Source organism: Lichenostomus cassidix, chromosome 12, assembly GCF_008360975.1.
Source record: "Lichenostomus cassidix isolate B80296 chromosome 12, HeHo_3.0, whole genome shotgun sequence".
NCBI classification, from domain to species: domain Eukaryota; kingdom Metazoa; phylum Chordata; class Aves; order Passeriformes; family Meliphagidae; genus Lichenostomus; species Lichenostomus cassidix.
Genome location: NC_139493.1, coordinates 19,457,703 through 19,529,791, shown reverse-complemented (window position 1 = coordinate 19,529,791; position 72,089 = coordinate 19,457,703). Strand labels below are relative to the sequence as shown.

The following is a 72,089-nucleotide window of genomic DNA, read 5'->3' as shown; positions in this document are numbered from 1 at the left end:
AGTTTCAGGAGGTTTTACCAAAACCCCAGATCTTAGTGCTCACACCCAGCTGTCAGGTGAAATAACGTCTATGTCCTTCTTGTATATCACACATCTTAAACATAGAAACCACCATAAAATTCTACATGAGATACTTTGGAATCACTGAGCACAGAGGCTCTCACAACATGAATTCAGCATCACCTGAACCATTAGAGCTTTGTCTTTGGGGCAGGCTGACCACCAGGAGCTTCTGCTGTGCCTTCAAATGACAATTCTCCATTACTTACCTATATCTGAACTCTCACATACACTATTTTTCCAAATTAAAGCTGAAGATTACCTTGAGCTGAAGCCTTTCCATCCTTTTGCTGTTTGTTGTCATTTCCAATTACACTCTGAATGTTCTGTTTTCTGATGGTCTAAGTTCAAGAAAACCAATGTTTTTTCTTTCCAAAGACATCTCTATAAATTCTGCACACTCACATATGGGATACCTTACACACCATGCCCTAGGACTGACTGGCCAATTCATTAACAGATGTTTGGCCAACATGTCATTATTTTTCCTTCCTAAAAATTCCCAATTTTCATCCAGCACAGCACACAGGAGGCAATCAGTGTTTTCCTGTCTATCTGAAGAATGCAGACCTCTCTGCCCCCACAGGACAATGTTTCACTTGTTCTCCTTCCGAAGGGGATGGCTGGAAGATGCTCTGGCCCCAAGGAGATCAAAGAGCTGCCAGGACAGGGTGGTCAAGCAATTCCCTTTCATCTGAATATATTGTTTGTGACTCTGTGCCATTCTCAAAGGTGAAGAAGGGTTCTAATCACTGCAGGAAGAGCACTTGGAGATGACAGCAAAAGAAGGGGGATGATTAAGGATTGCTTATAAACACCAGGGGAACAGCAGGTTACATATTTGGAGTAAACTGCATTTGTTGGTTTTACTTAAACAGCAACAAAGAGGTAGAAAATCATGCAACATAAAAGAAATAATCATTAAGGATTGGTACTTTGTAATGGAACAGGAGCTGCTTTATTCCCAGGATGTGTGTTAGGTATGCATTTTGTAATATTTTGCATTTCCAAGAATTAACACTGTACTACAATAAAAAGGACTTAAATTATTTTCATCACACTCAATAATTTTGCAGACAATCACTGAATTCATAAAGCAAAGCAGTTCTGTGTTCTCATAAATCACACAGAGAAACTGCAAACAAGACAGAGCTTTCTAAACTGCACAAAAACACCCCAGACCACAGAATTTTTAGTTTCTTCTAGTACAGCTTTTTCTTTTAGTTCAGCAATTCCTTTTTAAAACAGCAAACTGAAATTTATCCAGATTTCACTGTGTTGTTGTCATCTCTTATAACAAAGCACACCAAACTTCATCTACAACCCCTCTGCTTTAAGGATGAGCCCATTATCCCTGGAAGGAATCTGATGAGGTTTCTGTAATTCAGCCACAGGAATAAAGATTTTTAGTTTTATTTTCATTTCTAATTTTCCCCACTGTGGCAGCACTGAAGGAAGAAGCAGTGAGGAGCAGACCCCAGTCAGGGCTTGGTGAAAGTGCTGACAACAGGCTCTCAGGCACAGCTGGAGTGAGAGGATCCAAGGATCCAGGAGCCTAATCCAAGCCCTGCCACTGCAGCTCCCATTTTTGACCCCCCAGGTAAGCGACTGCAGTGGGCTGTGACATCACTGGTTTTCAACACTGAAATATGTTTGACATCCAAGAATTCCAAGTGGTGGCTCAAGTGCTGAATGAGGGCTGAGGGCTGCTGTGCTTGACCTCCCCAAAAAGGAAAGAGGCAAAATCCTCGTGGCTTCCCAGGTCCCCTGAGGCTCTCCCAGGGTAACTCTGGGCCAGCAGCCTCAAGCCACAGGCTCCTCTCGATTGCTGCTGCTACAGGAGCTCTGCAGTGGATAATCAGAGAAACATGTTCAGCCTCAAGAAGCAGATGGACCTGCCCTGTGCATTGTATTTCTGTCCTGCTCTACTTTAATAGTAATATTTTCACTAAAGCAAAATAAAAATAAGCAGTATTAAGTGCAAGTATCTCCTGTATAAATATTTATCTAAGGAAGAAAAAGTGTCCTTGTGTGCAACCACAGGTGCACAGACAAACACTTCAACACCAAATTCCATAAAATAGCCTTTGGACAAGTAGCTGAGCAGTGTTTGGACAGATGGCCAATTTTTTCTAGAAATGTTTCATTTTACTTCCATTGTTTTATTCAGGGCAGGGTGCTGTATTGGAAAAAATATTCTATATCACCCTTTCCATTTAATAGTTTCCATGAATTATACAAATCAGAGTTTACTACAGTCCATGAATAAATTGCAGGGTCACTAAAACTTTGAAGTCACTTGTCTTTCCACAGAATACACAGAATGCTGAGCACAGGCTGGGGGAGTCCTGCTTGCACAGAAGCAACTGGGAAAGGTGAAAGCCTGGAGGGTCATAAACTGAAAGACTAAAGAGTCCCATAAAAACTGAGAGAAGCATATTTAAAGAGAGAGAGAGAAAAAAAAAAAAAAGAAAAGAAAAAAAAAAGAAAGAAACTTCAGTGAAAAGTGTCTGAAATCTGAAATAGAGGGAAAAAATTCTTTCAACTCCTGCAGCTAGCTGAGGCAAGTTCCTTGGTATTTCTTAACTGGGAAGTTTCTTCCCTTTGGCTATACAGCAACTCATGCCTACAAGAGAGGAGAAAGCTGATAACTAGGATTAGGTGAACTGGTCTAGATAAACAACTGACTTGAACCTCTGCCCAAGGTTTGAACCCAATACTTGCTCTTCAAATCAGGTATTAGGAGGCAGTTTTCCTCCTTTCCTTTTTATCTTGCTTCCCCTTGCCCAAAATTCATTCTTTACCATTCTGTGTGAAATCAGATGTTTTAGGATCTTGCTTCCCAGAGAACCTTTTTCTTCTATTTGACAGTCCTGTAAACCTTGCAGCTCCTTTCCAGTGTCATGAGTTTCCAGATTTGAAAGATTTGCCTGAGCTCAGTCACATTTGAAATTGCTGGTCCCAAATCTCACTGTCCCACCTCCTCCTTCTTCTGTAGCCAGGCTGGGTTACTCCAGGAAAAACACCAAGAAATCTTTGGATGAGATTACTACATAACAAAAAAAGTGGGAAAAAAGGAAAGGTTTTCAAAACATATTCAGGAGCAGATCCAGGCAATATCATAGGAGGAGTCACTCTGACAGCAGCTCTGTACCACACACACACTGCTGCTCCTGCTCGCCGTAGGCAGCACATCGTGACAAGTGACACCAGTCAAGGAATGGATTTTTCCTGTTCCATGCAGCTGCCATTGCCAGCCAGAGGTTTTCTTTCGTCTTCTCCTTCTAGTGTTCTTACAATCTGTTCATCCTTTAAGAAACAAAATGTTTGTACATCTGTAAAAAATCTGAAAATCCAACTACCAACTATTTTCCTGCTATTACAGTACATGCTTTTGGCCAAGTGGCAATGACACATTTGTCACTGTTTAATCCACGTAATTGTTCTCAAAATATCAGTAACGTTCATTGGGATATTTTCCCCAGATGACTTAGAAAAGCATCACATTTCTGCTGCAAATCTGCTCTCTCAGTGAACGCAGAGCCATCAGCAGACAAAATGGATCTGTGTCTCCTCATACTCTGTTATTTTCTCACTTTGCCACACCAGAATTCCTTGTAGCTCAATATTCAGGCTCTGAAAGCAGCCAGAAGCAAGTGTTAAGCAGTTCTAGGAGGGGATGGACTGGGGACAAACAATTAGTTTAGGATCTTTATCTAACAGTCATCTCTGGAACTCACATTTTGTGATGGCTTGTGTCAAAAGAGTCACCTCCATTGCCCTGTTTGCACTACCCAGAATGAACACACCATTCAGGAGTTTATCTACAACTCCTTCTGCTCCCAAGACATATCACCTGGCTGTGAGAAAAATACTGTTCTGTCTTGATCATCTCAGATTTTCTCTGGTGCAAGTCCCCAGTACAGGCTCCCCATTATTCTCCTTCTGCCCCTGGGCAGACAAGACAGGGCACAGGCAGTGTTACCAATTCCACTAAAACAGGGCTGGGGGACAGGAAAAGCAGCTGTTGAGTTGATAAAGCTGATGGGAGCAGTGAAAAATCATCAGTGGGGATGTCACCAGAAATGATAAACACTTCCCCCAGAGAAACCAAATAATAAAAGCCCATTAAATGGGGAAATGGTAACACAGTGGGCTGATTTTCAAAGGTTTCTCTCTCTATTCTCCATCTTGGCTCAGAGTCATTATGGCAACATGATGTTTTATGGTTTCTTGAAAGGTATTTGGTGAAATATTTTCAGCCCTGGCAAAGACATAATCCACTAATGGGCAAATTCTTGGCTAGCAGAATTTTGTCTGACATCTACAGGATAACAGGAGCCACCTCACCCTCATATTGCTTTATTTAAAAAATACCAAACAAACATTTTCCATGTAAAAATAAAATCACTACAGTCTATGAAGTTGGCCTTCCAATTCCCATACTTTTCTTTGCCTATTTTAAAATGAATGTTATCAGCAAGACAGAACTGCTTTTAGGAATTAAAGTTCAGCACTAATGCAGGAATAACAAATCCTCTAAAGCATTTCTAACACGTGCACCAATTTTGCAAGATGAAGATTAAAGACTCATCATGTTAAAGAAATTCAGGTAGGAAAACTTTGCCACTGGAAGGCTTCTGCATGGTGAAGCACATCTCTGGAAAATGGACTCTCTGCTGGTCTCAGGAAGATTGAGGAACCAAATGGAAGTGGCAGCTGGAGTAGGCAGGAATGTGTTTGGCCACCTGAAGTGTCCAAGCAGTTCAGATACTCTGCAGATGCCCAGAGCAGTTCAGGACCACGGCAGTGTGAAATCTGGCTCTGTTCCACACCCTCACACTGCCCTTCATGCCAGCTTTGGAAGCCATCAGCACCTTGTGTGCTGGACTGTGGCACTCCCAATGCTCTAAATCCTGAAACCTCTGAAGAAACCCTGGTATTCAAAGATCCTTCAGTCATGGGGTCATGATGATATGCTTCATATAAAAAAATTGAGTCATCTGATATTTTTAGAGGCTTTTACAGCCACAACATTCCCTGACTTGTATGGAGACGACATATCCATATAATGCATGAAGTTGTTGCACATTTGAAAGCTTTCTTGGAAGCATTTCATTAAACAGTTAGTCCAGGCACTGCTGATGGCCCCAAAATCACATGCTGAATGCAGCTTCAGAATATTCTCTTCTAAAGATGCACTCTGTGTATTCTGAGAAGAGAAAAACTTTTAATACTTGAACATACACTTAGAAAGATCTATAAAGCTGCCAGTCAGGCATCAAATGTCCCTTTGCAGACACTCTCTTTTCTAAAGCCAAGGGGATGGTATCAATAAGAAGGAAAAAAAAGAAATCCTTCAATGCAGTAGTCATTCCTGCTCCATTATTCTTTAAATATTTGGCCAATTTAGGAGAAAGACAAGATCAAAATGCAGGATAATCAATGTAAGCTAACATGAGGCCTAAATTTTATCTGCCTTTTCTTATTTTTCTTCCAAAATATCAGAAGGTGATGCAATGTGATTTTAAAATGAGCATAGTTAATATACCCTCAAATGAACAATAAACAGCTGAAACAAGCTCCTTAGCCTTTCCTTTGTAAGTGCCTAATGTGTAATCCTAGTAACACTTAACATTCATTTGAATATGAAAAGGCTTCAGGCTAGAGGTGCTAATAAGAACACCCCACACTTCAGCTTTAAACAGACATGGCAATTTGTATTTCAATAAGGGGAAAAAAAGCACTGCTCAGTCTTGAGGAAAGAAATACCTCCACTCCTACACTGTATCCATTTACAGTACTTACATGCACACGTTTTAGCATCACTAATGCAAACCAAGCGTCAGGGAGACAATTTAAATTGCTCTTCAAAAGGCAGAAAAAGGAACATATCATTAGCATGACATCTCTACTCCTCTGAAATGCATGAAAGGCTGGTTGTGCTGCATAAAGGTACAGGTAGATGTAAATGAAAAAATGCATTCTTGGTGATAAGGAAAATGTGGAAACAGAAATGCCAGGGTGACAGACTGTTTTCTGCTTTTTCTCACTCTGCAGATCTGACAGCTTCACATTAAAGCTACGTTATAATAAGGTTGGAATCCTCTACCTATTGGGAATGTATTTGCTGGTGCTTTAATAATGAATAAATAAAAACCCAACTCATCACCAGGACTGCATCTTCTTCTCTCCTTTCTTGTGAGCCTCATCAACATTTTCTGTCTTGTCAAAGTGAATTTTAATTGCTACAGGATGACATGTTTTTCTGTGCCACCTTTTTTTTGGAGCCAGGTCTAACTTCTGTGCCTGTACATAGAAGGCTGTGTAAGAAACCTGGAATAAGTCTTGAAAGCAAAAGCCTCAAGAAAAATTAGTTTTTACTGCCTTGATTTTTTTATGTGATTAAACAATTGCCTGAGTTTTCATAGAACTCAGAAAGAAATCATTCTTTTATGAACTGCTTCTCTCACTTCTAACTCATAAAATTGAGTTTAAATGACAAATAGTTACATCTAAGAGCATATTAGCAAAGCCGTCCCAGAAAAATCATGTGCCTGTGTATAGATGAACATTTGTCCTATATATTAGAAATTCTCACTACAAGATACTGGAAATGTGGGGAAAAGTCCAAAGCATAAATTGGAATGAACAAATCACATTAATCTTGATAGAACAGAATTGATCTGTCTTAATTGTTTTATATTTGAGCACTGTAGATTCAGAGCACATTTTTGCTGAGGCTGTTTCTGGAAGTCACACATTTCATGGGTGTTCTCAGGGAAAGAGGATAACATTTTCTGTATGAAAATCAGTGCAGGCTGTTATGGGAACACCATAAGCAAATTCATGGAAAACCTCATGAGCTGCCAAGCCAAGTTTTAGGCTACAAAGGGGAATGCTAAAGATAAGTAGCTTTGAAGATATGTGGTTGAAATAAAAAGCTGCACAATAAACCCAAACTTCTCTCTGTGAGCTAAAATAAGGAAAAAGTGAAGCTTATAAATTGATTCTAACATTAGGTTTTCTGATATAAATTTCCTAAAGTACACAAGTTGCTAAAATCTTCCCTCTCTTCCTCACGCACACATACTGATTTCATCAGCTCCACAAACCTGTCTGAGACATTGCTGCTGCTTCTCTTTTTTTTATTTTTGTGAGCCTTTTTTCACCTGTGACTTTTATGCTTTTGCCACTGTTCAAAAATATCTTCTAAAATCTGATGTAATAAAGACAGAATTACATCCCTAGGCCCTCAGGAAGATCAATAAGTAAGTTAATTTCCTGAGTGGCCATAGAGCTCCTGGTTTGTAAAAGAGGAAAAAGGACTAAAGGACACAGAAATATGGGCCATGAGAGAGCTCCAAACCTGATTCAGCAGCAAACCTGATTCACTGCAAATTCAGACACCTGTGATATTTGTGCTTTCCTCTCTTCTCCCTTTGCACCAAGACACATGCACAGCTCTCAGGAAAAGAGAGTGAATGTCTCATTCCTGGGGCAGCATCCCTTGGGACCTGACAGGGGAGAGAGGGAAGAAGGGAGAAGGGCAGTGAGGAAGTCTGGGAGGGTTTTGTCTCCAACCTGCCTTTGGCACAAGAGGAACACAACCTCCCCTGCCTCACACAGCAGCCACATCCCTCCTATTCCCTGACTGCTGCTGCCTTATGGATGCTGATTTTCTCTCCTAGGAATAACAGGCCTTGGAGAAAACAAAACTAATCACAGAGAAGGGGAGAGATGCCTGTGGTGAGTAGTCACTGTGCTGTCCTCATTCCAGACCACAAACAGGTGCACTCAGGGATAGTAGAGGGAAAGATTGTAAAATCCTTTCAATGGAGTTAATCCTGAGCTTTCCCATCCCTGCAAAACCAGCTCCTCTACTCCCTCCTCAGCCAAGAGCCTGCTTCTGCAATCCTTAAATGACAAATTTGAGCTAGATTAATGAAAAACCCCAAAGTAGCACAGGTCAGATTGCTGTGGAAACTCACCCCCTCAATGATTACCCCCCAGTTTACAGTCAAAGGTCTCATTTGAGCAGATCTTAATCCACCTGAATGCAAAAATTTCTTTCACTGTTCCAATTTAACCCAGGAATACCCAGCCCAAACCAAACTGGTACTGCCTACTAGATGTCCAATTAACAAAGCTTGAAGCTCATTCTGAGGTGTTATTTCCCTTGAAGCATCATTGATTGGCTGACTCAGAAACATTCATCTATGCAAATCTATAAGCCACATATTTTGTGTGTGACATGCTCCATCTAGCAGGTCTACATTTCCTTTTGTCATTCACTTTGTGCCTTTTTGATACAAAGTCCTGATGCAACTCCAGAAATTCAGTTTTCCCAGTGTTGGGGAGAGTCTGAGGTTCAGGAAATTACATCCCTTTCCCCAATAATAACAGTTTGCAGACTTCCTTGATTAACTCTTTGAAAGCTTTTGTACGTTCAGCACCTAAAGACATTGTGTTATATTTGCTTTTTAGCACCACTGCTGTTTCCTGTTAGAAATGCAAGGACACCACTGTCCCACTACAGGAACGTATCATCTATTTTTCCTGCTGGGAATTATGGCCTACCTGCCTGGATTATAAATTATTCAATAATAGTACTGTAGGATCAGAATTCATTTGTCCCTATTGCTTTTATTTCCACTGGCCCCATATTTCTCCTTGCCTCCTTTTTGCTGTCCCCAGAAGTCATGCAAGGAGCGTTCACTAATGTCAGCCTCTCTGCCACTTTCATTTCCTTTCCAGTTTAGGATTTCTCGTCATTTTAAAAGTAAAATCAGCTCATCACAGTCTTTTCTTTCATCAACTTAGTGGCTTTGTAAACATCTGTTAAGTATTGTTAAACAACTCCTTAGCATTAATTGTTGGGGGCTATCTTTGCTTTGTCCCATCTGATTTGTCCTACAATGACTACTTTTCATCTTGGGGTTACTTTTCATCTTGTAGAGTCAGACCCATTCAGGCTCTTGGTGCAGGAAGGAAAAGAGAAGAGCAAGACTGTGGTAAGTAAGGATAACACCAGGCTCTGGATGCAAGCTCCTTCAATGAAAACTTCACCCTACTGTTGTCTTGTTTGGAGCAGGAGGCACTTTGGCCATGTCCCCCCAGATTGGCATCCTGGGCATTGCAGCAAGAAGGAGGGTCAGAGGAAAAGGTTTGAAAAGGCAAGCTACTCCATCTCATGGCTGCTGGAAATTAAGAAGGGTCATTTTTCCTGCACTGCAGTCCCTAAACCTGGACACCTGGATAAAGACTCCGAGTGTCACGGGGTTTGCACAACACAGAAACAACAAGACAGATGCTGGCATGGAAAAGTGGAAGAGTTTTGTCTCTTAATAGTTAATGTATATCAAGTCTCGCCAAAATCCACTTTGAACTTGAGGGCTTTATGGAGCAGTTATTTCATCAGATTTATCTGTGGGAGAGCTCTAGAAATTGCCACCTGTGAACATTTCCAGGAGAGAATGAGTGCTGAAAAACTATCTTGTTAAATTTAAGGTAACATACAGCTTCTGCACTGTGGCCTTAGCTTTCAATTAGCCAGGTTCAAATGCAGTGTATCCACTTTAATGGGCCTTTGGTATAAAGGGTAACATGTATAAGCTTTCCTCAGCAGCCTAAAAAAAAAAAAAAGTTTACATTAAAAGATGTAACAGATACACAATTATGCTCAAATATTTTTATTTGTCTAACATAAGGAATAAAACAAGTTACAGCAAAGCATGAAATCTGATGATGATTCTACCTTAAGGAAAAAAAAATTGTCTTTTGTAATAACAAATAGTTGGAACTAGCACATTGCTTTCGCGACATTGTTCCCTTCAAGACAAGTCCAAACTGTTCAACATTATGAAAACTCTGCCTATTGCTTTGTACCAGAAAATTTATTACCCCCAAATCATTTACAACAGACAGCATGCATTCCAAAACTGATTTGTTACTTTAGGCCACAACAACTCACTTTCAAAGCTTAAAGAATCCATTATACTGTGCAAAGGAAAGCCTGTGAACAAGACACATATTAGAGACAGCTTCAAATGGAATTCCATTAAAAACTTTGGATCGAGGAAGCCTGCAAACACAGCCATACAAGTCATTGGAGGCATTCTGGGCACAGTGGACTGAGGGGAAAAGACTGAATATGATTTTTATTTCATAAACTGTGTGAGCATTTGTCACAATTTCAGCAACCTGAATGGTTGGCTGGGAGAAGGAAGCGAGCCAGTGAGAGAAGTCAAATATGATTAACACAGCAACTCTGGTCTTTGGGAGATGTCACTACCTGCTTGCACAAAATGTGTCATTTGTTTCACTTTGGTGCAGCACAAAACACAGTATGTGTGTTCAGCACTACTCTGCTCCTCTTATTTTATGATAAGCAGCAACAGGGACTTGGGTCAGTTTGATTTATTTGATTAAAATGCCTCAGACATTTTCCAGCTATGGAAGCCACCGAAATTTAACAACTGCTGGTCTTATAGTTTTTCTGAGAGCAGAGGGAGTGTTACATCTCAAGAGGCAAGAGCAGCTCAAGGAGAGCAAGGAGCCAGAGCAGTCCCACCGAGCCCTGAGCCCATAAACAGAGGTGTCTGTGCAGCAGCCCCCCAGCGCTCAGAGTGCAGAGCACTGAACATAGAGGTGACAGCGGCCTCGGGTGTCTGACTCTGCTGTGGCACCAGGCTGAACATCTGCATTTAAAGATCAAAGAACTTACCAAGCAAAGTGAGGCTTAGAAACTTACACACTTGATTTACAACCTCTTTAATCACAAGGGACAATTTTCAGGATTTTTTTTTTTAATCACCGCAAATTCACATTATTAAGAGTCTTTTTCTACTAAGTTATCACAAAATTTGAACAGTAACATAGAAACAGCATCTAGAACTGATATGTGTTTGGTTAGCATTTGAAAGTCTGTATTTCTTTGAACTGAGGCATACCCAAACAGCTCAACCAGGGTTTGAAATTGTAATTCTATATGACCAAAATACAGGAAACTGCTTTGAAAACAAAAAAACCCTACAGCACAAGTGTGACTGGTTGTGGGTGCTCAGCTGCCACTGGGGTTTGCCCAGAGCAGGAGGAACTGAGTTCTTTGCAGATGACAGTGTTGTTCTGAGTTTAACACATGGTGTTTGCAACTTGATTTTTAATTCAAAGCCATGGGACAAAGGAGTCCCAGTGTCACTGAGCCCAGCTTGTTGCTCTCACAGAAGCTTCTCCTAACCTGCTCAGGGACTGAGCAAGCTCCAAACTGTTTTCCTTTATCCACTGTCTCTCTCACTGTCTCTACCAATCTATTCCATAATCACTACTGCTGGAAATTGATTGCTTTTATTTTTAAAGCTGTTAAACTTCTGTTCTTCCTTTAACTTAAAAAACTCTCCTCTCTCTTTCTGTCTCTTTCTAACCCACACCTATTTTTTTTTCAGTTCTCTCTTGAAATATTGACTGTAAAAGATCCGAACTGGCCAAAATCAATGCAAGCTATTCTGAGCTCACTGCCACAGCATGAAGTATAGAGTAAAAAAAGAGCATCATTATCTACCATTTAAATGATTTCCAAAGCTACCATTTAACATGTGGGTTTTCTGTGATCTTTGTCCAAGAAAAGTCACCAGTGACCTTAATGAGATTTCTTTAAGCACACACACTACAGCACGGACTTATCAGGGGATTTTATTACTCACAGAGCCAAGGCTGCTACAGGTAAGCACATACAGTCTGTAACAGCCAGAGGGGCTCTTCAATAAGCTTGCATTCAACTATTTTCTTTCCTACAGTAATGTTACACCTGAGTGAAGATAACACATCCTCAAAGTACATGTCTTGTTTGCTCAATAATAACACATTGACAGGTTGGGAGAGCTGGGGGTGTTCCCCTGGAGGAGAGAAGGCTCCAGGGAGACCTAAGAGCCCCTGCCTAAGAGCCCTAAAGGGGCTCCAGGAGAGCTGGAGAGGGACTGGGAACAAGGATGGAGGGACAGGTCAAGGGAGAATGGCTTCCCACTGCCAGAGGGCAGGAATAGATGGGAGATAGGGAAGGAATACTTCTCTGTAAGAGTGGACAAGCTGTGGCTGCCCCTGGATCCCTGGCAGTGTCCAAGGCCAGGCTGGACAGGGCTTGGAGCAGCCTGGGATAGTGGAAGGTGTCCTTGCCCATGGCAGTTAGAACAAGACGAGCCTTAAAGTCCCTTCCAAACGAAACCATTCTGTGATTTTATGATTTGTATTTTGGCATCTGTGTCCACTGCCCATGTGTATGTTCTAAATTCCATTTCTAAACACAGGCAAGTTCTGAACTGTAAATTGGCTTAGAAACCAGGCAAGCAGACCAAGTGCAGGCCCAGAACACAGATTCCCTGTGTTTTGAAAATCCAAACACTGCGATTTGAGCACACACAGCAACATAACATACTACTAGAAAGCACCCAAACCCAAGTTAGTCCACACCCCAACTCCGGCTTCCCAGCCAATCTCTGCTTCACAAGCTCCATGAGGTCAGGTGAGGAAAATGCAACACTGCTTCCAATAGAAACACAGCTTCCAGTCCCTACTTGCAATTTGTGGAGTCAAGTATTCCACATTCCCTGTTTGTAAGCACAGGAACATGTTTCCAGTTTCAAAAGCAGACAAATCTCCAGGGCTTTTTGGCTTTTCTGGAAGCAGCAGTTTGCTGAAGGGAAGGTGGGGATCAGCACCACACAGTGCGACAGCACAGGGATCACTCGACATTCTTTGTTGCACCAAAGCCCTGCTCAAGGCAGGTGTTGAAAATATGGGTTAAAAGGTGAACTTTTAAAGTCCTGAAGGGCTTCTTTTTCCCACCCTGATTTTTCTTCTCATTTCTGGTCACTTAGTTCTGTAGCTGAATAGTGAAAACAAGCAGTTTTGATTATTACTATGTTGGAGAAGTTAATCAGACAAATGAAAAGCATTTGTAGTCATCACAGTCAGTTCTGAGTACCAAAAGCTCGACAGCTGGCTCTCCTGGCCCTCTGTGAGACTTTAGGGCCACATCCTCATTAAAAGCAGATGCACAAAACAAAGCTTCCAAATACCCTGGTAGTAGAAGAGACCCATTTAGAGGATGCTAAAATATAATTACATCATATATCCATTAGAGGGATGGTCTCTGCAGCTCCCAGAGAACTTGGCAGAGCATTAAAAGCCCGTCAAGGTTGACCACACAATAACTGAAGGGGAGGAAGAAAAAACACATCAAACCACAGAAAAAGCCTGAGAAAGGATTTCTAGAGTACTTTTGCTTTTTTTTTTTAAATCTAAAATAGAAATAGTCTTCTGGAAGAGTACCTAAGACACACCAGTGAGAAAGCACCCAGCACACCTCCACCACCACTTTGCAAACTCACAAAACCCAAAGAGGTTCTTAGCAGAATCCTTTCCTTTCCAAGGCAACCCCTGTGTTCTACCCCTATCTCTAAGGACACATTTCACTGGAATGTGGGAGACAAAGATTCAAACTCAAAAAGTGGGAAGGTTCTGCAGAACAGCTACTGAAAACTTTTCCAGCTAAGTCCCAACTGAGAATCCATCTTTCTTCATTTAAAATCTGCAGATTGTTTCCAGCTCCTGTTTGGAGCAGTTTTTTAGGAGACAGAAAAAAATGTATTTCTGTCTGGTTTTAGAACCACAAAATGGTTTGGGTTGGAAGAGGCCTTAATGCTCATCTCATTCCAACCCCCTGCCATGAGCAGGGAAACTTCCACTAGACCAGGTTACTCAGAGCCCTGTCCAACCCAGCCTTGATATTTAATTGCAATGTAATAAAAACAGATTTTGATCAACTCATATCCAAGCTGAGAGACTGTACAAGTAAATAAAACCTTCCTTCCTCTCCTCTTCCAGTTCCCACCTCTCCAGTCCAATTTTGGAAACCTGAGCACGGATTTGGAATCCAAGTTTGACTTTTCCTACGAGGATGCTGATAGTATCTTGTTCCAACTTGTTAAGAGAAGCTCCTCACATGTCCAAGTCTATCCCTACTAACATATTTGCAGATTCATGCAGTCCCTTTGCAATGGTGTCTGTTTACAGGGCAGGCTTGTTTTGCATGCAGCTCTCCTGGAAATTAATGGGCTAATTTGTGAGTCAAGGCCCCCTTCTCTTCAGGAGGGTGTCCTAATTTCTGCTTGGAGAGCTTTCTGCTTTCCTCAGTTCCATCCCTCCTGCTCTTCTGGGACCAGCAGTTTATGTTGGAAGAATAGAGTTGAGAAAGTTCAAACCTAGAGCTACCTGACACAAATTCTAGAGGAAGGTTTTTGGTTTGCTTTCTTGCACAGAGATGCACAGGGTTAGATTTGGGATTTATAATTTATTAAATAGATCATGGCTCTCATGCTGGAAAGCCAAGCCCTTCTGCTCAGGTTTAGGTGGTGTTGGTCTGCATTCCTCAGCTGACTCACAAAACTTGGTTCACCCCAGCCTGGGCTCCAGCTTGTACTTTGTGCTTTAACCAAGGTTTGTTCTGAGCCTTCATCCCCAGGTTTAACTCTGAGAATACTCTGACACCTTTTTCAACCCTTAAGGCTTTGCACTGAACTTGAATAGATTTGATTTTCTAATCCCCTCTATTGATTTCTAGGCATGTTTTCGAAATGTTAAATGATTGAAATCCTTCATTTGGAACAAAGGACCTGGCACGGGGCCTTCTCCCAGCACAACCAAGCTGTGGCAGACACAGAGGAGACTGGGAGAAAGCTGCAAGGGTTATGTCAGATCCATGGTCTGAAAATGATGTCTCAATTGCAGTGTCTGGCAGACAAAGGTGATGACAGCCAAAGGTATTTGCAGCTGAGGCTTACAGCTGTTTAACAAGTCACCAAGGCTTCCCAGCAAGAATCTCCAGGGATGGGAAGTGAGAGTCAGACCTATGCTAAGGAACATTTATTTTCCTGCATCTTCTTGCCTGAAAAGAATTTATGAAATCAAGCAGTGCTGTCAGTCACTGGGAGTTTTGTGTGTGCAGGCAGCAACCTCAGAGGAACAAAAGTCCTTAAAGAATTCAAAACCAGGTTTGAAATGGTAATGGATGTTTTGTCACAAGCATCAGGGGAAAAGGGCTGGATCCTGAATGTGTCATAGCTGTAGATGACACAATTAAGCAATTTTGTTTCTATCCCTTGATTAGGCAATTTTGTTTCTATCCCTTGATTTTACATTTTGTTTCCTTATATTATACACTTAGAACTGCTTCCTCCAACCCTATGCAGTACTTAGTGAATCTGGCTTTTCCTATACAGGCTGCACACCAAAACCTGTATTTTTCGAAGTACAGAGGCAGGTTTTATTTTTAAATACACTTGTGAGTAGTAACTATTTTAGAATCATTCACTCACTTACTATTATTTAGAGTGTTCCCACTGTCTTATTATTATATAAAGCAATCCTTGCCAGAGAAGCTGGTCCAAGGGCTGTCTTCAAAACCATGCAGCCATCTCAATGCCATCATTTACCTGGGAACACAGAAAACATACAACATACATGGAATAAAAGAGACCCCCAAAGTCCATGCGCTGGTGTCACAGCATGAAAGCCCACAGCTGCATATTTATTCTGTCTGAAAGAGTTCTCTTTCTGCAAGAGTGGAAAGGAAGGAACACCAGTTCCTGCCTGCTACTCTGCTTCACTTACTACAGGCAGGGTCAGAGAAAAGCCAATTTTGGCTTTTTTCAGAGAAATACCAAATGCTCTGGATGAAAAATTTTAAATGACTTTAATATACCAGTTGATAACTCCCCTGCTTTCCTTCAAGCAAGGGCTTATCCCAAGAATTGCCACACCTTTGTCACAGAACTGTCTTTCTTGAGTGTGCACAGGTAACCAGAAGAAACTCACATTAACAGCTGTGTATTTTGAATTTTGTCTCAATACAGGGTATTTTCTGTGACAACACAACATAAAAGATATCAGCCAGCTCCTCTCAGCTTCATCAGTTTAGAAAGAACCCCAACAAAACCCCCCAAAAACCAAAACAATGCAAAACCCAAAACTCAAAGAAAAACCTTGAAACCCCATCCAAACACAGCTCTGTTCACCCAAAGCATTCTCCAGCCTAGGAAATCGGTTTTCTTCCTCTGTGAGGGAATAAAATACAAAGTCAGAACATTCCAACATTCTTAGTCCAAGTTGACAAGGATGGTAATGCAGATACTGCTGTATGTTCCTGATTCCCACTCCCCACAGGAACAAAAACCCCACAAACCCACATATCATTTCACAGAGACCAGCAATCTTTAGAGAATCAATCTAAAATGCTGGAAATTAAAATAGCAAATGCTCAGCCAAGATGCCTCCATTATCTTACAAATGTTTTTATTAGAACTGAAGTCAATTAGTATTACAGGGAGATGATGGAGAAAGTAAAAAAAGCAAACAAAATTATGGAAATGGAGGTCGTTTTGAACCCAGGCACAGTGACACAGAGACAGTTCCACCACATGGCAAATGCAGTGTGAGCATTGTCACTGTGCCTTTCTGGCTCCCCCTTCTGCTTACTGTCAAATGAATATTGATCTTTCAGATGAAACAGAAAAACTCTTCTTTAACTGTATGCTTTTCACAGCTAAAAACATTGCCTGAAGCATCCTAGTGTCCTGATCTCATCATGTTCCAGATCTGCAGCTCTGCTTCGCCTCAGAGATTCACTCGACTCTCATACAAATTGTCAAAAGGTGAGAAAGATGAACATTTTAAGTGGGTAATTGTGCAAGAGTGGGTGTAGGGGCAAAGCAAGAAAATCCACCGGGCAAAGGTTACCATACTCACACTCATCACACATTGCTTCAGGGATAATCATTTTGCACACCCTGATAATGCCAAAGCAATCCTCTCTTACCCCTTCTATCAGTATTTTAATCTCCTTGCACTCCAAACATGTAAACTTGCCTTAATGTGCCAGCTGCAGAGCGAGTCTGCCAGGCAGAATACTGCCAGCCACAACTTCAGCCAAGTTCTGAGCCTGAGCAACACAGGAATCTCACCAAAAATTTGGACCCTGCTCTACCAAAATCTCCATCAAAAACGCCGAAGCCAGCTCTTCTTTAGAACTACAATCCATTGCCATCAATTTCCCTCCCATCATCACTTTCAAAAATGCAGAGGTGAGGTTTGGTTATGCTACCAACACGCTGACACTGACAACAATTTAATGTATTTCAATAAACCTCTCCTCTTTTATTGCAAACCAGCGTGTTCTACATGCAGGCACTATTGCTTTATAGATTGTGCTGCTTTTGATGTCCTCTTTGATCAGATGTACTCCTGAACTTCAATGGAGCTATTTCAGAGCAGCACCTGCCCGGGTGACATCAGAACCAAGACCAACACATTCACATGTTTTTAATTTGAGCATTGACTGAGAATATTTGTTCCTGATTGCAGCAACTGCAAATGAGCAAACAACTTCCTAAAAATAGACAAAATGCAGCACTAGCACATCCTGCCCACCTACTGCATTTTTTCTTGTTAAAAATGTATGAAGTACATAACTCAGCCAGCACAGTACAAGACAAAGCAAAAGTCAGTCTATGTCCCAAGAGCTGATGTCCAGGACCTTCCACAAGCAGTACCCATGGATAAAGTTTATGTGCTCCATTTCTGTGGCATAGGAAGACAAGTTAGAGAAAATTCCACCAACACATAGAGAGATTAAATACCTACACAGAGCATAGGATTAGCAGAACAAGGAAGAGAACCAATTTGTGTTATCATGCTCCAGTAGTAGCCTTGTGATCTCCTAAAGGATGTAACACAGCCAGCGACAGCCTTGGGCTGAACTGTTCTCTGTACAGACATACCTGCCTTTCACTTGCTTTCCAAAGAGGATCTTGGCCATGGGTCCAGGGGCACACTGGATCACAGAGCCATGGAATCACCTGGGCTGGAAGGATCATCCAGTTCAGTTCTTGGCCCAGCATAGACACCCCAACAATCGCACCCTGTCTCCATGAGCATTGTCCAAACACTGCTAGAGCTCTGGCAGCCTTGGGGCTGTGTCCATTCCCTGGGGAGCCTAGGCAGTGTCCCAGAACCCTCTGGGGGAAGAACCTTTCCTGATATCCACCCTAACCCTCCTCTGACACAACTGCAGGCACTCTCTGGGTCCTGTCCCTGGTCACAGAGAGTAGAGATCAGAGCTGTCCCTTGGGAGGAGCTGCAGATCCCAAGGAGGTCTCCCCTCAGTCTCCTCTGCTCCAGATGAACAGACCAGGTGCTGTGAGCCACTCCAGAGTTCCTGCTGCAGACTCTTCCCCATCCCACACCCTGGCACAGCTGTGATTTACAGACCTACATTAAATCATCCCATTTAAACTACAACTTCAAGGCAAATCATCACCAACCAACCACGGTCCCATGTCACCACCATGCTGGGTAAACACTTATTTTAACACAAAATTTAGATTTATTTTCCAAATAAAATTCTAAGGAGGTTTACAATGTCCCAGGGATGAGGAGCATAAACTGGGCTGACGCTGGCAGAGGTTCTAATGCCATCAGCTCCTGGTTTTCTTGTCTGGGGGTGCATTGCCATAAGCAGTGCAATGTTTCCTTTGCCACTCTCACCCAATCCTGCAGAGGGGGAATTTATTAAGGGCTGTATTTTGACTAATGATACATCATATAATGTTAGAAACATTTTCTAGTTTTGCAATATTTTTAAGACAAGGAAGATAATGCATTACAGTCCAGACCCCACTGCTCATTAAACTTTCAATCCCTTCACAGTTCCAGTAGACTAGAAAATTAATCCATCTGATAAAAGGCTGGAGTTAATTACCAAGGCTAGAAGGAACTTTTTAATTTCTAAATCAAATACTCTGTGCCAGTAAACCTTCTGTTGGTAATATCCATCTGTTTTTCAGACCAACCCAATGATAACAGTTTTACACAGAGCTGTAAAACACAGATTCAGTATCAAGAAATGGAATGGTTTTTTGTGTGGCTTAGACTGATATTTCTGGAGTCAGAAAAGGTCAGCTGAATACAGGAAAAGACTGGGGAAAAAAACAAACCAAAAACCAAGACATTTCCAAAATCCCTGCAAAACCCCAATGTGTTCTTTGGTTAGAAATTCACAAAATGTTTTAGTGGTGAACATGGCAGTGCTGGGTTGACAGTTGGACTTGATGATCTTAAAGGCCTTTCCCAACCTTAACAATTCTGTGATTCTGTGATTCTGTGATTCTAAAACCTCACACAAACCCAGTGAGCAGTTTGCTTGGCAACTGACTCCATCTGCTGCTTTTTTCCTGGGTGCCTGAGAGTTTTAGGTGGTGACAGATTGTCATCTGCTGACACAGGAGAACAGGGATGCTCAGAGAACCCTGCGATGTCACTTTGCTTCACAGCCACCCAAATCCCCTGTGAAGAACTCAACTTTAAGCCAAAGAAAACCACAGTTCTCTTCATATCTGCAGTGGAAGATTTGTAGGGCAAGAAGCCAATGCTCCAAAGTGCTGGTAGGCAGCAGAACACTGAGACATGTGGTTAAAGACTGCAGAAGAGGCATGGAGGAAAACATGCTATAACTTTTCAACATTTCTACACAAAGGAGGGGGGCAGATCAGGTGCCCTTTACAGAGCAGTTTCTAAAGCATTCTCCAAAACCAGGTGTAGGGGAAGGCATGTGATTTTTGTCTGTGTGGATGATGGCACCCTTTTAGTTCAATCCACTAACACAAGAAGAACAAACAACTATTTCCACCATAACAGTTTGCTTTTCCTGTCTGTCGTTTTTCATGTCTCTATTGCTCCTATTCTATCCACAGATTCACCTGGATTCTATCCATAAATGCACTTCTGTGCACAGTGCCCTGAAAGTCCCTCAGACAGATTTGTTCTAACATCCTTTGGAGAAGGACAAAATGAAAAAGCTCTATAATTTCTAGACAAGGAGAAATTAAATTATTTGCAGAGTGACTCCATGGACATGCATTAAGCTGAGGCAAGACCAGGAAATCCTGGGGCAGGATTTCAGCTTGGGGTAGAACCTCTACTGGAGAATTGCCAGATAAAGAGTTTCTGGAAAGGGGAAAGGCATGAGGGAAATATTAATTAAAAAACATAAGTCAAATCCAGGAAACCATAATTTATGGCTTGATGAAAAAAACACAAGGCCTAATTTGCCATAGTTTTAAAATGGAGTGATGATACAAAAAAGACTGAGAGCTGCAACTGGTTAAGTAAGGGATCAGGAGGTCCAGACAGAACCAGGAGAAAACACTGCACAGTTATCTCCTCTGGAGGCAGCAAAATTGTGATAAATCTGTGTTTACAAACACATTTCCTGAATGTGTTCATTAAAAATACAGTTTTTGGAGCAATAAACTTCCCAGAGATAAGTGTCCTGACTGGGGAAGCATTGGTGTGGCTCTGCCTGTGCACAGGCAGCTTTGGATTGAGGAATGGGAATGCCACAGGAGAGCACGCAATGCAGCTGGCACACAGTTACCTCAGTGCTGTACAGGGAGGTGATAAATCATTCAGAGCTTCAGGGATTAGGGACTCCTGCCAAACCCTCAAAAATGCTTGAAACTTGATAAGAAAGAAACAAAGAAAAAGTCAATACTGTGTAAGAGTTAGTTCTCTAACTTGGGCAATATTAATAAAAAAAATTATCAGAGTATTTTACACAATTTATGTCAGGCTTCATTATTCTGCACAACCTGAAACACCCCCCCACCCCGAATAAGACTAATATTAAATCCCAACTTTGTGCCTCCAATTGTTTTATTGAAATCAGATAGTTTATATGTAGAAGCAGCCCTTGATGATTTTTCTGCTGCTATGATAAGGGAAAGGGGGTGCTTATTAGCCACTTCTGAATAAATTTCAATCCCATTGAGATCTTGTTCAAAAACCGCTTTTAAAACTGAAATAAACAAGGGCTCCTGAACTGGGTAAAGCAGCAACAACTTGTTTTACTTGAAAAATGGTGAATTTTTTTCTTCCAAAGCTGAAGAGTTACACTGAAGAGCATCTGAGCAAACCAATTTACAGTGGGTCAGATTCCTGTTGTTGTGCTGGGTTAGCAGGAACACTCCTGGCCCTCCACCTGCAAAGTTTCTGTTGTAGTTTATCCAATCCAGTGTGAACTCCCACTTTGGCACCTGTTAACACCTGCCCTTTAGGCATGTAGGCAGGTCCTGCTTAGCCATATGCTTGACTGATCCTAAAACATGTAAGGAATATTGCAGCGCCTCTTAGTCCCAGAGTTTCACTCTCTGGCAGGTGAAACCACAGACATTCAGCCTCTCAGAGCTGCTGAAAGGACATGTGAAATGCCCAGTGGGTCTGGCCAGTGCTCCCTTTAGTTTGGTGTTGTCTCTCCACCTGTGGCAAAGGGAAGAGTTACTTAGGCAAAAACTCAAGCCCAGGCACTTCCTACAAACCATTCCCCTGAGATCCTCCCCTGAGATCCACAGCATTGTATTGAGGTTGTCAAGGAGCCATCCCTGGCTTTGCAGAAGACCTGATGCTCCTTGTCTCCAGCATTGCTTTGGGCAGCCAATTCCAGGGAGTCCTAGCCCATTCCACAAGGTTGCTGCTTGCTGTGCAGAGAAGTATTTCCCCCTTTCTCAGTCATTTTAAGCAGTCTTACAGCATTACCTTCAGGTGTTGCTTGGGACTAATGCTGCAACATTTGGTGCACAGTTCCACACTTGGTTCATCCACCAAGGTTGTCCTTCTGGGATGACAAATCCCTCCCAAAAGAATCCACAGAAATGCAGCAGAACATGCAAGTGACAGGAGCTCCTATGAGCCTTGCCCCAGTCATACACAGTATTACTTCTGCAAGATGTTCCAGCACAAGAAATACACACATTTAAGTTTTTCTGTGTATGGTATCATGCAGTGGAAGCTGTGATCACAATCTACTGATATCTGACCAAGAGATCAGCTCCTGAAAGTCAGTGCTGTTGAGGAGGATTTGCTGAACACAAAAATCTTTGGTTCCAACAGAAATGCTCAACATGTGGCATCATAATATATATTCTAATATTCTAATATTTAATATTCTAATTATAATGTTCTAATTATAATATACATTCCAGTATTAACAAAACTAAAGTGTAGCACTGCCACAGCAGCCTTGGACCAAGCGTGGGCTCTGTACTGAAGTACAAAGAGTTAATCTCTTCTGTGTGAAGTACACGTGCCTTCCATCAAAGCTAAATGACGGAATCAGGCACCAGGATTTTTCCAGAGCCCTACTGTGCATAACTGCGTCTCTAAACCATTCAGTCTGGCACTTGCCAGCCTGTCAATCAATGTGACAGAGGGACTCGTCAGCTGCTTGACCCTCTTGTCTGTGAGGACACTGCTGCATCTTGTCAAGGTAATGATTTCCTCTGTCCCATAAAAGCAAAGAGAAAGTGAAGATGAAAAACAATATTCAAAAAGTGGAAATTAGAACTGTAGCAAAGCAATTTTCTTTTGAAAACATGACAATTGCTCAAGGCACAGGAACAAAGTGGCAAATCCTATTCCCCAAAGTATTGGGATCAGTAGCACAGTCATGTTGCATCTTTGTACCTACGAAACAGCTGCCTGGCAAGTGGAGACAGCTCCTGTTTCGTCAGCACCAAGCCCTGCTCAGGTGCTTGTCAGCTCTGCTTCCCCCTCAGCAGCTGGAACTGCACAACACAACTGCTGTGATCTGCTGCTGTTGGGAATACAAGGCACATTTTGGTCATAACGAGACCTGATATGAAATGTCTTTGTAACTACCTTGATTTCCAGTCCCAAAGCAACTCCAGAGGCCCAAGCCCTGATTCACAGTGATCATTTGCTCTGCTCCCAAGAGAAGTAAGTTTTTCTGCTCTTCCTTTACCCACACCCACACTCTCAGGCCAACTCAGTTCGACTGAGCCCACATCTGAACTCCACTCTGGTCACACACAGTTGAGCGACCACATATCTTTATTCAATTTAATTTAATAAAAAAACAAATTCCCCAGATTTCCTTCAACATCCTCTTCCTTAGAAGAGCACACTTCAGCAGCCAAGACACTGAAATACAGGTCTGTTTAGCCTCAGGAAAGTGTGTACAATACCTGCCTGCCTCCCAACTTGCTGGAGCTTGTGCTGTTTTCCTCTGTGGTCATGAAATAAAATTAAAGATCAATTTAACTGCCTGGAAGAAACAAACCTAAAAATAAGTAGTCATAAAACCTAGAAGACAAGACAGGAAGAAACAAAATCTAACGAACAAGAATAGAGGCTGAAAATTCAATTCCAGAACTCATGAAAGAAAAATTGCAAAATTGAACAGCTCTGGAAAAGAAAGGAATTTACAATTTTTCCTGGAAGCACTTGTCAGTCATACATATGCTCTGAAAAAGGCAGATTCATGTATCTTATATTTTTTTCGCTTTGGTGCAAACTAGGAGTTGCTGCCCTGAAGATTTTACAGTCTGAGGGTGTGATCTCTGTTGTCACAGTGCTGTTGTAGGTGTGACAATTTCTAAACAAACAGGAGTTCAGTAGCAAATATCTACATAAATAACCATTCTTCATAAAGTCCTGAAAGAGGATAACATGGCCCAAGAAATTATAGCACAGCCCCAAAAATTATAAGACAAAACTCCATATTTGAAATGACGTGCAACTCCCGGAATAATTTCCAATTCAACATTTTCCAATTCAGTGTGAAACCATCACAGACAAAGTACAACAGAACCAACCTGTAACTCAATAATTTTTGGGGAAAAGTGCTGAATGGGGTATACTCAAACTATTTTTTATTGTATTTTACAGAACAGACACTTTGCCAAGCTAAAAGTCTCATTAAGTCAGTAGCAAAGTTCCTACTAACTTCACTTGAACCAGGACTCATTCTCATGAATGTGGCATAAGAACCTTGTCCAAAACCTAAATTATTAATAAACCCTGATAAGGAATAAAGTCAGAAAGGCCACTCTTAGCTGCTGAAAAGAAAATAGACTGTGGAACCCAAAGGCACCCACATGTACATCCTTCTTAAGGATGGTAATTACTGTCTTAGGATAGATTAAGCAATATATTCAAGGGGTGAGGAAGAGAAAAATCATAATATTACTCAATTCTTTCACAGAGCAATTTATTTTCTCTAGTTCTCAATGTTTACTTTAGAGATTTAATATCAGATATTTCAAACTGCAGTTCTGATGCTTCTCATGCTTCATGGATAACTTATTAACCTGCTAGATAGAGAATTTTTTAACCTCAGATACAGACCTGGATTGTGCGATTCCTTGATTGGCTGAGTGCCTGTGTTCCAAGTCAAGCTGAACTTGCACGCGTAGACCTTGAAGTGTCTGCTCAGTTTGGGTGGGGATTTCTCTCCAGAGTACATATCCCAAGGGGTAAACATTTGTTGCTGCTTTTACTGCTTGCTGAGTGAGTTTTCTTCACTGCTGATTTGCAACATGACAAAAAACAAAGAATAACTCAGAATAAGAAGGACCAAGACAAAAACAACTCTGTCTCTTTCCTTAGGGTAACGAAGTGTCTTGACTGCTTACCAAACACTGAGGCTGTAAAGCATGAGAATTTTATATGTTAGGTGTTTTGCTGATTCAAAAGAGTCTTTTAATGTCACTTCCAAGTGACACGGGAAACTCTTCTGCCTGATACGCTATGTTGATCTTTTTCCACAGCAAGAGAAAAATCAGGTTTTTACAAATAGATCAGAATTTTCTCTTCAGTGTTTCTCTTAAATCTTAATTGTTTTTAGGGAAAAAATAAAAGAAAGAAAAAGGAGGTCAGGAAGTTTCCTTCATCTGAAAGGGAATCCACAGACCTGGGTAGGTGGCACTGTGTGGTGGCAATAGGAAGGGACAATTTAATAGGGTTCTTTCACGACTGTTTCACCTGGGAAAACAACCAAAAAACATAAAAGGTGGGCTTCTCCCCCAAAGTTTGTCAAATAGTGAGTTTGTTTTTTGGCATCCCATTAAGAGATCCTACCACCTAACAAAAAAAGGGAATTAACCAAAAGATTTTAAGTGCAAGAAGAAATAACTGTTTCTGTGTGCCTCTTGCCAGACTTGAGCTATTGGCCACAAACAATAAAGAAAGGGAAATATGAACCACAGCAGCATTTGACCTTTACTTTAGATAATCCTGATTCCAGAAGACTAAGTCAGCACAAACACAACATATCCCTCAGTATTTAGCCATCAAAAGAGGTTGAAAAGTCACAAGTGTATCACCAAACCCTCCTTTGCTGCAGTTGGGGGAAAGGTCCTCAAAATAAGGAAACCGTGGGAAGTGAACCTGGGAAAATTTTTTGTGTTCAATGCACAAAACAACCAGAATTTTGCACAAAGACCAGATTTTTGATTATGGGATGGACTTTCACTTCTGGTTGATGGCTCTGAGCAGCTCAGTCAACATTTGAATTTGTATAAATAAATAATTATCAAAGGATTTATCCACAGACAATGCCAACTTAAGATAGATCTCAAATCATAATGTCTACAGATTCTTATACTTGAAGTATGAAGAGTCTGTTTTTGTTCACCAACCAAGCAGATTTATCTTCATGCAGAATATTTTGTGGTGTTTGGTTTTTTGGGGTGGGTTTGGGTGGTTTTTTTACTTGTATTGGGGCTTTTTGCTTTGTTTTGTTGGGGTTTTTTTCCCCTTCACACTCCATCCCTCCACCAGCCCTGCTGTTCCTCTCGCTGACTCTCCAAGACCGTTGCAGTGGAGTTGCCATCCTGCCACCAGGCTGAGCAGTTCCTCAAATTCTAATCCTTCTACCTGGGCACAAATGCAGTTTTACAAAGGTCTCTTAAGACAGAATTTAAGCCACTTAGGACAGAAGAGTCTAAAGCAATGAACTTCTTTCAAAATATATATTCAACTATCTACCTATATTTATGAAAGCTGAGGTGAGACTGAGGAGGGGCAGGGTAACTTCAAAGCCCCAAGCCACAGGTCTCTCTTGGAGATTTTGCAAAAACCACCTGAGGAAATATGTCAAGTGGTGGGTGTTAAGCAGTGATTTTTCATTAATTTTAATTACTGTCATTCTGTAGGATAGTGAGCATCCTCAGACCTTCACCTCCAAATTGCACTGGGATTTATGCCAAATTTCTTCTCTCTCTTTGGTTCCCTCCAGCAGTATTTAGTAATGGAATCGCTTAAACATGTTTAAATAAGAAGTGTAAATGCCAAACACTTCTGAATGAGAAGGAACGTGTATCTTAAATGGCACATGAAGCCTTTATTCATAATTCTATAAACTGAAAACCTGGACTATTTGGGATCAAATAGAAGGCTTGATTGGGCTTGAGAAGAGAGTAGATGGAACATCCCCATTTAAGGAAAAGCAAAACAAAACACAAAGTGACTCTAACTTTTTATAAGCATTAGGAGTGCCTACTGGGGGGAGGGGGAGGAAGAGACAAAAACCCAGAATCAATTCTCTTAATGTGAGCTTATTGCTTTATTAAAAAAAAAAAAAAATCTGCACCAAATTTGCAATACAGGTGACATCATTGTCATCTTCTCATGCTGGCTTCCTTGAGACATGATGACTCCAGACCTCATTCTCCTTTCACAGCCACAGGAGAACTGATTTTCAAACCTGGGCATTTTTGTTGCAGTGCCCATTTTCAAACAAGTTATTCTGACCAGGCAGAAGCACAGGGCTCTCACCTGCCCTGCATGGGGCTGGCCACACACCAGCCATGGCCAGTCCAGAGCAGCACAGCCACTGGAGCATAGTTCTGAGCCCAGCTTTGCTGCCTACCTCCTATAAGGCAAGGAGACAAAAAAGGGAAAGTGAAACCAGCAAACTACAAGTATCATCTTGGGAATAATCATTAATGGCTTGAGAGCAAGATCTTACTGGTTTGTAAATTAAATATTCCATGAAAGACTGAATCCTAACTGGAAGCTGAGAGGCAGCAGCCACAACACTTCAAATTTTCTATTCTTGGGTAGCAGATGGTGGGGCAGAGATGGCAATTCCACGTTAATTAGAAGTATCTCATGATAGCTGTGGTGTATTTGCCAAACCAGAGTCTTTCTTTTCCACAAAGCAGTATTTGTAAAGATTCACTTGAGTGAATCAACTTTCATACAGACGTGCTGCATCCAGCACTGCAAAAAAAATGAATCCTCATCCAAAAGCAGCTGTCAGACCATGTGCTCCCCACAGCACCCAGTTCACCTCCAGAGACAGTCCCCACTCCTAAAGGGGAAGTCCAGTGAACAAACTAATTTTCCTTAGCTTTCCACAGTTAACCAAGGAGTAACTCACCATTTTTTCCTGGCTTATATTCTTCCACACCCACAAGTGGAGCTCACCCTCAAGCTCAGTCTTTTTCACGTTAACAATGCCTGCAGAAAGGGGAAGACCTTCCACCTCCACAAAAACAAGTGCCAGCTTGGGATAGTAAGTAAATACAGTCACCATTTCTTTCCAAATGCACCTACATTATCCTCTCAAAGCTATTCCAGTCGAAAGTCCTTCACTCCCTTTGTAGAAAGGCTCCTTGTCACGCCTGCCTGGCCCCAGGCTTGCCTTGCCCCACCTTCCCCAGCTCTCCTATTCAATTTAGGTAAAAGCCAGTTGTGTGCCAGGCTCTGGGCTTGCACAACACTTTTTACTCTATGTTTCCTACAAAAAGCCTCCTGAAGAGCTCCCTCTCCATCTGAAGAGAGGACTTTGTTTGGGGTTTTTTTGGGATGGGTCTCTGGGTGTGTGTGTTTGGGGTTTCTGTGTGTTTGGAGTTTGTGTATACCATCCCTCCAACTGCGGGTTTCTCTCTGCATTATCACCAGCCCAAGGAAATTTGCAATTGTGCAGTTTGATAGTGTCCTTGCGGTACAATTTTCCTGCAACTACTAGTGAAATTTTGGGAGCAAATGTGAGCTGGAGACTAATTAGAGACCTAAATTTAACAGAGATAAAACCAAGGCTGAGTTACAGCTAAGTTACAGAATTACCCTTTAGTGTTCAGAGTGAAAATGTTAGAAGGGATTTTCTCATTCACCCTCCAATTTGTTTTTCCCCCATAAAACATATGCAGTTGTCTTGAAGCTAGATTCAGCTATTTTAAATTCAGTTTAAACTCATTAACTAGCACTGCACAGTGGAAGGAGTCAGCAAGTGCACAACACCGGTGTCATGGATACACTGTCCTTCCTTCTCACACTGCAAATTTAACTCACCCAAATGGGGTTGGTCCAACATCTCCTTCAGTTTCTGCCTGACTTAGAACACTGATATGGAGCCAAACTCCCCATGGCTCTGTCACAGCGTCCAGGCTGGGACAGGTTGCAGAAAGTTGGACATCTTTGAAGCCGGAAGGCAACACCTTCCATGTGCAGCACTGGACAGCACAGAAAGGGAAAGGCCACCTGGCATCTCAATGAGAGGGGTCTGGAAAAGCAGTGAATGATTTCATGCAGCAAAGAGCTGTCCCTTCAGGTATCTAGACTGAAACCTGAATTGAATTTCTGCCTTCAAATTGAAATTCCATCCAAAGACAGAACTAAAGTTACTTGGGAAAACCAATCAACTGAACAACAAAAACCCAAGCAAGCAAACCAACAACCCCAAAACCAAACCAACAATGAAACACACTGAAAAATACCTCAAGCCAAAAACTACAAAACCAATGAACCTCCCAGTCCCCCAGATTTACACAATATTTTTATTTTTCATATTTCTGACCCAAAAAATCACAGTGAAAAATTAATTTAAATTAATTTGTTTGAGATAAAATACCTATATTTGGGCAGAGGTAACTATTTCAGTTTTACAAAATTCATATTACTTATTTCAGAATAGAAACTACAGCAACTTATTTTAAAAGCTTTGGAATTATTCATTTTTGATCATTCTAAAATTTTGTGGGTATCAGTTCTTGGCTGAAATATTGACTTGAAGGCAGTGAATCTAGTTGTGGTCTGTGCTGAAGTGTCCCTTAGAGATTCATTTATTTCTGACCACACCAAAATTTCAGCCTTTTATTTGTTAGGTCTGATGATGGGCTTCAAGACTGAAGTATTTTCAACACCAGAGAGAAGACACATAATAGTATAGTCAGGAAATGGAAATTCTTACAGGCACAGAGTACAAGAGATTCCTAAAGATCTAGAGAGGGTGTGATAGCAATGTGTCTGAAATGGAAAAGATAAAACAGCAAAGTCTGCACTATAAAGGAATGTTCCAGGAGTTATTGAGGGGACACAGGAAGAACAAGAGAAGTGGAAGGGGTCCCTGCCCATGGCAGGGGGTTGGAACTAGGTGATCTTTGAGGTCCCTTCCTACCCAAACCATTCTGGTATTCTATGAGAAGGCAGGCTCTGTTTTCTCTTTGGGTCACATTTGATAATGCAGAGATGAATTTTCTGTAGGGAGGGGATATTTCACTATGGAAGTATTTCATATGAGTACGTGGTAGTCAGTGTAAGATTTAAAATGCACATGTGGACCTGAAATAGCTCTTCATTCTCTACCTTTTAAGAAGGCAAAGCAGAAGCAGCAGAGAATATCATTACCTTCCCCATCCCTACACTGCATTCTCTTTCATAACAGATAAAGCATTAATGAGAACTCTTCATGTTCCCCTTATCAACGGCCTAAATCCTTGCACTGATGAGGAACACGGAGCCCTTTTAATATCAAGACATGACGTTTGTTTACCTTTTCATGACACATTAGAGCCCAACTTTCAAGAAATATAACAAGGTCACTCCTTTACTGGTGTTCTCTGTAGCTGTTTGGCACTGAGATTTGGACATGTAAAGAGACACATCTTTCAGCATCAGCAGATTTAGAGAATACATGCTCTGCTTTGAAACACAGGGAAATTGATCCTGCAGGGCTGTTTACTTCATCAACACACCTTGAAGTGCTATCACAGCACCTGCATGTTGCGTAATTGCTATTTCTCTCTCGACCAAACATCAGCAAAATTTGTAGTAGGTAGAGGTATAATCACAGGGAGTGCTGCAGCCAGTTTTCACAGCTCAGACATAAAAAAAGAAAAAAGCTAATTAGGAAGATCTATCCTGGAGCCTACCTGCCCTTTTTGTTTATTAGCTGCCTCCTGAAGCAGTCTTAGCTTTGGAAAGGGAGCTCATTTGAGCACATGTGATAACCTGGTACATGCACATGCTTCCCTTTGTGTTAGGTTTTCACACAAACACTCAAATTCAGAATAATACAGAAGTACTCAGTCTTCCACAGTATTTTGCGGAAGGCAGATTTCACTGCATGGTTTGGATACAACAGAACAAAAAAAAAAGAGTCCGAGCAGTTGTATGTTGCCCTTCCTAAATTTTTTAGCTCTTTTCTTGACTCGTTGAGGCCTTAGAATCTCACAGCTGATTAAAAAAAATTAGGGCCCTCATCTCCCATGGAAGGCAGCTGAGTTGAGTTTGTGACTCAGCTGGAAGTTAAGCCAGTGACCAGGCAGTTGAGTCATGACCATCAGTGGGTCAAAGAATTAAAAACGAGCTTAGCCCTGCTGACCTGAATGTCAGGAGGTGGCAGATTGCCTGAACTGAAGCAAAGCAGGGTCAGCTCAACACACACCACCACCATCCAGAAAGTATTTCCAAAAAGTCCTACATTTAATAAGGAATGACTGATCACTACTTTTTGACCCAGACCAGAGCACCGAGTGCCACATGCAGTCACTCCCTGAGCACCTCCAGGACTCACTCTCTGGACGCTTCCCCAGCTCCACTGTCCTTCTCTGGACTCTCCAGCACCTCTTTGAAGTGAGGGGATCAAACTGGACACAGTTCTCGGGGTGTGACCTCACCAGTGCCCAGCACAGGGGGACAGTCACTGCTGCAACACTATTTTTGGTACAAGCCAGGATGCCACTGGCCTTCTTGGCCACCTGAGCAGGGAGTGAGACCACTTCAGAATAGTCTACTACTTTGGACTAGACTGCTAGTCTTAGCAGTAACTTTGGAGACTACTGTACATGCAAAATGACAGTTTTTAAAAGAGGAATTAGGCAATAACATCTCCATTTACAGCTAAGCATATCTATAAAGCAGAGCACATGGAAGGATTTATCTATAGGCACCTCACTGCCTCATGACAGATTTTGAAAGAGCAGCAGCTCTTCAGCCTCCCAGTTTGCCACATGAGGCCTGAGTGACACCATACCACTTGATACAATATTCAATAGAAATTTATCCAGTTTTATTGTCCTGAGCTTTTAAAACAGTTTTTTTTTACATGACTCATTAGCCTTATTGAATTCTAGGTTCACACATAAAATTAATGAAGATAATTCTCTACTCCCTGAGATCTACAAACAGATCCTTCCCACTGCTGTAAGCTGCAGCTTCCTTTTCTCCAGGCAGAAGTCACAGACTTCTCAGACCCACAGTCTCCAGACCCACAGCACTCACTGTGCTGGCAATGCCTCCTTTCCATGAAGTGACACATTTTCATCCACAGGCAAGACTGGAGCTTCCTTTGCTCTTTCAACCTGCCCATCACCTCTCACATTCCCCTGCAATTTCCTGCCATGTTTTGTACTGGTTTGATCCCTACATAATGAAATTTAGCAGAGCTCATCTAGGAATGCAAGGAGACTTCATCAACAAGTTAGTTTTTTGACAAGTATGCAAACTTTGAAATTCTTCATTTAGCAGACTTCTTCCCTCCCATTTTTTGACTCACATTTTTACAACTTTCTTGACCTCACTTTGTCCAGCTGCTCTTTCTAAAATACGCTATGGTAAACTACAATGGGTAGCAGTATTGTGGCTTCAAAAAAGACCCCAGTTGTCATCTGTGACAAGCTTCTGCTGCATTTTCCGTAGAAAGAAGACAAAAGATTTAGGGGAAAAAAAGCATGACAGAACATTAATTTGGACGAAGAATATAAGCCTGTTTTGTGAAGGGTTTAGTAAGTCTTTCCTTTCACCACTTCCTTCTATTCCTCATGAAATTATTCTGTAAAAAAAAAACCCAAAACAAAACAACAACAACAACAAACACCCAAATTCTGAAGATTAAGAACCAGCAAAACTGCTGCCATCACCACACTCCAGGCTGAATGCTCAGAATTTGGGCTCGGCATCTGGCTTTGGGTGCATCTGCAGTGGCACATCGAGAAGGTGCTGCCTAACTCCCAAAATAACGAGCCCTGGTTGAAGTGGGTGTATAACACAATGGTGGAGAGGATTCAGCACTTGCCAGAATGAACATATGGATGAATAAGGACGCTTAAGGGTATGCAGCAGTAAGTAAATACTTCTCATGTGACTGATCAGTGTGAAAACTATATTCCAGTTTATTACACTGCCTGCAGATATAAAATTGAATAGTAATTGTTTGAACTAGATTCAGCAATACCTACCACAATCCACTAATGAAAGAAACCTGTGTTGTCTTGCACTGTTGGATTAAGATTGTTGCGTACATTGTATTTTTAGAACAGGAATAAGGATCTTTTACATTACTCATGAAACACACGGCACAGGTTTAACCAGGTAGAACAACTTGTCTGGCTGGTACAGAACTGCAACAGGGGAAATTCTAGGACTGATTTCTACAGGGCACAGGAGAGAAGGCTGCAGCCTAATTCAAGGCTTATCTGAGACAATAGAGGATTTGCACTGGTTTCACAAGGTTTTCCTTAAGTCTATACTGAGATCAATTAAAAAAGTCGCCCAATTAATCTCAATGGAGCAGTTTTGGGATCATTTGTTTTTCTTTTGATCTGGTCCTGCTTTCCACTGAAAGCCCTTCTAAAACACCAAATCTTTCATGTCTGTCTAACATATACAAGAGACAGATAAAAAAAAAAAGTCAGATCTCTACTTCATAAAATGTTTTGTGAGTAACTATCTGTACAACTTTAAAGATGGAGCAAGAATGTGTATAAAGACTGATAAACTTCTTCAGGAGTAACTGATGCAGAACAACACCTGATGAAGTCCCTGGCTTCCCAATGTGCTATTAACACCAGAGCACAAGAACGCTGGTGTGAATGCCAGCACCCATCAGCTTTATTAGTTACAGAGCCTGCATTTCTCATGGGCAGCACTGCCACATCAAAGTGCTGATTACATAAGTGCTGATTACATGGCACTGTGGGGCTCCCCAAACTTCATTGCTCCATGGTTGTTCAACATCAATATTGATTCAAAGGAAAGGCCAAAGCTTGATACATCAAATATGAGGCTGCTGGACCAGAGAAGAGCAAGCAGTAAAAGCAAGTAAAACAAACAACCTCAGCAGTTTTAATTGCCTCCCTACCTATTCTCTACTCATCAGAAAATAATGGCTCAAAGAGAGCTGGGTGAAAGGCAAATGCACAGGAAAGGAGGGCACTGAAGTGTTGCTGTGGACTAACTCTGGTTGCACACAAATCACCATGAAGAAGAAAAAGCAGGAGGAGGATAAAAAGATCTATTTCTCAGTTTTAAGACTTATCACTCAGATCACTCATTAAGAGTAAGACTACACTTCAGAGCAAAATAAATACATATGTAATGGAAAATCCCAAACAACTCCTTTGGCATACATGGATACAGCACTTCCCAGCCACCGAAATCATGTTACATACCATGAAACCAGGGAAAGAGGCACCATTATCTAGGAAGAGACCTTCAAGACAGCAAACAAGGGAAAAAAACCAGAAAAGCCAAACAAACTCAAGAGAGCGAGGCAGTGGGGAAAATTCACTCTTTTATGGCTTTAGCACTTTAGAAATGATGAAGATCTCCATAACCATACAGCAAATAAGCAAAGAACAGCACTACTTTCTGTAGTATAATAAGTAGTGACATTACTTATTTCCTAACACCATTATTTGACACAACACCACAGTCATAAGCAAAGGTGACAAAAAAGGCCAGTCCAGAAAAATCTCTCGCTTCCCCCAGGTTGTTACACACCATAACACATATCTCACCCATGAATCTCACAACTGCTGCTTTGCACCTTGAAGGACAGGAATCACACATTGTGTCATCAGAGCTTTCAATGTAATCAGAGCAAAAAGCTTCCCAGGACTATGGATAGCTTACAAAATTGGGGAAATAACCCCATAACACTGGATAACCCAGTACTCCCCCCTTGTTTGCACTCTTGGCAGGCTCAGGTGTCTCAGTCAACAGCTGGGCTAACCTGCTGAGTGGAAGGGAAAGTGAGCAACCATTTCCAACCCGAACAAATATGTGATAGTCACAGCTCTTTCTGGAAAACACACAACAGCCACCCAAAACCAGAGTGAAACCAACTGCACGATGTCTTCTTCTGCCACCACTGTGACAACTTGACCACGGAAGGACATGGGCCAGTTGGGCCATGTCTGTTGGGCCTCCTGTGCTGACTCAGGAGGTGCCTCCCCAAGGCTGAAAATTGCCAGTTTGAGGTGCAGCTGAGTCAGGGAAGAAGCAGCCATTTCCACCTGCTCTCAGAAGCACCTCTGCCAAGAGCCCACCACAGCCCCAGGCCCCTCAGGTCCTTTATTTACATCCTTGGGGCTTTCGTTGAAGGAGGCCACCAGAAATGGTTTTCTCTCAACAAAAGAGTAAAAGTAAGGGAGTGTAATAAATTGGGATGTGCAGAGGCTTCATTGCTGCCACTTTTCACTTAACATGAGAGCTCAGGGGTTCCCGGTGGAAGTATTAAGAAGCACCTTGTATTAATCCCAAAACTAATGCATAGTTCAAGGCTGCTCACTGCTGGCCTCAGGGCCCTGGGACGTGGCTCACAAGCCACATATATTTGTAAGAATTGGAAAAAAATATAAAAGTGAGCATTTTTCAAATAGGTTTTTTAATAAAACCTTTTATATTCAGAATCTGGACTGAACAATAATTTACATTCTGCTCAAATTCTGCCATCTTTAAATGTGCCCAATCTGGCATTCACAGCAATGTCTAACATTTGAGTGAGCCAATTACAATTAGGAGAGGCATTGCTAGGAATAGATATTTTCTAAAGGAGAAGATGCATACAGATCTATCATTTTAATGCCACTTATATATATCTTGTAGCAGGGTTTGAGCTGTAGACTAAAATTCAGTGAGGGAAGGAGAATAACAGCAGAACATAGAATTTAACTGGATGTGCTCCTTTCTTACACAATATTGCATCTGAGCAGTATTATGTTTACCAATACAACACAATCCTGGACCTGGGACACAACACTGTGTTGAGCTTTTAGCTCTTTGCTCCATCCTGAGATGGAGCAAGAGCTTAACTTCCTGTTCTATGCCTGTTGTAGTTGCATATACCCAGTGAAATGGTTTCATGTATCTGTCTGATGAAATGGATCTAGGATGGCTGATAATGAATCCTGGAATTTGAAATTTATTGTTGGCTGTTGAGGACATGTTATTTAGTCTTCCAATGTGGTTCTGGAAAGATCCATTACCATCCACATATTTTGAAATGGTCAAGGAACGTTTTACAAACTATTTACCTTTGCAGATTTGTCTGTAGCACTTGTAAGTGTCTCAGAATGATACTTTCCACTCTTTTGAAGAGCTTCCTTATGCTTTTCACTTGCTGGTGGCCCATTCCACAGAGATCTACTTTGCATTGGCAACCCCTGCAAGGGGATCGAGCAGAAAACCAGCAAAAGGGTTTTGCTGCTAAGTCAAAGGCATAAACTGAAAGAGAGTGGGTTTAGATTAAATATTGGGAAGAAATTGTTCCCTGTGTGTGGCTAGCACAGGTCTTTCCCATGAGAATTCTTTTTGGGTTTTATAAACAAAGATAAAGTTTGGATGTTATTAAAAACAGTGTCTCAATATTTGGACAGCGCAGGCCTGGCCAATCAAGCCTAGGGGGAGGTTTCTGACTGACCAATCTGGGTGACCTTTGAAAACTCTATGTATATGTTGGATTCAAACAATAAAGTACTTTTTTCTATGCCACGCTGAGAATCGGGGCTTTCCTTCTCTGCTAGCGGCTCAACAGCGACACCTGTGAGGGTGGGGAGGCCCTGGCACAGGTTTCCCAGGATCCTGAATCCCTGGAAGTGTCCAAGACCAGGCTGGACAGGGCTTGTAGCACCCTGGGATAGTGGAAGGTGTCCCTGCCATGGCAGGTGGTGGGATTGGATGGACTTTAAGGTGCCTCCAACCCAAACCACTCTGGCATTCAATGAATTTGAGCTTTGCAGTTAACTGGTTCAGAAAGTCATACCCAGGCAAGTCCAAAGCTTCTGAGCTCAGGACCGTAAGGTCTAGGAGTCCAGGTTGCCAGACACACCCTTGGCTGCATCAGTTCTTTGTATTAAAGTGTCTAAATTCCTGGTGTCTCTAAATCCAGCTAATCTCAGGTGTGTGACCCTGATCAGAAAGATCATCTCTCAAAGTTTAACAATGCTTCAATTCTACTATAGTTTGTACCCCAATAAGAATTCTTTAGTATTTTCAAAGCAAAAATGCTTAAATTTTTTTGGTTTTGTGGAGGTTTAGACTTTTTTTTTTTCTCTTTTTTTCTTTTTTATTTTAGTTTTGCTTCATAGACAAAATAAGAACAGAAAGCACTGGGCAAGATGCAAAGTACACCATTTGTTTAATTTTCCTACACAAATGTGACATTCAGAGCACATCCTTGGTAACACATCCAGGACAGATGGGTGTCTTGCTAAGCTCAGGGCATGGACAACACATCTGCAGCAAATGACATATGTATTTGCATTGAGGACAATGAGTAATTCTGTGGCAGTATCCACCCAAATTTCTCCAAGTTATTTACTCCAAAAAGAGATGGCAGAGTGGAGAATAAGAAAACCTCAGCAAGTAGAACTGTAATAGTCTGAAACTGGGCTCATCCACTTGCATGCTCCAGCACCATCACCAGGAGAAGCAGGGCTTGGAGCACAGCTGGTGCGGCTGGAATGTCATCACAATCCAGTGCACAGCCCTTGCATGCAAATCAGCTACAGAAACCAGTGGTGGAAGTCCCAGCTCTGTAGCCAACTTCCAACAAGCATCCCAGGATTTGACACTGATTATGGGAATTTCAACAAGCATGGAAGAACACTTGCCTTTTCCATTTGCAGGAGCTGGATTGAGTCAACTCTGTTTAGGAAGACTTCATGGAAAACACTGTGAGTTGAAGAGTCATTTCTGAACTAACTGCTGTTCTGAAAGGCTCTCACACAGAGTAACTGGGATTTAATTTTTTTTCCCCAGTTCCATTGCAAGCACTGTGTCAACTTTATGAGGCTGAGCAGAACTGAGCTGTTTGCATCAGTGCGTGAGAGCAAGATCCATCTCAGACTTCACCTAACAGCAGTTGCTAAGAGATCTCCAAGGGAGAACACCCTTTTGATTGCAGCAGGAGCTGTGGGGAAGCTGCTGGGCAGATGGAGGAGCCTGAGAAGGAAACACATTGAAGAAGATATGGGTGTGAGAAAGAGGTTCCCATTCCCTCAGCACATTTGGATTTGCAATCATATCTCCCTTATTTGTAGGAAGCTAAAGAGCTACACACCCTGTTATAAATATGGCCATGGAACTCCCAGTGACATTGCATCAGATGGCATTTGTCAACAGCAAAAGGAGCCTTTCCTAAGGACAAGGGAAGCTGAAGTCTAGTACAGGAGTGGCTGGAGATGGGAAAGAGAGCACTAGAGCATGGGAGAGGTGAGCTATCATGCCACTATGTTCACTGCTGGGTTTAGGGAGGTAATTCCTGGCATTCTGATTCCCCTCTCTGTTAAGTCAGTTCTGTTATCAAGGAAGAAAAATATATACCAACTTCTTTTTTCTTTTGTTTGTTCTGGCTCTTACAGTTCCATGCCAGTGCCTGTCCTATGTTAAACACCTGCTCCTCCCTGCCCAGCAATGCTGTTTGTTGCCACCTTGTCACTGGCTGCTGGCCCTCGTGCTAATGACACAAATGTCACCACATGCCAAACAGAGCGAGGGCAGCACTCGGACACCCCTACCTGCTTTGCAAACACACCAACTCCCCCAGCTCTGGGAACCTGCCCATTGCCAGAAGCACAGTGCCAATGCAGCAGGGTGGGAGCACCTTCAGTGTGCCCTGGAGTGGCAGGGAAGGAGGAGGGAAGCCCACACCAGCAGTGTCCCACTGGAGCAAGGTCTGGAGAACCACTGGGCTTTGCTGGGCTTACACACAAACCTGCCTCCCCCAGTCCAGCTCAGGATATTTTCTGCTGGGCAGTGAGCAAAGAGAACAAAACGGGGTGGATCCAGATGGCTCACATTCACTGTGGCTCTGTGACTGCTTTTGAACATGGCTTTGGGGGATATTTTGCTGCCGTGCTGCCTCCCTATCTGTGAGCTGGATATGGTGATCTCCACCTCTGCTGGGAGCAGGGCTCAGGGGCATAGCTTCATAATCTGCACTGGAATTTTCACAAAAGGGCTGTTAGTACGTCAGCTACAATATTCCACTTATGTCTGGCTGTGAAAGGGGATATGGAAAAATCAAAAAAGTGTTAATCAAGTGCTAATCTTGCTGCTAATTATTGTAACTGCTTACATTTGGAATTTCTGTATATGTCTCTCTTATTTTCCTTCTCTAAATGGGAATAAAATGTACAAAAGGGCAGGTATTTCCTCCTTGCTGGTCCTACTCCACCTATTCATTGGGCCATACTACATGCCTGGGAGTTTCATAATGGGAATTGGAAATGGAATTAAAGAAAAGGAAATTGCTACAAATGAAGCAATTTCCTGGGTGTAAACAGGGCTTGGAATTTTGAAGAACAGATATAACATGAAAACATATTTTGTTCTGTCAAACAAATGTGACGATTTCTTGTTAGATACTATTTAGCTGAGAACATTAACAAATAACCTCATTATGAGTGCTGATGACATAAAAGACCAAGGACTGAGCGCTGAAGTCCTAATTTGGGCAAAACTCCAGAACTTCAGTGATACTTTTGTCTAAGTAATCACATTAGGATCTGGTCTTGGCAGGTTCCAACCCTAATGGATAACAATACACCCTGGGCTAACTCCTCCACGATTTGTTAACTTGCTTTACAAACATAAATTGAAACTGGAGGAGCTAAATCCCATGGATTTGTCCCAAGAGTGAAACAGTGCAATTTTATGACACCATTTAAACACCTGGGTATCTGTATGAAGTACAACCTGGCCTTGGACTCTTCTAGACAGGGAACGGCCACAGCATCTCTGGGCAACCTCCTAAATTATTTCAGAGATATCAATTTGAGCTTCTACTCATTAAAACTTCTTTCATAATTTCCCTCCTCTTTCTTTCAGCACTGAGGGTTGGACATTGAGAGCTCCTCTTCGTATCAGTGAGTGGCTTTGGATGCGAAAGATTCAGTTAAGTTGGCAAAACTAAAAGTGATTGTTTGAAGTCTCTGTATGAACTAATATTTTCTGAACACCTTCATAGATAACCCTGTTGAGCAGCCCAGAGACAGATGTGTTGATAGTTACGTTGGTTTGATGTAACTCGGGGCTAATTTCAGCCTGCTGAGAAGCCTACTAAAGTTACCTGCCTGCCATGAAGAATGTGTTTGGTGGTGTTTATTTTTTGCATGTTCTACAACTGAAAAGAGTAAGAGTATTACATCTGCAAACACTGTCTCCTGCCAGCATGTATAATTCTTTTTTTGGAAACTCTTTGAAGACTTTGGATGAAAAATAAAGGTATTAAATTCCATTTTAGCCTACTCTCTTCCAAGTGTGACCTGGTAATTGTGTACACCATACAGGCATAAAACATCAGTGTCAAAACCCATCAGAGAATATACCCACTGCAACGTGTGAAATGGATTTCACCACCACAGACTGATGTTCCACTGAGGCAGAACATGTGGTTAGTTGTCTATCATAGCAGCAAAAGTAAACCCTGGATGTTCTAGAGGTAAGAAAATCATTCATCCAAGAATAATCAACTTTTGGAAATCATTCACAGCTGCTATAACTGAGCACAATGCACCAGCAATTAGTTGTGCATCATTGCTTTTAAATTGCACAAAGCTGACTGCAGTAGGGGTGGTGAATATTTGTTAAGCTGCCTTTATATGAAATAAGAGATCACCTGGAGGAGGAATATTACTGGAATTTACATTTCAGGTCATATCTGGGAATTTACATTTCAGTTGTAGAATGTCTCCTCCTGGCTTTCACAACTAATGATGTCATAGATCAAAGATACTGGGTATCTCAGAAAGCCCTGCTGAAGACACAATGAATAATTCAACATTCGCAGACCAGCTCCTACTCTTATTTGTACTGGAGTTAATAAGAAGTGATTCCATTGAAGCCAAGGGTAAATTTTGTTCCAGTGTGAGTGATATGAGAATGAAAGGAACAGAGTGCACCCATGGCTTTACTGCCTTCTCAGAGGATATCAGACCCAGACTGAGTCCACCCAGGTTAAAGGAAGCTCCTGGGCTTGAGGCTTCATGCTTCACTGCATGGTGAGAGGCTCTTGGAGAGGGAAAAGGACTGCAAACCACGAACAAGAGTAAGGCAGCTGAACTCCGAACTCAACGATGTCCTGGAAACATTTTATGATAGACCAGAAGAACTCATTGCATACATAGGAAAGACAATGAAAACCTAGATCTGAACAGGCACCAAGTGTCTGCCTTTGGATGAAGTACAAATGAGAGCACTGTTCTTTTTTATGAACATTTTGCAATAGCAAGAGGAAAGAAGCCTGGCTGTGTTTTGTAATAAGCTCCTAGGTACTCCTAGGAAAAACAGAGAAAAAAACCAAAGAAATGCATGCAGAAGTAGGTGTTAAAGGCCCAGTGACAGTCCCACAGCAGCATCACCCCTTGGCACTCTCCAGAGAGTGTACACAGCCATGCTCGGGTGCACACACTGATCCTTACTGCCAAACCCAGGAACCACTGTGCTCTCCTGCTACAGTTGGCTTCATTCCCATAGGAAAATTTCCAGTCGATGCCATTTCCATGCTTTCCCAGTCAGATTTGGCTCATGAGTTTACTGAAGAAGGGGCAAAAGACCCAGCAGATCACCAGATGAAAAGCCTGTCCAGGAAGGTGTGTTTCAGATATGGAAAGCTGTATCTTCTAATATCATAAATCTCATTATTAATTTCATAAAAGACTAAACCGATGGTTTGGGGTGATTTTTGTTAAGGAGGGATTCATAATGACTCCTCACATTTCTATGGACATAGTCATGTGCAAACACCAAATAATTCCATCAGTCTGGCCAGGGTCTGGGTACATTTGACATGGAGAAGCTGGCAGTCCTAAAGGAAGCAAACACAGAGGTCAGTTCTGTGCTTTTGGACAAAAGTGGAAATCCTATTTGGGCATGACAAGCCAAAGTACCTCAATACATTATTTTCCATCGTAAAATTGGAATTATCTTGGAAATACATTTGCACAAGTTACATAAACACAGGTACTACAGGCTCTAACACACCACCAAAGCAAAGTAATCATAATAATTGCCTTTTTTCTTCAACTAAGCCAAAACATGAATAACACTATTAGAAACATCATATGGCAGTATTTCTGTTTATACATTGAAGTATACAATGGCCAATATTAACTCTGAATAGGAAATTGCTCCCAAAGGATAATCCCTAAACACAGCAAAATAAGGAAGCTCAAGGAAGAATAGCTCATTCCACATCAACAGCAAAGAAAGAAAAATACCATGTCATGCAGAACTTGAAAGATGATAGGAAGATCTTGTTTTCTAGAGATTCTCTTTTCTGGCTTTTTGTTTTGTTTTGTTTGTTTCCTGATAAACAGAGAAAACAGCTCACGAAAAGGATGAAAATTTAAATAAAGCCTATCACAAAGTCTCAACCATAACACCACTGTGGCCAGTGTTATTAGTAGTTCCTGTATGCACACAGGCTCAAAAGGAAGGTCTAAGTGCTTTAAATTACATTTCCTGCTCTGGTGCTGTGCATGACAATGTTCTGTGACTATAAACTTATGGAAATTAAACAAGAGGTAACTGATCTTTTTATAAAAATACCAAGTTTGATGCAAAACCAGCTTCTTCTCAATAGCTGAGAAAAAAAAGTACATGGCTACCCTCCCAACCTTTGTCTCTCAAGGCTTATTGGTAACACTAATATCTCTGTAACTTTCCTTTTAACAGACTCCTGTTCTTGTCTTCACTTCTGTCCTACTCCTGACCCTAGAGACAACCTTCCCAGTCTTGAAGCCTCAAATGATTCCTGAGGATTCATTTAAATCCTTCCTTCAAGCACCTTTCTCTAAGAATCCTTTACTGTAACTCCTGCAACCGCACTGAAACAATTCTCATCCTTTCTGTTTTCTATGTTTTCTATGTTTCCTATGTGCTTATAAGAATGACTTAATTTTCCTTTCATAGGAAATTTTCAGCAGCCTCTATATCCCTTTATGCTGCTGTGCAGGAGCTATTTCATTGGCACTACAAAAGTGAGAAATACCTCTGGGTAAAACAAATACTATGTCTGGGTAAGTTAATAGAAAGCCCCAAGTTACAGCAGACCCTTCCGTAAAAGCAACTGTAAGGAGCAATAAATACCATTATCATTTACAATTAGAATATAAACATTATCCACCACCAGTCTGGCAGTTCAAAAGCAAGCTAAGAACTACACCAGCAGCCTGTTCTGCTTTGAATAATTAGTTTTATAAGAGAACATTGATCAAAGGCAGTGGTAGCAAGTTTAGTGAAGTGTTCCTCATGTACAAAGTCGCTGGAAAATTACTCAGCCCTGAACTCAGCTCAGCCAAAATCAGGTAAACTATAAATAACCAGGGTTAAAGATGGATTTCTGAACAAAGGAATTCCAGAGACAGCAAAGCATGGCTGCAGTCTCAGCAGCAATGGATGTGTTTTAATGAGGACCCTTCAGAAGTTCCCTGCCCCAGCAGAGGCTCAATGGTACCAGACCTGCTCTGAGCTGCTGTTTTACCCCTGGCTGCAGTGATTGCCACACATGCTCTGGAAAACAGAGTCAATCCTGCCACCTCCTCACACAGCAAAAAAGTGATTTCCATGGGAGGGAGGACAGGTTACCTCTGGGAAGCTGTTCCAGGCCACAAGAAACCTACAAAGACAAAAATGCAAAGACCCTATGTGTCATCTAATCAATTGAAAAAACAGTGAAATAGTGGAGATACAGGGAAAAGTCCTTAATATGTGGTTGTAAACATAGAAAAGAACTCAGGCTTTCTGGAAGGAGCTCGTCCAGCTGAAACATGGGCCAAGGACTCGTCTTTTGCCCAGGGCTGCTCAAACAGTTTTCTGTAGAAACCTTGATTTAGTGAACAGTTGTCTATAATTTTTTACATGTTTTCAGCTAGTTAACAAAATGTTCTCTTAATGTGAGGGAAAACATTCATATTCCTCCTGTGAAATCTGTGTTTGTGAAAAGGCTGTCCCAATAAGCCCTTCAGCTCTCCAGAAATGTTGGCAAAAGCTCTGTTGAGGACAGTTTGTGACACTGGTTCAAGCTCTGCAGACATTTGCTGAGGGAGCAGATTGGAAGCACTGACACATCTAAGTGAGCACCTGTCAGATGTCAGTGATTTCTGACCCTCATCATTACACAAAAATAAAGAGATGGTATCCCCCAACCTTACCATCACTCCTGAGTCATTTGTAGTACTGGATAGTTTTAACCTTCTACAACAGTCTACTTAACTATATACTGTAGTTTACAACCAGGGACTCTTGTACACCTAATTAGATAGAGAACTAGTTTTCCAAGTACATGAGGCATATATTTCCCCAGGATGGAAATAAACTCAAAATTTCAAGCAATTCAACATGCACCTGCTGAACCCATAAGTAAGTATATTCATTCCTTATTCCTTTTTCTGGGGGTCAGGGAAGGAACCACATTAAAAATGTTCTCTACCAAATGCTCATTGTAGGGATATAATCAATGAAAGTAAATTAGAGAGGGCAAACCAGATGCTGCTTGAATTAATTTCCAGTCTTTTCAAACAGTTAAAGCTCCTTCCAGCATGAAAGCACATGCCAACATAAGCCCTCTTGCTCTTTTAATGCCACCACCAATGTATTGGCTAGTATTTGTCACTAAGAAAAAGTTACATTTTCTCATTTTTTGTTGAAGTTCACATTCAAGACGAAACTCCAAGGAACTGAATTTGACCTTGAACCAATTCCAAAAATTTAGCTTGTGCGCTTCCAGTTGAAAGAAAAATCAGGGATCCTGGCTCAAGGGTGAAATGGAAGCCTTGTTTGAACTACAAAATTAGTGCAGTTTGAGAAAAATGACTGTATAGTACGGGAACATAAATTAAAGGTAAATCATGAAAACAATGAAGTTTTTTAAAAAAAATAAAATCACTTTCCGTTAAAAGTCAATTATTTCTCTAGAAGGTCAAACTTATTTTCAGTAATAACACTGTTCACTAGTAGACCATGAAGACCTGTACACGTCTGAAATATGTAGAACTTTTAATATGCCCAACAGAAACTGGATGTTGGAACGGTGTCAAAGAGTCTCTGCAAAATTACAATGCAAGTCGGACTGCATGAAGTAATCAAAGTCTCAGTTTATTAAAATGTGTTATTTATGACTTAGAGAAAATATTTCTTGTCTGTGAAAGAGAAATGATTTAAGAATTAACCCTTTTAATATTCAGAGGTCCCTTTTTTTCATTAAACATACAAATACTCAATTTTATTCATGAAGCAGAAAAAACAGAGATGCCAAGTCTCCCACATTATCATCTACTGGATTCATTCTCTAGCTAATAAATCTTCTGATTCACATATTCTGCCTGCAGAATGCTAATGCCTTCCCTGCTGGCTGGGCTGCTGACATGGTGTCTGTAAGGATTGCCTTGGCTGCTGGCACTGGATGGCACTGTCCCATAATTACTGCTAAGCAGACAGGGAGCTGAAGGGATGCTTTAGAATGGTTAATGGTTGTCTCAGACCAATGGTTGTCAAGATAAGTTGTCAAAAGAGAGATAAAATAGGTGGGGCCCTCCTGGACCAATCTCGTCAGCATGAGCAGTTGCTTTTCTTGTAAAATAAAAGCTTTGACAATCTTATTTTTCTATTCTTTTTTTTTTTTTAGGGTCTAGTCACTCTCTTCACCATTATACCTTAGCCAAAAAACTGAAGGACCAGCATAGCACTCTCCACCTGTGCTGTTCCCTGCATTTGCTCAGATGCAAAACCAGCTGTTACGAATTTGCAAAGTGTGGGTTCAGTTTATCTGACTTGAAGTGTATGGCCAAAGTGTGAACCCACAAATACATCCAGGCTGCCCCAGGTGGGGTGGCAACCACCATTCCAGCCTGGAGGCAAACCTGGGCTTCCCACATCCACCCCTTGGTCTTCCACAGTTGCTTCATCAACACAGCCAGGCAAAATTGGACAAGTCAGCCATGGCTGGAGGTGGCTCTGCTGACATGGACTCAAATCCTAGAGATAATGCCCGCCTCAGGGAACATGTTTACACCTGACACATGGGGACACACTCCCACTTCCTCTATTGCAGTTTTGGTGTATAATAGATTTTCATGTGGAATGTTAATATTTTATGTGTATGAGTTTTTGCCCTTTTCAGAAAATTTCATGTGTTGCCTCTTATTCCAAATTTTCAGCTAAAGTTGAAAAATGCATTTTTAAATATAAAGTAGTGCAAAAATCCTATTTTGACTTAAACATAATTCACAGTGCAAATCACTACAGTTAATGATTTCCTAGGGTTTGTTAGTTAGGATTCCTTGGCTCACAGTCTCCTGCCTAGCTCAGGTGACAAAAGTTGACAATTGCATTAATATGAACAGCAAGTCATAAATCAATCCAGAGTAAATGTGGAAGATGTAGGAGATACTGATGCTCTGTGCAGTTGTGTGCTAAATACACTGCTAATATAATACACTGCTAATAATCCTATCTAATAAATCTGAAGTTTTTTTAGAAGAATAATTAACTTATTATCATACAGTCCTGGAATGGACCTATAGAACCTGAAAGCTCATGGAACCAGGACCTAAAAGCTCATCTCATCCCAACCCCTGCCATGGGCAGGAACACCTTCCACTATTCCAGGCTGCTCCAAGCCCCATCCAACCTGGCCTTGGACACTTCCAGGGATGGGGAATACATCCAATAGGATGGCTGGTGAATTTAAACCTTTTTTCTATCCTTGCCCAGGAAAAGGAAAGGCTGGGTAAAAGAAGGCTGGGGCACAAAGACACATCAAGAGGCTTTACCAGTCTTAGCACAGCAGCACCAAACCTGGCAGCCCTCCTGCTATAAGGAAAGAAGACTCTTAGCACCTGGCCACAGTTGCACAACATTTTGAAAATGTCCTAAGTCCAATTTCCTATTCAACTGTTGTGGATATATTAAATGATTACATAAAATACACAGCAGCCATGCTCTGCTGCTGGTTTTGTTAGAATACAGGAAAATGTCCTCAACACACAACAGTTACATTGCACTGCACATGTTCAGTGAGGGTCTGTTGGGCTTTTTAGAGTCACAATATTGAAATGATAGTGGGTTTAACACTTTCCAAATGCTTTTATGTCTGAATAGTTCAGACCTGAAGTAAGTCTTCCCTTAGGGATTAAATGTATTTAATTATCTCTGAAGTTTTATCCATCATAATAGCTAAGTGAAATCACTGCTCTTGTATAGAACAAAGGGAAGCCAAACATATAAATCAATATCTGGTTTTTTAAAGTTATTTACTGGAGTAACGCATGACAGACATTGACACAGTAAAAGAATTCCCAATAATTTTTTTTTTATGAAATAAAAATGTAACGAAAGGATAGTTTACAACAACAAAATTCAAGACTAATTACCTGAGAAAGATGGAAATGTTCTCAGCAGCATGACAGGAGAGGCAGAAAGATAAACAATGGATGCTTTTAATTACTTTTGGGTTACTTTTGCCAGGTTAGTTAAGACTTGACTGGTCACTGTTTATATAAAAGTGATCTTAAACTTGTCTCAAGATACAAAAGATCTTCACAAAAGCCCAGGGTAGTGAAACCATTTTGTGAATGTTGTCCCACTGGGAACTTTGTACTGGTTTCCTGTGTGGTCACATCCTAATGCAATCCCTTGAGTTCAAAAAGGGCATGGGGACATCAATGCTTTTCCAGGTCTATCTTTCAGCAAATCGTTGCATTCCTCCACCAAGATGCACAAAACTATGGATCCAATGCAATCAGAGTCTGAAACCACATTTAGAATTAGTTCCTGCTTTTTGGGGGGATTTTTCTTATGATTGCTCCCTATCAGTGTAGGGGGAAAAGGCTGCAGGAAAAGATTAAATGAGCAATCATTCTCCAAAACTTTAATGTAGTCTGGAGCCACCCTTGTGTGTGCCAGTCCTGTGCTCCCTTCCTCCTGCTCTCTAACCTAAACCCCTGATTTCTCTCTAAGCCAGGATCTCTCTGCCAGTCCACATTTCTATATTTTGTGCTTCTCCAGCCACACATGTCCACATGCTGCAAGGCTCACACAGACCCAGGGTCTCATCCTCCATAAACTCTGCAGTCTGAACATCACAAACTTGTACCTTGTGGTGTGTATGTGTGTGTGTGACCAGCCATCCACAGAGTGCAGCCTACTTCCCCTCTCCTGAGGGTTGGGGGTCCCAACCCTTCTCTACTCCTTAGGAGACTTCTGGTGACTCCCTGACCTTGGAATGGGCTGGCACAGCCTGTCAGCTCCTGACACATCAGATCAGATCAGATCAGATCAGGGGCCTGCTGTGCTCTACCTCACTATTGGGAATTTGGCCACTCTGCTTCATGTCCATAAGTGTGAGGATGGCTGAATTCAGTGTGGGGTTTGCGTTACAGTTTAGCACAGAAATACCACATCTCATTAAACTCTACAACACTACATCCACAACTTCTATAACATGTAACTTGTGAAGTGTCAACCTATGTGGTATTTAGGGGATTACATAAAAGTAACAGAACACATCAATTTACTTGTTATATCCTTAAACTTTGCTTTACATTGCATGTATTTCCTATCATCCTATTAAATACACAATCTACAAGGAATATGATTTGAATCATTTCCCAACCAGGCATTAAAAAAAAAGTATTAATTCTCAAGTCCATTAATCAATGCTTTGCCTCTTGGAATGAATCCCTCGCTTCCTCCTCAGAGCAGTGGTGCTTGGAGCTGGCTGCCACTGCCTGCCAGCTCTGCTGCCACTGCAGCTGGAGCAGCAGTCAGAAGGGAAATGTTCCATCAGGATTACTGTGCTCACACAGCATCAGTGGAATCAATTTTGGCACAGAAGTGAAGCAACAAAGTGGAGAATGTGGCCCTGAATTCTGCCTGAATCTGCCATCCCTCCTGCAATACCTGGAATTCATGTGCTCTCCCTCCATGGTCTGAGACACTCCGAGATTAGCTGGGCACCACCCTGCTCAGAGAGACAAAGGCAATACCACTCCTCTGATAAGGAAATTTGAAGCATTTCCTTCGATTTATCAACTCCCAGTGCTTCCTGGCTCAAGGAACTTTTGCCCATATAGGGCAAAATCAGACTCTCATCTGCTGTGCTATTGCAAAAGATACAATGGCAAAGCATTATCCCACAAATAACAATATGGAGAGGTTTGATAGAAATTAGTAATCAATATTTTATTCTGCTGGATGTAACTATTGCTGACAACAGTGAAAGAACAGGTTTATAAAGAAGATTCAGATGGAATCTCAATTTACAAACAAGAAAATTAAAACATATGGAGGAAAACAACTTACACACCTTCACAAGAGGAATCAGGACTCCTCAGGGAATAGAAACCAAGAGTCCACATCACAAAATTCCTATTAGAGGTCATGCATTTCGTAAACATAATGGTAAGTAACAAATAGTAACCAGAATCTATCCCAGTTATGTACTGGGTATCAGGTATAACCAGGTGTGCATCCAGATTGACATTCTCCTTATTTACTGTGGAGAAGATGCAGTGAAGGACCATAAAACTGAACCACATACTGCAGAATTAATTCCAGATGAAGACTGGAAGGAGAAACACAAGCACAAGCTGATCAAGGAAGAGGATGTTCTATGCATTTACCACCAACACCTGGAGAAACGTTTAACTGAAGTAAAATAAACACTGTTAGAAAGTGAGTTCCTGGGCCCTTTTGGTGTTCTGTTTAAAGGTAACCCTGCAGCAGTTAGATACCAATCACATCACCACCACAAATATTACAAAGAAGTTACAGGAAAGGAGCTACAGTCCAACACATCCACCTAGGTTTCTTTAATCCTTTTTCCTTTCAGGCAAATTCCAGACTATTCCCACCTGCCTGCTGTACCCATGCTGATCAATTATCCTGTTGAACTGGAAGTAAACCTGCTGCAAAGGGTTACAGGGCACTGTCACAGAGTCAACAGCATAGACACAAGATGTATAAAAGTGTCCCAACAGGAGAGAACAGTAGCAATGATATTGATGTCCAGCTTAGAAGCTGTCTGATGGGGACCATTTGTGGGTGTTTTCATTCAATAAAAGATGTTATTCCTTTAACAAGCCCTAAAATTATCAAGAAGGATGCTCTGGGCAAAAGACCTGTCTGAGACATCAAGTTTATTGATTTAGATCATTCAGTGCAAAACAATGTGACTTCACAAAAATTATGCTCATTCTTTGGTTTAATACAAGCCTTAAAAAGTGAAGCTCTTTGGCTTATACCTGCAGAAGACATCAAGGACACCAGGAGGGTAAATTTTACCAAGAGAAATTTTGGCTGTCCTGACACTGAGATGTAAGTGCCACACTGCACAGCCCACTCTCCTTGGGCACTCTTCTCTATTTGACTGCTTTGTCAAAAGTATCAGTAAAAAAAACATTTAGTGACACAGTAATGGTTAAATTGGGATAGCTGTGACCTGCCATACAGATCTCACTAAACTTCCTTTAAAAGTTGGTTGTCACTACCAATCTGGAGTAATTTTGAATTGCTATCTGATTTTATAGATGCCCCATGTGTCTGCCTGGGTATATAGGTTAGGAGGTTACATAACTGACCTTGTTCAAAACTTTGCGTGTTTTACTTTGTGGTCAGATTCTCTCCTCTGATTTAAATTTCCAGAAAATGATTCATTTCTAATTTTGCCCCAGCACTTGGTTTTCAAGAATTCTGTCCCTGAAATTTGTAAGGAGTATCTTGATGTGGAAAAGATTCGCCCTTCTTTCATTCCTACCTTGGGCACGTACTGACAAGCCATGGTATTCCGTGAATGTCAGAGAGCAAACGCAGCAGCAGGGCACTGACACACAGTGGTGACGTGTTCCCTCCTGGGCCACGCTGCCACCTGCCACCAACTCCAGCTCACCAAAGACACTGGCAGCACAAAATGTTGACACTCCTGTTCTCACTTTACAACAGAGCAAAGCACTAACAACTATTTGCACCTAAAAAGTTCTTTTCAACAGATCTGATTAATTTGCTCCTTTTGTGGTATTGCCAACCCCTTGCACTTTCAAAAATCATGAAGCAATTCCCAAAAGCTCATCAGATAGGCTTAAGAGGGATCTCTATATATAAATACAGGTATACATATAAACAGATATATGGATTACTATTTGCATTTGTGAGATAGAATCTCAAGGATTGAAAATTTGAAAATGAATCCTCAAACTTTTTGCTGCACTGAGAAGTAGCTATTTTTAATAAGTAAATGTGAATTATTACATCTGGGAGTTAACTCATCTTTAAAATAGAAAAGAGTGAGTTCTGTAGTACAATATGATTTGACAAAACCTTTGTAGACACTATACAATTCAAATTATTGAACTTTGAGACCATATTTGGGGATGGCAGATTTTAAGGAGCAGTTTTAGGAATCGTGGTGTTCAGTGGCAAGATCACAGCTGAGATCAAGCTGCTTAAGACAGGAAATTAATCTGCCTGGACAGTAAACAATTACACTTTAAAAATCTACTTGTTTATGATTATAGCCCACATGCATGCCATTTCAAAGACAGCAATTCTTAGACAAAAAGAGTTAAACATAAATAACTGAAAAACTCAAATAATGGACCAGTGGGTATCATCAAGAATAGAGTAAAATATATATACGTCAATTAAGTAAAGCATTTAACTAAAGGGGACCTAGAAGAAAGCTGAAGAGGGACTTTGGACAAGGGTATGTAGTGACAGAACAAGGGGAGATGGCTTTAAGTTGAAGGGGCAGGGTTAGATGGGATATTAGGGAGAAATTCTTCCCTGAGGAAGGTGAGGGTGCTGGGACCCTGGCACAGGTTTCCCAGAGAAGCTCTGGCTGCCCCAGCCCTGGAAGTTGGCCAGGTTGGACAGGGCTTGGAGCAGCCTGGGATAGTGGAAGGTGTCCCTGCCCATGGCAGGGGGTGGCACTGGATGAAATTTAAGGTCCTTCCTAACCCAAACCATTCTGAAATTCTACAATTTCTTTAATTTTCTTTACAAAGGTTAGGATGACCAGTTTGCTCCAATGAAGAGTTTGCTTGGTGTGGATTCCAAAGACTTTTCTAATGAATGGGCACCTAATCGTCTTCCTTATTAAATTAGCAAGTTAAAAACCTCCAGAAGCCCAGAGAATTATTTAGGTTTCATCATCATAACTTCCTCAAAAACATTGTACTCTCACCAAAGCAGTAATCAGACAAGGAACTTCCTAGAGACAGACTATCTGGAGATACGGAATATGTCCTCATTTTGTCTACAACCAAGTATAATACTGGAATGGTGTTCTAAAGGAACATTTTTTAAATTTTCCATTGAACCAACATATCAATAACCAAAAGAGTTAATGTAATCCTAAAGCTCAATCCAAATACTCCTGAAGTCAAGGGAAGCCTTTACTGATGTAATCCCATCCCAAGTGCTGTTGGACAGCACTCAAAGTGGGTCATGCACCAGTTCATAAGTGTTGATACAGACAGACCTGTTACCATGTGCACTTGATTCAAAAGGGTTTTTTTAATGCAAGAAAGGACATTACAATTCTTCACTGGGTCATTGCATCATCAATCAGTGACAATTTTATTTGTAGGTATCAGGAACTACATCTCTAACCTGTGTGAAGCGGCCAAAACTATTGTTCCATTGATGCTGAAAGTGAGACCTTGAGGTCAAATGCTTGGCCAGCAGACTTGAGTCATCCTCTACGCTCTGCAGAACTGGAAGTTAGCATCTCCATTTCACAGAACTTTAGTGCTCTTTCCAGTGGGACTGAGCTCCTAGAGAACAAACTTAGGGAAGTAAGTTGCATTATATTGAATTAGTGGGTTTAGACACACCTTTTACACTTACTAAAGTGCAATAAATGCCCCATTGATTCTCTGTCTCAATAGTTTAAAATTGCTAATTCTGTACAGGTGGCAATTCTGCTCATGGAATTTACACTTTGATCACGACCTACCTTTGAAGTTCCCACTTTGAACAAGCCATCAGATACTTGTGGATTTTTAAGGTAATGAGAGGTCTTATCTCCACCTGATTTGATGCAGGATCCCATTCCAATGGCCACTGAGGACACCCAGCATCCTCTCCAGATTTATTTGGTGTCTTTCAAGACCACAAGGATATTGTTTTAATTTTGTAGCTTAGCAGAGCAGCAAACAGCCACTACTGTCCCACAACAGGTGAAGTACAGCAATACTGACACTGAAAAGTGATCCAGGTGCTGCTTTTGTTTTTCCCTTCCTTGTGTGTCTTTACCACATTTCACTTTCCTTAGAGCCCAAGAGGTTTAATTTCCTGTACCACACTTGCACAGGAGACACAGGGATTTCCTACACCACTGTGCATCACAGAGGTGCTGGCACCAGAGCCTGCAACTCCCACACCACCACTGGATTTGTCTGAAACAAGCACAGGCAGGGCTCAGAGACAAACTGCGATGAAGAAAAGTTATGAATGTGCAATGCAGCTTCCAAGTATTTGGAAATGCTCTCCTACAGCATCTCAGCAACTGTGCCAGAAATCACAGCTTTGTGGACTCATGGCATTGATCCCCCATGTCAAATTTTGCAGTGTCATATATACCTGAATAAAAAGAGACCAAAAAACAACCGACTCAGAAAAATCATTATTACTAACAAGGGAACAGCACTGGGAGACTCTAAGAGAAACAGCATGGGACTCTTTGCAGCACAGACACATCAGAAAAAGAACTTTCCATAATGAGACAAGACAGCAGTTGGGCATATGAGTATTTCTCCAGATCACTCATTCCAAAAGCATTATTTCCTTTTTTATTACAAAAAATAATAAAAATAAAATCACAAAACTGCCATCATTTTCTAATAACTTTTGTTCACTACTGTGTAGTGAACAGAAACAATCCTAGAAATAATGGGCTCTGTGACTGCAAAGAGTTAGTTACTGTCTTAATTTGTCTTTGATCAGAATAGAATGATCTATTCTTTATCTGCTGTTATATTTTTGTGTTAGACTTATAGATAAATAGATTTATCTATTAAGAAGACACACAAGAGATGCATATTTTTCTATTACTTACCAGAATAGATGAAATAATCAACTCTACCATCAGCAAACTTACTGCAGTTGGATTGGCCCCTGATTGCTGGTTCATGGTTGGATCCTCTGTGGTCTCAAAATACACAATTTTCCTGCAGCTGGGGCACTCAGGACATTTTTCACCTATTTCATTAATAAGAATTCACCATCTGCTACTGCCTTTTCTGGTACTAGGGAGGTCTCTTACCTTTGACCAGGTATTTCTGTGAACCCTGATGGAACTTAAAAAGCATTACCCCTTGACCCAATCTAGCTTGAAATAAGCTCAGTGTCAGAGACTGGTGGGAGAATCCCACTAGTTCTTAGAAAATAAGATAAAAAGATAAAGACTGAAGAAATTAGGAAAATGACAACAAAAATTTTTCTCAGCTATTAAATTTAACAGTCTACATACAGTTTAATTGCTTTCACTGTTTCCAGTTTTGAGCATATGCTGTTGTAATCATCAAGTAAAAACAGGGTTTAGGTATGCAAGATAAGTTTGTGGATAATGTGAAAGGAAAAATGTTGAGGCATACTATACCTTGAGTATTTACATTCCTGTTTTTATAATTATCTTAATTAAAGAGTAATTATTTCACTTACAGATAGGCTTATCTCTAACATGAAACTACCTGTCTACCATAATAAAAATTGGAAAACATCAAAATTACATTTTTTTACTGTCTTTAATAGCTGTTCTGTAGTTTAAAGCTGTCTTCACCACAAGGAAAACACATTGTTGTATTTCCTTGGTATTCTTAATTTGTAAAAAGCAGGCAGGTTACTAAGAATGGAAGCAGGATTTCTAGAAGCACAGAACTAGCTGGCTAACAAAAATATGCTTTCACCTGATGTGAAATGAAAGACAAAAGCATAAACTGCTAACACAGGGTTAGTCATGCAAATGTAGGAGCAACAGGAAAATGAGGCAGAAATTCGTGCTCATCCCTCTGCTCCCTGTGCTGCTGCTTTGTGCCTGGGGAGAGCTCCCGGGGGAGCAGGCCCTCACCTGGAGAGCCGCAGTGCAGCCAGGTGCAGCTGTGGTGTCTCTGCAGCTGATCTGACTTATCAAGCATTTCATCAAGTTCTCTTCTTGGCTGGCATCTGCCTCCGGATTGCCTTGACAAGACAGATCCAGAGCTCCTAAGCCTGTCCTGTGACATAAAGGAGTGCTTCTGTTTGGAGATAAACAACACCAGGTGAGGACGACAGAAGAGATACATTTTCACTGGGATTGACCTCTCTTCCAGCCACTTGACACTTCACCTGCACTAAGCCACAGATCAAAGTGGGACCAAAGTAGGGGAACAATCTCAGGGAAGATGCTGGGTTACTAAACTGCATAGAGACCTGCCAGGAAAGTAGGTGAGACTTTAAAACAGGTCAGTTCACAAACCTCAACTAGCATATTTTAAACACTCCCAAGAAAGTAAATTAGGCATGGTCTTATAAAACTGTGAGAAGTCACAGCAAGCCTTACTCTCCCTGAGACCAAGGGAAGTACACAGCAAAGGGATCAGCTTTGTCTCTGGCATATGTGCTGGTTAAATAGATGTTAGTGTACTCATCACCTGAGGCACCTCCTAACCCCACTTATTTTCCCAGTCTAGACATTTTTTTCCCTTTTTTTAAGATTTAATAGAGGAAAATGATGCACTTGTTACCCAAACACTGGTGGTAACAAAGCTGAGCCTGAGCTTCTTTCTACTTCAATCAAAAGAATGTAGGCACAGGTACGGAAGCTGGACTTGTAACAGAGCTGTGCTTGCTGGCACCAGCTGCTCTCTTGCCTGCTGAGGAGATGCTAAGGCACTGCACTTGAATATCAACAGCTTTCCTACAGCTTGCTGTAGGTCCACTGGCTGTTTTATATGTCAAGAGGGAAGGCACTGCATTTGTGTCATTAAAACAAACAAAAAAATTAAGCTCTAGTGTATCACATCAAATGCAGAGATCCCGGGGGCTGGTGTAAGGCAGGACACAGGGGACTGGCCTGTCCTTCCCAAGGAGTGACAATAAGAAACGTATTAGAGGCACTTCACCAGCCTCAATCCTGCTCTCTGAATGCTCACCCACTTCACCTCTCTGCTCCTGCCTGCTTCACCACAAGCACTGTTGAGATTAACACATCCTCTTCAAAGGCTGCTCTTCCCATGAGTCATTTTTGGGGTGGGGAGTGACAACAGATGTTAGGGATACTCATTTGTACTAACACTCAACTGGCTGCAGTGACATGACCATTTCCTCAGAGTGCTAGGTTTTGCTGAGTGCTCTTAATCATGTCTCTACTGCTGGGCAGAACAGATTTCCTTAGGAAAAAACCCAAACCAATGAATAAACCCCACAACTCCCCCACCACCACCAAACAATAACCAAACCAGCCAACCAGCCAAAAACCCCCACAAAAAACCTGGCTCCCAACAACTCACAAAGACCACTTCAATAGAACACCATAATCTTTTAACTTACAAATAATTGAAACAAGACAGAGATAATACTAAATACATTGAGACAGGATTCCTACAGCTGTACTGGAACAATTGCATCAAAGGTTGATATTTATAGCAATATATAAAATAGTGGTTCACTTATGTGACTAGAGAAATTAATTTACTTGTCCAGTTTATGTGTTTTCAAAAACAAAAGTGAATTTCCAAAATGGACACCTATTTTTGACTCCCAAAAGCTGTCTCTGATGCCAGCATTTGGCTCAAGCCTATGTTTATTCTGCTGTCCAAGGGATGCTTCTGGGTTTTAAATTAGGCATTGTGTCTTCTGCTGCATGGTTTGCAACACAACTGAGCTACTGTGTGGCATCTCTGCCCACAGTCAGGGGTTGGAATGTGATTATCTTTTAAGATCCCTTCCAACCCAAACCATTCTAGGATTCTGTGATATAACCTGAGTGCTCAGGGAGGCTTATTCATCAGACTTCGAAAAAAATTTGCTAAATAAAAACTTTTGACTCTTATTCAAAACAATTATCTCTAATTATGTAATTATCTCTAATTATCTGTGCCAAGATTTCACTGTATAAGGCCTTAATCACAATGAGTAGAAGTGGGGCTGTGAAATATTGAAAATAAATGTCCTACACACACAAATCTGTGCACCAGGTAGAGTTCCGTTTTGGAAAGAGCTTTCCTTTGTTTCCATCCTGCCCTCCAGTGGTTTAACTGGGGGTTAACTGCAAGATAGGTCAAGGCAGAGCTAAACAAAAGGCACCAACCAAAATATTCTAGCCTATTCCTCTGGCTGGCTACTGTACAAAAACAAGACAGGTCACATGCTGAAATTACTATATTTGCAAAAATTGAACAAAATAAAATCTTTTTTTTTTGTCTGATGAAGTAATAAACTGTTAATAAAACAGAATTCCTGAGATAAATGCTTCTCAACATTGATTAAACCCATTAAGAAGCAAAATCACTTTTCAAGTATACTTTTCAAAGCCTGGCATAGAAGACAGATTTTAACTGAATCTTTCTTTATTATTTTGGAGATGTATGGCATGAGGCTGGGTCAGGGCATGAAGCTGTGCCACGGGAGGGTCAGGCTGGAGATAAGGAAAAAGTTTTTACCCCAGAGGGTGCTGGGCACTGCCCAGGCTCCCCAGGGAATGGGCACAGCCCCAGGGCTGCCAGAGCTCCAGGAGTGTTTGGACAGCACTGCCAGGGATGCACAGGGTGAGATTCTTGGGGTGTCTGTGCAGGGTCAGGGGTTGGACTGGATAATTCTTGTGGGTCTCTTCCAGCTCAGGAGATTCCATGGCTTTGAGATTCTATGTACAGGCCTGAAAATGCAGTAACTGAACTGTTGATGCCAAATGAACTACAGCCATTGGTCAGGGTTTACTCTGATAAAGCACAACCTTTTCTTATTGAAAGAAATTTCTATTCCCACCTAAACCTTTTCCAAGTGATTGCAAAAGTGCATTTTCCCAAAGTGGCTTGTCTTGTACTCCAAATGGGTATTTTACCTGCCGAGAAGAGGGTTAAAAACCTGCATAATTCCCTCATCCACAGCAAGTACATGAATTGTTATTATTTCTACAGCAGTAGTACAGGGTCTTTGTTTCACTCTGACAAAGCCTAGGAGAAAACTCATTTTATTCCGCAAAATAATGGGTGTGGAGTTTCTTTCACTGGGAGCTCATGAGCTTATTGCTAACAGTACTCAGTTCTGTGAACAAAAAAAATGCAATAGCAGCATCCCCACATCAACACTTAGGATGTGGATGGAAACTGTAACTCTGCTGACCAGGTGACATTCCACACCCTGCACATCCAAATGGTCTGTCTCAGTGCACAAACCAAACCGATTCCATGTGAAGAGTCCATGCCCAGGTATCATTAAAGAATGCATAAGACACAGAGACAGGACCATGCTCATTACAAAATAAGTACCAGTTTCTGCAGAGTTCTGATATGCACTAGTGGATATTATTTTTTACAGTAGCCTGATCTTGAGAAGTGGGAGCTCAGTTGTCTTCCAGAGAGAGGTGAAGGCCATATCCCTTCCCAACAAAACTATTCAGCCCCTGTCCAGCCCATGGAAGAGATGCTGAGTGGCACATAATTCAGGGTTCACAGGTTTCACCATACTCCCTTTGGAGAGGCTAGGACTAGACTAGGTTCTGGTCTCAGCTCCCATGCTTGCTTAGACATTTTAGATTTTAGAAGTTATTTGATAAAACTGAAGTGTCTAGAACAATGAGCTCGGATAGCAAAAAGGCTGCAAGAGGAGATGGGATGAACTTATGAGCACAACTGTGAGATGCAAACAGACGAAAATTCTTGTGCCCAGGATTTGCTCTAATGCAACAGGCAATAATTTGTGCTTGTTGTATGGAATACAAACACACACCTAAGGAATGTTCTGATGGACAATCCAGATAATCCCCAAGCCTTATTTCTGGTTCAGAATGCAGCTCTTCCTTTCAAGAGGGAATGACCAAACCCTGGCCACCCCTGCCTGCCCAAGAAGTCACAACTTCATGAAACTAGTTCACAGTTGCAGAGGTGAAAGTAGGATTTTTGCACAGCCAATAGATACCTGGGGGGAGACTAATTTCAGAAAAAAATACCAACAAGGAAGCATACATATAGCAACAGATATCCAAAAACGAGTCAGACTTCTATATACCTTACAGTCTGGAATGTAACTGTTCATACATGGAGGCCCCTCCAACACCACAGCAATGGTCAGTACCAAAAAAAAAAATATTATAACAGGTCAAAATCTGTTTTTGTTTCACCTCCTATTTCTGAATATTTCACCTTCAATCAAGTGAATTATTCAGTATCTCCCATAAGGGCACACTGAACTGGTCCAGGTGAAGTCTTGGTTGGGCCCAAAGACTAATCCATGAGCTCAGTTTTCCTCAGTGTCACCAGAATGACTGAAACAGTAAAGGGAGTTTCTGTGATCTCACACAACTCACTGTAAAGGGAGGGTAGCGTTTGGCTCCAGCTGGGAACATTAAAACATTTGATTGATCCTTGTGAGCCATTAGGAAATGCCATCACTACCTGTACACCAACGCAATTGTTGTTTTGGATAAACTTCTGTTGTGCCCAGAACCAGGACTATATAAAGTACAATAAGAAACAGAGAGCAGGGCACCAGCTTCACATTCCTGTCCCACCATAACACACTTTTTCCAAAGGGAATGTTTAAACATTCTCTATTTAATGTTTAATCGCAGGGATGCAGAAAAGAGGAAGGAAAAAAGGGAATTAACAATTATATTACTAAAATTAGTTTTAACAACCTGTAAAATAATCCCCTTCATTTACTATAAGTGGACATGTCCGGGAGATTGGAGGAATCTTGAATAAGTTTTAAAAATTAATAATAATAATCTCTTCATTGTTGTTTTAGTATGGAAAATTTCCAAAAAGGTGTTCTGATCTTTAATATTAGTTTCCCCAGACAATTAGAACACTGAATTTTTCAATATAATGCTAAAAAACTGGAACCTGTGCATTTTTCACAAACCAGAAGCATTCTGCAAGTGCTAGATTCTGCACTGATTATTGTCTTCTAGTTCATTAGTGAATCTTCTCACCCATTCAATCAGAATGTCTCTGGTCCATTTCCCATCACTTGGGATTACGAAAAACAGCTTGGCACTCAGTCAAACTAGGACAGCTTTACTGATAAAGCCAGTGGGGGAAGCAAATAATTTGTCAAATCTCACTACTCCTAAACATAAAGAGCCCTGAAAATCAATACCCGGAAGTGTCCTCAGTTTGATTCCGACAGCAGAGAGGAAAGGGCAGCACTGTGCTCACTGTCACCACACTAATTGAGGGAGAGAGCATTCTCCAGCATATCTCCTTCTTACAGAGAGGAAATGTGCAAGATACTGGGTCAAACTGGAGCGGGAGAGAAGCAGAATTAAGACAAGACTTCTTGAATTGCACCTTCTTTAGGTGAACATGGCTCCATCCCTTCTTTGCGCCCACAGAGCTGACTGCTTGTGATCTGATAGACGAAGTAAAATTCAACAGTTTCTCATCAACAAATCTTGGTGAACTTCAATTTCATATCAAAGTACCTACGAACAGGCTAGGAAGTAGCCAGGGTGACACCTTTAGCTGCATTTATCTGGTTCCATGTTACCATTCAACATGACTATTGTTTTGTGACATCTGTAGTTTTGAAAACAAAAACTCAAACCATGCATGCAACCCATTTGCCAAATTAATGTTCAAAACTCCACATTTTGTGCTGATGTCACTCATCAAAACGTTTAATTCATTTTTGTGAAAAAATATTCATACCTGTTACTTTAAAGTCAGGCCTACCTGAACTGTGCCCAACCCGTGTACTAACAATGCCACCCCATTGTACTAACAATGTTAGTACACCCCCGTGTACTAACAATGTTTACCCACATCCCCACGCTGAAATGGTCAATTCAAACATGCCCAAAGCCTATGCTGAGATCCTGCATCTTTCTGCAGGGACACTGGAGGAGGTGAGCTGTGGCTAGCACAGGTCTTTCCCATGAGAACTTCTTCCATGTTTTATAAACAAAGATAAAGTTTGGATGTTATTGAAAGCAGTGTCTCGAGATTTGGACAGTTCGGGCCTGGCCAATCGGGCCTAGGGGGAGGTTTCTGACTGACCAATCTGGGTGACTTCTGAAAAGCCTATATAAGCTGAAATCAAAATAATAAAGTCCTCTTTTTTTGCCACACTGAGAACCCGGGTCCTTTTCTCTGCTAGCGGCTCAACAGTGACAGTGAGCTGTTTGCAACACAGTCACTATTGTCACAACTTGCTTATTGGCAAGGCAGTAGTTACCCCCAAGAGTTCAGTTTTATGTTTCCCCAGAATACTCATGCTGAGATGACATTCCAATGTTATGATCATTGCATCTACACTTCTTTTCAGCTAAAACTATGCAGTGAAGAAAAATTTCATGTGCTTTTGCTTCCCCTCAGTGTCTCAGGGCTGACACTATCCAAAAGGAAGGCAAGTTCTTTGGAGTGATGATGGCCTACAGAGAAAAAGAGCATCTATTTTCCTCAACCACTTCATATCTCTAACATGGATTTCATGCTTTCCAGGCAAGTACAGATCCTGTGTTCAGGGTAAGGCCTCTATCTGGCTAAAGGTTTAGAGATGCTCCTCTCTCCTCTTTGTGACCTCTTTCTCTCAAAGCCTAATTTCTCAGCCTCTCCAGAGAGTTTGCCTCCCTGCCCTTGAGCTACTCAGTGCTATCCTCTGGTTTCTTTTCATCTGGGGCTGTCTCCTGAGTTTTGGGAAGGAGCTGGCCCTGGGTTAGCAGAGGGCATCATTGCATTCCCAGGACTCTGCTTCCAGCAGAGCACGGGGATTCATATCCCCAGACATGTTCTGAAGGACAGAGATTAGGTGGGTTCATATTCCTTTTGCATTAGTTCACCAGGCTATAGCCGGTTCCACAGAGAACCAGGGTTATGTAACTGCAAATGGGCAGCCTGCCCAAACAAGACAGTGCTTATCCACAAGAGGCAGGATGCACACAACCTTTCAACACTGAGAATAAGCCAAATTAACTTAAGCCCTTTAACTCACGTGTTTGTGGACTCTGCTGGACCCTAAAGCTTCAGCAATAACAGTGTTACGCCCATATTGTTTAGTACATGTTGAAAACATTCCCACAAGAAAGCAGTGTGCATGTACAAAACCATTTCACTGGTTCAGATGTTACAATTATTGTACAAAGCACAGTTTCTTTGCCCCAAATCCTTTGTTGCAGCAGTGTGCAATATACCAGAACTTATTGCCTTTGACATGAAAAAGAATCTCCTCTGCCAGCATTCTCAGCTCACAACCAGGCAATTAATTCTCATTCCTCCATCAGTGCAAGTACGTCAGAGTTAATAACACACTAAGGGACACCTTCTTAGGGAAATTTGTGCTTTTTGGGAAGTTTACACAGGTATCCTCAGAAGGGAGAAAACCTGATACCAGTTTTCTCTAAAAGAAAGCACATGAAAAAATTAGAAGAATCAGAGACATATGGTTTTGTTCTTTTAAAGTGAAGATTGGGAATATGAATTACAGCAATTCTTTAGGGACCTTGTTTCTTTGGAGCTGGCTGAATGTGAGCTTCTGTCTAGAAGGTATGTAAGTGTATTAGCGTGGCATGATGACTGAGTTAGGAAGACCTGTACACCCAAGATAGATGATTTTTGGTGTATTTGGAGAGCACAAAAAGAGCTCTCTGCAGTTTCTTATACATACTGTGAAAATTAAATGGCTGTTCAGGTGTGAAATTGTTTTTTACTAGCCACTATGAGAGCAAGTGACTGCAGAGGAGTTTCTCTGAAGAATAACTTAGCTGGGTGTAGAACAGCACCTGTGCTTTATTTCAGAGCAGACACACAGGCCAACAGCACCACTAGGGATACTAGATTCCAAAAGGATACAGCAATGCAGAAAGTTAGATCCCCAGAGTGAAAACTAAAACCCTAAGCTGGGATCAGAGATTCCCTGTGTGGTACAGGAGCTTAAAAATTCCCTGTCCAAACTCAGCCAGCAACTGAGCGGGAGGTGGCTAAAGCCAGGCTTGGTTTATAGTTACTGATAAGAGTGCAATAAAACCTCAGCTTAGCATGTCCTAAATCCCAGCTCTCCCACAACACATAAGATTTGCAGGGAGGTGGTATCTGCTTAGAAACATAGTCCAGAACTCTTTGTGCATGAAACCCCCTGACCCATTATTCCCAAAAGCCTGAACAGGACAGTTTGCTGAAAGCAGAGGTGGAAAGGTAAGTGAGCAGACCACACATGCTAGCACTGATCCTGCTCCCGTGTCTGCTCCTCACTCCTAGCACCATGACCTAGCTCCCACCTGGCAGGGTATCCTGAGTGGTCACTCTCACCTGACTCCTGCTGGGGCCAGAGCACTGCTCAACAGCAGTGTGACTGGGTCAGCAAGGGAGGGTGAGCGTGCAGTGCAGGAATTGCAGCACTCACCTGAGAGCTCCTGCTCTGTTTGAAACACAACACAGGAAAAGCACAGAACCAGCCCTGGGAGCAGGAAATGAAATCTCTCCTCTCAGAGAGCTCATTCCTTTCCCTCTATCAGGCCCAACAAAAATTATTTACTCCAGAATTCAGCAGGACTGGTGGGGTTTGCCCATGCAGACTGGTCTGGCAGTTGAAGCATCCTCCTTCAAGGTGGGAGTTGAGGATGCTAATGCAACCAGACAGAGGAGGGAATTCTGTACCTCTCACTTCCTGGCAAATCCCTTAGGACGGTGAACAGCAGGTTGCAGAACAACAAAATTTTAAAAGAAAAAACCCATCGCTCTTACATTTCTGCAGGAAGCCTGATCCTGCATGTGCCCCAGAACACATAAATGGTCCAGGATCTGTTTCCTATTTAAGCTGATACTCTCTTGAACATGGCAATCACATTGGCAGTAATACTTATTATAAAAGGCTGTTTTCTAGGGCAGAAATGGAACAAAAAATCACTGAGTTGCAGCTATGAGCTTCTGAGACTGATCTTGCTTGCTTTCAACCTTGAGCCAAAATAACATTTTGTTGCAGCATTGCGCATTGGTGGGAATGCCTGGTAGGTGGAACTTGGACTGTTTGGAGCTGCCTAAAGACACTGAACATTGAAAGGGGTTTATGGGCACAGTACAAATGAAGTTGCCAAAGGGTCATATTTAAAAGCACTTCATGAAAATGTTTTATCAGCATCATCTGTTCTATATTAATTGAATGCAAATATTTTGTATTCCAGAGCAGTAATTCCTTTCCCTTGAGTTCCAGTCCACTCAAGACATGAGAATGGTTAAGGCTTATGTTGCAGTACAAATGACTGATATGGATTTAGATAGCACCAGATATAAATACCTAGAAATGTATACTTTTAAACAAATTAGATAAATTTATATGGAAGTGTTTAGTGCACCACTGTATTGATTTAAACAACATGTAACAGCAATATGGCATCAAGACACATTCCTGAAGGAATGTCTCTTTTCTGAAGCCAGATTACACAGGATCCCAAACAGAGACTCTGTAAAGAAAAATTATGGCCATTTACTTCGTGTCACTAGAATTATTACCCATGTTATATTTAGCTAACAGACAAAAAAGATACAGGGCGTGAGCAGACTTTTGCAGGAACATCCTTTGGCAGCTGAATCACTGAGAGACATTGACTGTGGCCTTGGGAGGAGAAGGCTGAAGGGAGATTAGTGTTTTCCTGCGGGTGGGAGGCAGACCCAGTGCCTGGCTGCTTGCTACAGAGTCGGAATAGTGACATTAGAAGAGGTTGGGGGGGGTATTAATAAATGCCAGGAGGTATCATCCACATTCACCAGATGAGGATAGGGCAAGAGTCATGGATGGCTCATTGTATCTCTTCAGAACCTCTTTCCTGCCTATCTGAATCTATTCTCCCCTAGCTCACATTCAGGAAGCATGGACACACTCCATATACCCATGCTCAGTGAGTGAAGGGTACACAGAAAATAGCTCCTTCCACTGAGCTGTGGCAGTGCAAGCTCAGCCAGCCCTCAGTGGGATTGTTAACATCTGCGTGCACATGCACTGCTGGGTGGACACATATTGAGCAGAGGAGAGATGATATGTGAGATAGCAACAAATGTCAATGGATTCAGCAGTCCTAATTATCCAAGAGAAATATGCACTATTTTTCGATTCAGTTAGAATCAAAGAGAAACCATTCTTGGGGGGTGGGAGGGAACCAGTTCTGGGCTTCTCGATCTTTCTCTTCTTTTTAACAAGGAATTTAAAGATGTTCCTCGTGCTTTCAAATATTAGATTATTTCTGGCTGAGCATCACCCCAAGTAACTGCATTCTCATCTCACAGAGTGAGATAATGTATCCACACCTCCAGTCACTGTGTCTCTTCCCAGAGGCCGTGATCTGAATCGATATATCACAGGGACACATCCCAGTTGCAGAGTTCCTGAGGAACACCAGGTGACGTCGCTCATCTCCCGTTTGTGTATTCAGGAGAGGGCTGAGTGACGCACGGCACAGCCTAGCCTGCCGAGCTGCTGGGGCACGGACTGTGCACAGATTGATTAGAGAGCTCAGGAGCTCTGCAGCACAGCTCTGCACAGCACCTGCCACAGCAGCACAGGCCACAAAAGCAATCTTTCAAACGGGAAGGCATCACTCCTTTGAACACTTTTCACACACATGTGTGACTAGAGTAACATCAATGTAAATGTACACACAGAGACTGAATGAGGGGAATAGAACTGCTGCTAAAATAAAGAAAACCAGCCTTCATTAGAGTCCCACATCTGCAAGAAAACTCCCTTCCTGTCCTTTGCAATCAGCTAAGAGGGTTGGTGCTGCTTTTTCAGCTCATGATAGCCACTCACAGGAGCACACGGCAGTCTGGGTCCTTTCTAAAGGAATGTTTTCTCAGCAACAGAAGGAAATGTGTACCTTAGTCTTTAGCAAAAAGGAGAAACTGCTCTCACCTGAGATTTGGCTCTGCACACACATGGGGTCTACCTTTGCTGTCAGATTTTAATACTGCACTGTAGAGCACTTTAGGAACCAGTTCTTCATGTCCCCAGGCAGGTCTCTGGAGCCCTGTAAATGGCTCAGGGTTAAGTAAAAGGATTGGGCAAGATCCCAGTAACAATATACCCAGCTTCCCCAGGAGCAATTGGCTCCCATTGTTTCCTAGTGGCATTTTCCACTTGCTTCCTAAGTGTTTACATGTCTTGTACGCAGTAGACTCTTCAGGATACCCCAGCAATACAGAAAGCTCCCCAGGAAGTCTCAGAGCATGGAGGGTGACAGACTACAATGGCTCTGGGAGCCAAACTGGGCCAAGATACGCAGGGCCCGACGCTCACAATCTGCCTGCAATTAAGATAATACCTAAGGAAATAAGCACATCCAGTCTCGAGGACTTGGGCCATGGCTGCCTGAGAGGAGTTGTCAAGGCAGGGAACCTCAAAAAGAGATTTGGGGTGCAACTGGTGCAGATGAACAGATGGAAGAGGGCTCCTTTGTGTCCCTGGACTGACATGAGGCCAGATGCTTTTTTCACTGGCAGAAATTTACATCCCATGATGGAATTAAACACAGTGGTTTCTTTTTTTTTTTCTCTCCAATCAGTGCAACAGAAGAATTTATCAAACACTATCTTTTCTCCAAAAAATTGCAGCTTGAATAGGTAACTATGCTCTAAACTATACAGCATTTCTCTCACAAATACAGGTAGGGTATGCCTTTTTGTCCACACTTAGGGCCAGTAGGAACACTTGGGGGACTTCTTGGAACCTGAGTTCATGGACAAGAAAGGGAAGGATGAAGGTTAGCCTTATAATGATTTTAAAGGGCTTTTGAAAAGCAGAAATGGAGTCACCTGGCCCAGCTCTCTAACTTCCATTTTCCCTTCTGCAAGCCTTCTCCAGTGAAGCTCAGGCTGCCCTGAAAAGCTGATGAGGAGAATGCAGAGCAAGAGAGTTTGACAGCAGCTTCCTCCACAAAATGAACATGATTTCAAGGGAGATGGCCAGGACATGAGCAAAGGAAAGAAGTGTTCACAACACACAGGTCTCCAAGAGTCCAGCAGATCAGGTTTCACAAGACAGGTAGTCAGGGGAGACAAACACATTCCACCTTCTGCTGGAATTCATGTCCCTCCCAGTGTCCCAAAATTTGGAACTTGCCTCAGCAAGAAGATAACTGCTTGCTGATCTGGTGATGCTCTCTACCGGCTCATGTTGAACACATCTTACGTGCTGGATGAGCTGTGGAACAGAAAACCTTCCAGAGAGAGAACATCAGACAAATTAAACCCTCCACAGAGCAGAGCAAAGGAAATTGTATTTGTACCTGGGAACAATGTGACTATGGGCAAGACCACCTGTAAAGCAGGTTTTCGTAGTAAACAGATACCAGTGCTCCTGCTTACAGGGGGGTGTTCTGTGGTGTGTTATTTCCACTGAGAGAAAACAGAAGGGGACCTTGATGGGAGGGGGGAAACATAATTTAGTGTTATGAAGAGAGAATAAAACAATAATGTTATGGAAATGCATGGCAAAGAGAAATTAAATTATGCTGTAATAAAGGAAATTGAATTAATTGTTTACAAGTGGCTATGATTTATTTTTAATTATAGAAAAGACAATGATCCAGAATGGAACGTACAATCCCATATATATATCAATGTCCAAGTCCTTTTCACACCCTTTCCTATATTTATAATTAAGAAGGAAGTCTTCTAATGACGTGCCTTGGGAAGAATGAGAAATTACTTAGGTAGGTTAAATAGCAGTTTCAAGTCCTCCTGGAAAATTAATTATGATCAGAGGTCATACTCATCAGTAGGTCTGCAGAGAATGAGAGACATTCTTTGGACACATTATCCATGTGTAAATCCCTTGTGTTTATGTGTAACCAACATATGGCATATAAATAGTAGGTGACTTCAGGTGGGGGGTTTCCTGTGAACTTCTTTTACACAGGCACTGAGAATTTGCTTTTAAAGATAATGTCAGAGTGTTATTTTTGTTCCATAATGAGCCTAAAATAAGAGTCTGTCCACACAGAATGGTGGCTTGGAGTACATTAACGAAACTAAAATCTTTAGGCATTGAATACCATTTTCAAATATAAATAAAAAATTATTACCAGGCTGAGTGAGTTCAGCAGAGTGAGTGTCTGAATGCTGTATCCATGCAAATCTCCCCTGCTCTAAACACACCTGCACTTCATAGAATCACAGAAATGCAGACTGGTTTGGGTTGGAAAGGACCTTAAAGCCCACCTCATTTCACTTCCTGCCATGTGTGGAATAGCCTCCACACCCAGCCTTCCACTATCCCAGGTTGCTACAAGCCCTGTCCAACTTGGCCTTGGACATTTCCAGGGATCCAGGGGCAGCCACATCTTCCCTGGGCAACCTGGGCCACGGCCACACTACCCTCACAGGGAGGAATTTCTTTCTAATATCTAACCTAAACCTACTCTCTTGTCAGTTTGAAGCCATTCCCCTTTGGCCTGTCACTCCAGGCCCCTGGAAGAAGTCTCTGTCCATCTTTCTTGCAGGCTCCCTTCACGTACTGGAAGGTCACAATTAGGTCACCCCAAAGACTCCTCCTCTCCAGGCATCCACTTACCCAGGAGCATCCTCCAGGAGCTCATGGCTCCTCATTAACAAGCTCTGAATATAGAGCACATACACAATTATCACAGCTGGGTACACTGTTTATGGAGGTAGAGCTAAATTGTCATTAACTGAAACGCTCTGAAGCACTTTAACACTGCCATAGTGGAACCCAAACTCCAATGTCATTGCTGCTGTGGGTTACTCAAAGTCATTTTAAGCTACATGATTGACTACTCAGTTTTCATCTCTCAGCCTCATACAAGGGCTTTGAAAATTCTTACACTCTGTTTTCATTTTACCTCTTGGATAGTGCATCTTTTACCTGCATAAAAAATTGTGTTTGCTGCTCTTAATGCATGATGGATTTTGTAAACTACTTAAAGCCTTTTTGAGAGCTGAACTTCCCTGGATAAGAGCACAGCCACTGGGAGAAGGTAGATTCACCCAAAAATGAGTGGCTTTAATTCTCTACATGAGCAACACGTTGGGAAACATGACAAAAGCAAAATAACCTCAACAGTGTACTTTCCTCACCTTCCATTTTTCATAGACAACTGGAAAGACACACTCACTTTGTTCTCCAACCTCCAAGATCTTTCTCCTGCACACACAAGTTAAATTATTGCACTTTATATGACAGGATATGTATGGTATCTATATGATATGGTATCTATGGTTTCTACATATCATATAAATATTTGGTTCCATATTTGTCTAGAATTTTGTTCCTTGTGTACTCAGCTTGCATTTATCCATTGAGATAACCATTTCCCTTATGTAATTGGTCCTGGAACTCTCACTGTGGTAAAAGGCAAGACGACAATAATATTTTGACAAACTGAGATTTTCCAACTGAGAGAGCAAGCTGCTGGGAACAGGTGAGCCAGAGCTTCCCTCTGGTTTTTCACCTACATTGCAAGGTACTTATGACTAGTCCAACCTGAAACAGCCCAGGACCAACCCACTGGAGTTACTGCTTTTCCCCTCATGGCTTCTTGCCAGAGTTGCTGAACCCTCTGATTACAAAAAGTGCAAGAAATGGGTGTTCTTTGGGTGGACTCCATGATGCTGGAAGTGGTTCTTTATCTTGGCCCACACAACTGAAATTGTTGCCCTGCTGGGCATACTGGGAATAAAAAGGTTTGAAGCAGGTCCAGTTCTACTTCCTCAAAAGATCCATAGCAAAAAGTCCTGAAGAGCCTTTGAGCTCTCATCATTCACTCACTCCAGCCCAGCCTCGACATTGCCACTGTGAGATAAGGTCTAGGAGAGAAGGGAAGGCACTGGAAGGGGGGGTTTGTGCAGGTGGGCACTGGCAGTCAGAACAGAGCTCAGCCCCACTCCCAGGTCAATTTGCTGCTCCTAAGCCTGAGACAGCATTAATGACCCAACCAGCACCAGCGAGTATCTATTAATGTTATTACTGCCAAACAGACACTCTGCATTTGCAACCTGGAATTGCTTTGAACATGTATCATTTTAAACAGATAGATTTTTTCAATTTGGCATGGACTTGGGCCAGTAAATATTGTATAAATGCTGAAGGACTTGGGTACATACAGGCGGCTGGGTGTCACCAGCACTGCGCAGCGTGTCTGGGTTTGCCTGGCTCTGAGTGACTCCTGAAGCCTCTGACGTGACCAGATGTAATCTGCCTTGTCCTGGAGATGCCTGCTCACAGGTCACATCTTGTGCGTAACACGAGGTGACAGTTTGAAGGAAGCAGGACATATCAGTTATCCTGAATCAGCGGATTTCATTTTTAAAGTTTATACTGTAAGTTTCCTTTAGAAATACCTCCTTTTTCCCCTCACTATTTTCATTTGTTAGTGAAAAAAAATTATGTGCTAGGGTCAGCAGTGTACTTGGCACATGTCTGTCCCAAGGAAAAGGATGAAGCAATTACACATGCCTCTTAGCATGGAAAATACCAGATTACAGCCCAATTCTAACAAGACCTATGTGGCCATGTTCCTTTGAGTATTCCATTTCTATGGAATGTTCCATCTCTATGGCCAGACTCATTTATCCTAAATTTACACTGCCTATAGTCAACACTAATGCACTGAAACATGCCTAAGGTTGAGAAGCCCTCTAGGAACACCAAATGCCTCAGTCCAAGTCAGGGTGCTGTGCAGCTGCTGCACAAGCCCTGGGGAAACTCCACACTGAGGAGTTTTCCTTCCACTGAGGGGAAGGAAACACATGTTCCTTCCACTGAGGGGACCCAGCACGCCATGTTGAGGAGGGGGACACTGCCCTGGACTGAGAGGACATTCTGCACTGAGGGGACCCAACACACCACACCACACCACAGGCAGACACAGTGCCCTCCACTGCATGAAACACTCCATGCTTCACCCCATGATGAGGAGGGGACACTGCCCCACACTGAGGGGGAACACATCACCCCAGGTTGAGGAGGACACCCCTCATGAGACAGAGGGGAGACGCACTGCCTTCCACTGAGGGAGTCACCTCACCCTGAGGAGGGGACCCACGATGGCACACTGAGGAGGAACACACTCTTCTGGACTAAGGGGACACCCTGCACTGAGGAGAAGACCTAACACACCACACTGAGAGGGCACACAGTGTCCTCTACTGCAGGAAACAGCCCATGTTGAGGGGAACACAACATGTCCCCCCGTGCTGAGGAGGGAACACACACCCCTCATGCAGCAGTGAGGGGCAATACACTGCCCTCTACTGAGGGGCTCACCCCACACGGAAGAGGGGAACTCCCCTTGCCACACTGAGGGGGGACATGCTGCCTTCCACTGAAGGGGAACATCCTCCCTGAGGAAGGGACACTGCACGCCCCATTGAGGGAGAACACATTACCCCAAGCTGCGGAGGACACTCCATGCTGAGGAGGCGACACATTGCCCCACACTGAGGGAACACCCCTCACGCAACACTGAGGGGAGATACACGGCCCCGAACCGAGGGAACACCCCTCACGCCACACTGACTCACCGCCCTGCGCTGCGGGGACACGCACACCGAGGAGGCCCAACACGCCACCCCGAGGGCTCAGGCCTCGCCCGCTCCGCACCCGAGAAACACGGTACTCTCTACCTTCCTCTTAAAAACCCGCAAAGGGTGGCGGTGGGGGCGGCAGAGGGCTTCCCACGCTCATCCCTGGGCGGGAATTACTGGGGAATCCCTGTAAAAGATTAAAGAACTTTGCGGGAGATACGGAAAAGCAGCACCCGGGGTGCGCAATAACCCGAGGAGCCACAAGATGCTGCTGTTGATGCATAAAAAGCTGAACACGGCCAGGTGAGATTTTGCTGTTTTCCGGGAAATTCCTGCCCCGCGCGACAAGGCTGGAGAGCAGCGGTTCCCCGCGGCTTCGCTGTGACTGCTTTTACTTTACTCGTGCTTTACTCTGTCCAGGAGTGCTCCCCACACGCTACCCGCAGCCCTGCACAACCCAGGAGCCAAGTGCTGCCGAGCGCTTCTGGAGCATCCTTGGCGACACTGGCCTCATCCCCCAGGCTTCAAGTGGGGCTACCCATCGGAGAAAAGCCAAACCTGCCTTCCCGGTTTGGAATTCCAGCCCCGGGTTCCCAAGAGAAGGCTGCCTTCCTCCCCTGGTCTGTGCCACCTACCCACCTCCTACTATATATATAAACAATTTATTCCATTTGTTTAAATGGGGTTAAACACATTTTCCCCCATGGATATACTTTACATCAGGGATGCTGATGAAATTCTTTTTGATTTCTTCTTTTCTAGAGTACAGCTAAAGAAGGGGACATGTGCAGAAATAAGCTTGCAAAAAGATGCCAAGACTAAATGGCACATCTATGCCCTGAAGAACAAAGAAGAACCAAAGCAAAAAGAGGGAGGAAAAGAGTTTCAGGGAAAAGATAAAGGTAGATACTGCTGAGCAGAGGAGGCAGATGAAGGAGTGAAAGCAAA

The 72,089-nt window shown here is 42.1% G+C and overlaps 2 long non-coding RNA genes across 3 annotated transcripts in view; one reads left to right on the top strand and one right to left on the bottom strand.

Moving 5' to 3' along the window:
• Window positions 1–20,878: 20,878 nt before the first annotated feature.
• Window positions 20,879–34,337, bottom strand: LOC146431919 (uncharacterized). The gene is made up of 3 exons (XR_014854651.1): window positions 34,205–34,337; window positions 24,313–24,491; window positions 20,879–21,426 (listed from the first exon to the last, which is right to left on the bottom strand). It is a non-coding gene; the product is annotated as an uncharacterized LOC146431919 (long non-coding RNA).
• A 36,754-nt stretch (window positions 34,338–71,091) lies between these two features.
• LOC146431918 (uncharacterized) overlaps window positions 71,092–72,089 on the top strand; it is a 4,980-nt gene continuing 3,982 nt past the window's right edge. Inside the window, exons 1-3 of one of the 2 annotated variants that reach the window (XR_014854649.1) lie at window positions 71,092–71,444; window positions 71,562–71,669; window positions 71,904–72,043. This is a non-coding gene — a long non-coding RNA (uncharacterized LOC146431918). The other variant, XR_014854650.1, reaches the window with a different exon arrangement.